The sequence below is a fragment of the Hyperoodon ampullatus genome (assembly GCF_949752795.1).
Source record: "Hyperoodon ampullatus genome assembly, chromosome: 14".
Taxonomy (NCBI): Eukaryota; Metazoa; Chordata; class Mammalia; order Artiodactyla; family Ziphiidae; genus Hyperoodon; species Hyperoodon ampullatus.
The window spans coordinates 61129129-61200858 of NC_136927.1; the positions used below are offsets into that span (position 1 = coordinate 61129129).

General features: G+C 50.8%; 1 protein-coding gene across 1 annotated transcript; it reads left to right on the forward strand.

The window, feature by feature from the left end:
- Positions 1-16726: 16726 nt before the first annotated feature.
- ANGPT4 (angiopoietin 4) lies at positions 16727-55817 on the forward strand (the record flags this gene model as incomplete). The annotated part of the gene is made up of 9 exons (XM_079718402.1): positions 16727-17035; positions 36399-36554; positions 38033-38154; positions 40686-40918; positions 44595-44710; positions 47353-47454; positions 49358-49524; positions 54599-54729; positions 55657-55817. 9 exons carry the CDS (start codon positions 16727-16729, stop codon positions 55815-55817), a joined length of 1497 nt encoding a protein of 498 aa, XP_079574528.1.
- Between the last annotated feature and the right edge of the window lie 15913 nt (positions 55818-71730).

Here is a 71730-nt window from a genome sequence, read left to right on the forward strand (position 1 = left end):
TATTTTATTTTATTATTATTTTTTTTTTTGCAGTACGCGGGCCTCCCTCTCACTGTTGTGGCCTCTCCCGTTGCGGAGTACAGGCTCCAGATGCGCAGGCTCAGCGGCCATGGCTCATAGGCCCAGCCGCTCCGTGGCATGCGGGATCCTCCCAGACCGGGGCACGAACCCGTGTCCCCTGCATCGGCAGGCAGACTCTCAACCACTGCGCCACCAGGGAAGCCCTATAATTTATTTTATATAAAACAGTATATATATTGTTTTTTGCCTGCCCCCTTAGGCTGGACTTAACTTTTTTCTCTTCCATAAGAAAGGCCTCGTGGTAGAAGAAACAGTACTCAGAGTTTAGAATCAGGCTAGCCAGTTTCCAATTCTGGCTCTGCCTTGAGTTTGATTTTCGCCAAGTCATTTCACCTTTCTGAATTCCCAATGCTTACTCTGTGAAGCAGGCTATAGTGTGAATTGAGCCAAATGTGGTGTGTGAGAGGTCCTGTCCCAGGTACGCCTCAGCACACAGTAACTGCCTTCCTCCCTCCTTTCATTCAGTTTGCAGAAACTGGAGATGAATTTCCCAGCTATGTTTTGCTATGGCATCTGTCCAACTTTCTCTTTTTCCTTTAGACCAAGTGCTCCTTGAGGCCAAGGACTATGTCTGATTTATTTTCTTATCCACAGCCCATAGGCTTTCGATGATACTCAGGAAATGTTTGAATTACAGACTACAACACTTCACTTATCCACTTAACAAATATTTACTGAGCACCTACTGTGTGCCAGGTACCCAGTGGGGAGACGAAAGTAAATGCCTTAGACATAGTCCATGCTCTCGGGGGCTCACAATCTAATGAAGGAGACAGACAGAAAATAGATAAATAAAACCTGATGTCAGATAGTAAGAGTGCCATGAAGAAACCACAGAGGGGAAAGGGATAAAGAGTTTGTTTGATAGGGTGCCCAGGGGAGACCTCTTCAAGGGCAGATACTGGAACCTAGCTAGAATGATAAGATATCCACTGGGGGAACAGTGATCCAGGCAGAGGGAACAGCAAACACAAAGATGCCCAGGTTGGTGCTAGGTGACCCACACGTAGGAAATGTCTAAATGAATGAATGAACCAACGTACAGCACCCCCCAGGCCAAATACTCCTCTTACCCCAGTGTGGAATGAAAAAATGATCCACTTAAGAAAAGAGGCCAATTTGAGAATGTCTGTCACTGACGGAACTTCATCTTGGCTGCCAACTTTCAGAGAATCATTTCTGCCAAGGAGGTGATATCTGTGAGGGAATATGCTTGTCCTCCAGGATTTCCAGGTCTTGGGCTCAGCCTTCACATCCACTCACTCACATAATCCTCCCACAACCCCTGTGAGGTAAGGAAAATTATCTCACCTTCCACAGGCAGACACCCCCCCGCACCCACCCACCCCCAGTTCAAGAAGGTCACGTGGCTCGCCCAGGATCACTCAGTGAGAGGGAGGGATGAGCCCAAAATGTCCCAGGCCAGAAGCCAGTGAGCCTGGTGCCCTCCTGAGGCCGGTGTGTGCAGCAGTGTGGACTGAGACAGCCCCCCAGCCTCAGGGGCTCAGAGTCTGCTCCATCAGGGCCCAGGCCTTGCTGTCACCCTCCTCTATGATGCACTGCTGGTTATGCATGCCCCAACGTTGTATCTTGGGCAATGATAATGAAATAACGTCAGCAGCAACAATACCAGCTACCATTCGTGGAGAGGCTTACTGTTTGCGAGGTGATATGCCAGGCACGTGGCTCTCACTAGCTCCGTCGCTCTTCCCTGCATTGCTGAGAGGTGACATCTGTAACACAGCACTTTCTGGAGCGTATGCTGTGCCAACCTCTGTCCTGACTGTTTCATGTGTATTCATTTCGTTTTCTCAAGACCTCCATGAGGTAGAAACGACAGCATTTGGAGTGGTTGGCTTAATCAACAGAGAAGTTTGTTTCTATCTCAGTTACCAGCCAGGGGAAGACAATCAGGTCTGGAACCCAGGCTCCTTCTATCTGCTGCTCTGCCGTATGTGGCCTCAATTCCCAGGTTCAGCTCATGGTCCAGGATGGGTGCTCCAGCTCTAGCCATCACATCTGCATTCTAGACAGCAAGAAGGAGAAAAAGGGCAGGAGGAAAAATGAGCCCCATCCCTACCCCAGACATTATACAAACCTTGGCTTAGATCTCATTGGCCAGAATTTAATCACAAGGGAGACTGGGAAATTCCATCTTTAGCACAGCTAAAATTCACAGTTTGTATAATTGATGAAGAAGAGGAATAGAGATGTTGGGAACAACTCATGGTCTCTAACTTCATCTTACAGAGAAGAATGCTGAGGCACAGAGAGGTTAAGGATCTTGGCTAAGGTCACACAGCTGGTCAGCAGGGCAGATGTGATGAGATCACAGGCCTATGCTCTGCTGCCTCTCTGTGCTGGCCAAGGAGATTGTATTACTAACTTCTCTGTTTTTCTATTATTCTTTTCTTCAGAGGAGGAATTGGAGGCTCAGAGACACGAAGTGACTTTCCCACTGTCTCATAATTATAGTGGAAGAGGTGGAACTCGAACCCAGCTCTGTCTGTAAAGCTGAGCTCAAAACCATGGCATCATGCCACACTCCCTCCTCTCCTGCAGACACACTGCCTCCCTACCCGGGGCATCCCAGTCCTGGCGAGGTCCTGCCACCAGCTCTCCCATTCCCGTGCCAGCCTATGTACCTGGTCCAGATTTGAGCCCAATGCATAGCCCTATCAGGCCTCCCTGAGGTCCCCAGCACCTTCCTGGCTCTGACTACCCCGACTTCTGTGGTAGGTGGGGGTGGGGTGGGGAAGTTACTGGACAGAAAGATGGAGAGCAGCCACCCTGCCCGCCCGGCCAGATCCCAGCCCTGCAGGGGGATGAAGTGACAGACGGGCCATTCCATTCTCATTTGGAGCCCAGATCTTCCTGACACACATACGAGGGAGGTCTTCCTTCTTCACGCCTTCTTCCTTGTGTCAGGCCTTTGCCCCTGCTGTGCCTTCTGCTGGAAGGAGCCTCCTGACCCCATGCCTGAGCAACTCCTCACCACCCTCTAGCCCGACTCAAATGTGCCTTTACAAGGCTGCATTTCCTGACCCTGACTAGGTTGAGACCCTGTTACACTGGCCTGGGGTTCCCTGGAGCCTCCTTCCCAGCATTTGTCACAAATGGATTCATTTTCTGTCCATTTTTTGCTTGGCATCACTTTCTTACACTAAAATATAAACCAGCAAGGATAGCATTTCTCCTTGTTTTTTCCTGAATCCACAGGGCCAAGCATAGTTCTAGGCAAGTAGCAAGTGCTCAATAGATACGTATTAGATGGACGAGTGGATGGATGGATGAATGGACAGATGGAGGCATGGGTGGAGGCATGGATGGATGAATTCTTAGTAGATGGGGAGAGGATGCTTAGGCTCCTTAAGGAAACTCACCCATCCTTATGTTTATTAGAGGGAACAATCTTCACCATCATTTACTATGGTCTTTGGGGCTCTTTTCCTGCATCATTTCCAATCCTTACAAGGGATCACACAATGAGGCAGGTGGTGATTTCCATTTACTGATGAGGTACAGTGCCTTGCACTTTGTTTCAGAGGCAGGCAGTGTTCCAGCACCTTGGTGATCACCCAGAGTCAAGCGTCTTCCTACTGACACTACCTGTTACCATTTTAATCAGCTTCATTAAGGTATAATTTGCATACAATAAAATTCACACATTTATGTTTATAGTTTGTTGTGTTTTAACAAATTTGTACACCTGGGTAGCTACCACTCCGATCCAGAATAGAGCACCTCCATCATCCTAAAATGTTCCTTTGTGATGTTCCTTCCCAGTCAATCTCTACCTTTCAGGCCCCAGCCCAGGCAACCACTGATCTGCTTTCTGTAGCTATAGATTAGATTTATCTTTGCTAGAGTTCCATATGAATGGAATCACTATGAATTCTTTTGTGGTTTTGACTTCTTTCACTTGGCATAATGCTTTTGAGATTCATCTATGTTGTTCTACATAATTCATTCCTTTTTGTTGCTAAGTAGTACTCCACTGTTTGCATGTACTACAATTTGTTTATCCATTCACAAATTGTGACATTTGGTTGTTTTCATTTGAGGGCAATTTTCATTTGGGGGTAATTTTTAATGACGATAATGTTATTCATAGGAATATTTGAATACATATGTGTAGGCATATGTTTTCTTTTCCTTTGGATAAACACCTAAGCAGAGAATTGCTGAGTTGTATGGTAAGTGTATGTTTAACTTTATGAGAAACTGCCAAATTGTTTTCCAAAGTGGCCGAACCAGTTTGCATTCCCACCAGCAATGAATGGGAGTTCCAACTGCTCTGCATCTTCACCAGCATCTGTTGTCAGTCTTTTTTTTTTTTTGCGGTATGTGGGCCTCTCACTGTTGTGGCCTCTCCCGTTGCGGAGCACAGGCTCTGGACGCACAGGCCCAGCGGCCATGGCTCACGGGCCCAGCCGCTCCGCGGCATGTGGGATCTTCCCAGACCGGGGCACGAACCCGTCTCCCCTGCATCGGCAGGCAGACTCTCAACCACTGCGCCACCAGGGAAGCCCTGTTGTCAGTCTTTTTGATTGTAGTCATTTGGTGAATATGTAGTAGCATCTCACTGTGGCTTTAATTTGCATTTCCCTAATGACTTTTCATGTGCTTATTTGCCATTTGTATCTCTTTCTTCATTGAGAGTTTTTGTTCAAAACTTTAGCCCATATTTTTGGGGGGTTGTTTGTTTTTTTATTCTTGAGTTTTGAGATTTCTTTATATACCCTGGATATAAATCCTTTATCAGATAAATGTTTTGCAAATATTTTCTCCTCATCTGTGACTTGCCTTTTCATTATTTTAATCGTGTCTTAGAGGAATAAAAGCAATTAACTTTAATGATGTTCAGTTCATCAATCTCTTATCTATATGTCTGTTTTTGTGCCAATACCACACTGTTTTGTCAATTTATCAATCTTTTCTCTTATGATTCATGCTTTTGGCGTCCTTAGAAATCTTGGCTGAAGTTGTTTTTGTAACTTAATATATCATGGATCTTTCCAACAACCTCACTTTTAATAGCTCCTTGGTTTTTTCAGCCCACGAACTTGCTACAGTTTCTTATTCCCCTTCTGGAAGAGGAGTCCAGGCAGAGGGCCTCTAAATCCCCAAAGCTGGACCTGTGGAGCCTCCTTCCCGTCTCTACAAATGCCATCTCCTTGGAAAAGCCACACACACATCCCCCTAGTCATCCAGCTCTGTGAGGAGGGGCCGTTTTGTCCACAGTCCTTCCTTGTTGCCTAGAGAGAAGTGCTGGGCATACAGTAGGCATGTGGTAAATAAAATAAGCAGGAAAATAAATAATAAAAATAAGTGAATGAATATTGTATGTGGATCACTGAGCAGTGTGCCTGGTGCACAGAAAATCTCACTAAACAGACACTGTGATGACTGCAAGAGGGAACCTTCATTGACTGTTGTATTAGCTAGTGTAAGTTGGTGAATTAGTTTCCTGGGGCTGCCATAACAAAGTACAGCAAACCTGGTGGCTTCAAACAACAGAAATGGATTTTCTCACAGCTCTGGGAGCTAGAAATCAAGGTATCAGCAGGGCCATGTTTTCTCAGACACTCTGGGTAGATCCTTCCTAGCCTCTGGTTTCCAGTGATGGCCATCAATCCTTGGCGTTCCTTGGCTTGCAACTGCCTCACTACAATCTCTGCCTCCACCTTCACATGGTGTTCTGCCCTGGTATTGAAGCTGAGCAGTACCCTGTGGGGCCTTTGCAGGTACAAAAGCCCCTCTGTGTTCCCCGTTTCTTATTTGTAGAAAAAAGCCTTTAGTCTCCTAGGCCTTCCCCGAGTTCCAAAGAGCAGACACATTCGGTTACTAATTAGGGAAGTGAGGGAGTGCAGAAACAAACAAGGCAAGCAAGAAAAGTGATGATAGCTCAGACAATGGTTCAGTGATAAAACAGAGTCCTAGTTCCTCCTCAAGGGATGTACATAACAATCTGACGACCCCCACCCAGGTGGAAGATGGTGACTACATGCTGACCCCAGACTGGTTGGAAACAGAAGGTTGATGATTAAGATTCCTGCAACCATCACCCCAAATGTTGCCTTTAAAAACCCTTCCCTAAAAGCCAGTGGGGAGTTCGGGTCTTTTGAGCATGCACTGCCCATTCTCCTTGCTTTGCGCCCTGCAGTAAACACTGTACTTTCCTTCACCACAACTCAGTGTCAATAGATTGACTTTGCTGCCCAGGGGCTAGTGGACCTGAATTCCATATGGTAACAGTATCTTCACATCATCTTCTTATGAGGACACCAGGCATATTGGATTAAGGGCCCACCCTACTCCAGTATGACCTCATCTTAACTAATTACCTCTGCAATGCCCCTTTTTCCAAATAAGGTCACACTTTGAGGTACTGGGGTTAGGACTTCAACATATATTTTGAGGGACACAGGTCAGCCTAAAATAGTTGTTATGCTGCCATAACAAACAGCACAGTACAACAAAGGTTTTTTTCGTCTTTCTCCTCCTCCTTGTCCCCAGTGGGGATCAGCAGGTAAGCTCGTGGAAACCTCACTGGGACCACGAATTTTGACCATTTGATGTTGCTGCTGTCTTAACACAAGGCTTCAGTTTCTCTGCAATAAGGAAAGGTAGCAGAGAATCCCACAGTGGTTCTTAAAAGTGTCCAGTCACATTCTGTGGTCAAAGCAAGTCACGTGGCCATGCGTAACTTCAAGAAGGAGTGTCCTGGGAGGAGAAGAGACCTGGAAATCTAGCACTAGGGATGTTTACTTAAGTGATCATCAAATACTTAAATTATCATGTTTGTCTTTACATTTGAATAGCGATACCCTCCAGAAAACCTGGAAGGATGAGGAAGTTTTGGATAAAGAGGGGCAGCAGGGAGAACAAAGGGGACATAAGAAAAGTCACAAGTCTAAGACCACCAGGACATGAAAGAGAACCTGTCAGGTACCAAGTCCTCACTGGGTGATACTGACATGCACCATCTCATTCAATCATCACAACGACTTTGAGGGATAGATATTAACCCCCATTTTACTGAAGAGGAATTGAGACTCAGCAACCTGCCTAAGATACACAGCCTTAATGAGCTGAGCAAAGGGAAAACCTGACTGGATCTGCATCAGCTTTTAGTATCTCACAAATCATTCCCAAATTCAGTGGCTTAACACAACAAATATTTACTATCCCCACCTTTCTGTGAGTCAACTGGACAATTCTTCTGGTCTGAAATGTGTGGTCTAGGATGTCTTCAGCTGGCCTGGTGGTCAAGGATGGCCTCACTCATCTGGGGGTTGGTTCAATGTCAGCTGAGGTGATAGGATGACTTGACCACATGTCCATCATCATCCAGCAGGCTAGCTGGGGCTCACTCACACTGTGGTCCCAGGATTCCAGGTGAGTGAGAGAGCAAGCCCCAGGGCACAGTCTCTTTCAAGCTTCGGAGCCTCACATTTGAAGGGGTCCCATTGGCCAAAGCAAGTCACATGACCAAAGCCTGCTTCGAGGGGTGGTAACATAGACTCCACCTCTTAAAGGGAGGAGCTGGGAAGTCACATTGCAAAGAAGCGTGCTTACAGGGACCGGAATCTGTGGCCAGTTTTGCAATCCACCCCAAAACAAAGCCCAGTGTCCAACAACAGAGAATGAATTAAGAAAACCTTGGCTGCACCAGTGGAGGCTTACGCCACCATTAAACATGTGCTTATAGAAGAACCTTCTGCTGTAGAAAGTACTTCATAATACATAGAGTGTTAAGTAGGAAACACAGGCTACAAAATTATGTGTACATAATTTCACGTTGATTTCACAGCCATCAGATTGCCACAAAAGTAAAGCCTGACAATACCAAGGGATGGCAGGAGTGCTGAGCAGCAGAGACTCTCCTGCCTGCTGGTGGGTGGTACCTCAGTGCAGCCTCTTGGAAGCACAGACTGGAAATCTACTCAGGCTGGCAATGCACATACCCCACATCCCAGGAGGAGCACCCCTCCATTAATACCCTAGAGAAGTGCTTGCTCATGGTACAGGGCTAGCGTATAAGAAAGCCACAGAACTCGTTAGGAACTACAGAAGGATTGAGTCAACCCAAATGTCCATCCGCAGAGGCTGAATAAATAAAGAGTAGTGTGATTATTGACGCAATGCTGCACAGCAGTGAAAAGAAGATGACCCCAGTCACGGGATCTATCTGTGAAATTTGTATAGATCTGGAAAACATGGTGTGCACGCAGGACATTGCTTACAGCTTAATAGCATATGTTTGAGTTTTGGAAACACAGAAATAGTATCATTATTTATGGTTACATACATATGGACCTGTGGGCAGGGAGAAGAGAAAATGAGACTGGGAGGAGGATGTAAGGGACGCTAACTTAACCTGTAACAATATTTCATTTCTTTAAAAAAATCTGGGAAAATTTGCAAAATGTGGACAGATGCCCATTTGGAGTGATGGGTATATGGGGTTGTATTATATTACCCTGTGCATTTTTTATATTTTGTTTTTCAAAAAGTAACACCAATGTAAGTAAAACAAATTTTGTAATGGCTTAGAAATGTTCCTTTGAGGTTCTGGAAGATTTTTTGTTTTGGGGGATTGCTAGAAAAACACCCCAAAATATACGTGTCTGTATGTAGAGAGAAATAATTGGGGGAAAAATACTCCAAAATGTTAGCTGTGGTTTTGCCTCTGGCTGGTGAGAGCACAAGCAACATTTATTTTTTTTCCCTCTTGCTAAGTATATATTTTCTGACTTTTCTATGAGGGACATACTGTGCTCGTTTAATAAAAACAAACAAAATGCAGAGGGGCCTGATGGTTCTCTGGGTCACAGGCTCCCCTGGGCCTCCAGGGGGTGCCAGGTTCCAAAATAGATCTGCCCTTCGACCTGGCAGCCTCACTCTTCACGTCCTGCAGCGAGTGCCAGGCGTGGGCTCAGAGGCAGTGGGGCTCCCCAGGCCTGAGAAAGGATGGATACGGATAGTGGCCCAGCCTGAGTGACACAGCTAAGAGGTGCGTGTCCTCCACCCTGGTCCCCTCAAACTCTGGGGTAGCAGAGTCAGGCCTGCCTTTGTTCAGAGGGGAAGCCGAGGCCAGAGGGGATACCCCAGGGAGAGGCAAGTGTCGCTAACAGCAGAGAGAGCTCTGTCCGAGGCCCGTCTGGCTGGGACTGGACTGAGTGCTGATATGCTGGGTGGCTTTGGACAAATCCCAGAGCGTTTCTGGGCCAATTTTTCTGGCAGCCCCGATGGAAATAATCCCACTTCCTGCTGCACCTTTAGCCATTAGAAGGGCTGAAGGACATTTTCATGCAAAGAGATGCTGGATCCTTCCCATAATAGCAGGGATAATAATAACAGCTACCAACTATTAAGCACTTTTGTGCTAAACACTTAAATGGCATTTTCTCATCCTGTCCTTCTTTGGCAGATTATATTTTCCAAAAATGGCCACATCTCCCGTCCCACATGCTCTTCCAAAACTTTGCCACTCTCCATTAAGAGGTAGTCTATTCCCTTGCTTCTTGAACTTGGATGGGACTGTGTGAGCTGGCCTTGCATGATTCATGAGGCTAGGTCATAAAGGTCATGTGCTTTCTGCCTGATTCTCTTGAGATGCTCCCCCTTGATAGCCAGCCACCACGTCGTGAGGACCACCCCGCCCCATGACATGCGGAGGCCGTACGTAGTCTTTAGGGCTGACAGCCCCAGCTGAGGTCTCAGCTATATGAATGGATGAGCTTGCAGATGATTCCAGGCTCTAGCCTTCAAGCTGTCCCAGCTGATGTCGAATGGAGTCATGTCAAGCTGTCCCTGCTAAATCTGGCCCAAACTGCACGTTTATGAGTAAAATAGGTGTTGCCATTGCTTTAAACGGCTAAGTGTTGGGTGTTTTATTACACAACCCTGGGAACTGGAAGCCCCCTCCCCAAATCACCTTGCTAATGAGGGACAGCTCTCTCAATATATAGATGAAGAAACCAAGTCTCACCTACTAAAATGGAATCAAGATTCAGTACCATGAGTGGGGAACTCTTAATTGATAAGTGTGGGTCACAGGAGTGACCTCAATACCTAGCCTGGGTCCTCCTGATCCGTCAGCTGTGTTGTGGCTCTAGGTTTGGGGTGGCAGAAAGCAGAGGCAGGGAACAGTTGACAGACTTGTCTTGAGTGGGAGGTCTCACGGTGGGGGGGCACCATGATTCCCGCTCCAAAGATCTCCCCCTTGGCCTCCTGAGGACACTGACAGACCATCCCCCCGGTGGTCAGCAACCCCAGAGCTTCCTGCCAAGACTCGCCCCGTTGCAATCAGCAGCCCTAGCAGATGCCATGCCAAGTTCTCAGGGATGTGGGGAGTAGAGAACAAGAGGCTTGGGGCACTTCAGGCTGCCCACTTGCAACCTTCAATTATCACCCTGGGTGTTGAAATGTAGGCAGCTGAAAAAGGAGGTGGGCGGGGGAAGTGCTGGATTGTGGAGATGAAGCCAGGAGTAGGAGACTCAGACTGGTGACTAAATCCTCTTCTTTGGATCCAAAATCAGTAAGTGACTCCCCAAGAATGATCCCGTTTTCCCCACCTTTGTTCCCCGGAGCAGAAAGAGCCATACTTCCAGGAGAATCGACCCCAGTGTGTGACTTGGGGCAAAGTTGCCTCATGAGCTAAATGCGAGGTGAGAACCCGTGGTATCCCTGGTTATGCCAAGGCTCCCCTGGCTGGGGGCGGGGGGACAGGAAGCCAGTTCGCTTGGTGAGTGACTAGGATGGGGAAGCAGTGGGCAGGTGGTCTGTGCCCATCAACATCCATCTCCCTTCTGGTCTCTCTACCCCAGGTTTCCTTGAGACCCACCCTACCCTTCCCTCAATCCCTTTGGGTCCCATGAGGTTGACCCATGAGGCACATGGCCCAGCCTGACCTACCAGAGTACCTCATCCCTCTGGCTACAGTAGTTGGTTCAGGAGTGCCCATGTGACCCAAGCCAGAACTTTCCCAAGAGCTGTCAGGAAAGGGGTACTCCATTTCTGGGGGTGTGGCTAAGTTGATAGATTAGATCTACCCTCATCAGTGGTAGAGGTGATGGTGGTGAGGACTGTCTGGCGATAAACTAACAGAGGAAAACAAGAACCTAGAGCTAGAGAAAAGGGGGAAAAAAAGAATTCCTAATATCAACTGAGCACCTGGACCCAGGCTATGCCTGAAGCCATATACCCCTACACTTTTCAGTTACATCGGCCAATAAGTTCTCTTTTTGCACAAGACATTTGAGCAAAAGCCAAAGTCTCCAGAAGGATATGAATATTTTCTCCACGTTCTGGCTCCACTGCAGCAGCAGGCCAGCAAAGGGAAAATAAACTAGGGGTAGAGGGGTTGTTTTAAGTATTTGGAGGCAAGGTACGTGAAATACCCCCAACAGAAACTTCCTGCTTCCCTTGCCCTGGAAAGGGTGATTTCCTTAGTCTCTACCTTGGGACTGCAGCTCCATTCCCCACACCAAAGTGGAGACTATTTATTCAACACTCTTGAGAACTTACTATGCAGTTGACCTTAGGAGAGGCAACAGACACAGAAATGGAAACTGTGGCTGATGCCCTGAAAGAGTTTTCAAACCAGAGGGGGATAAAGGCATACAAACAAGGCTTTATAATACAGGGTGAGAGCTTTGATGGGGAAGCACAGGCAGGGGGCCCTGGGGTCCCAGAGGAAGAGGGCCTATTTCCACCAAAGGAGGGAAGCTGACGGGGAAGGCTTCCCAGAGAAGGTGATGGCTGAGATAAGACCCAGAAGACAGGTAGAAGGAAGCCCGTGAATAAATGTGAGGAGGACTGTCCAAGCAGAGTGACTACAAAAACAAAGGAACTGAGGCTGAAGATAGCAGAGAGAGTGTTGGAAATTAAAACCAATTCTTCATCACAAGGTACCAAGTCCTAGGATAAGAGTGGTGAGGCTGGAGGCCAGATCCTGCAGAGATTTATAAACCATGTAAAGAATTTGGAGTTTAAAACTGAAGGGTCTTAAGCAAAGGAGTCAAGAGCTGGATTTGTGTCTTAGAAAAATCACTGACTGCAGCATCAAAGATGGATTAACAGGAGTTCAGTTCTGAGGCTGTTATTCTCCCTTTGGCTAGGGATGAAGACACTGGGCTAAAAGAGTGACAGTGGGGGGAATGATGACATCATTGAGCTGGCATTTATTGAGCCAGACTCATATGTGCCAGACTCCGTGTTAAGCCTTTACAAGGATAAGCTTTTTAATCCTTTTAACAACCCTACCAGGTAATTGCTAGTATCAACCCCATTTGACAGAAGAGAAAACTGAGGCACAAACAGGTTAAGCAAATTGGCCTAGACCATACATTTGGGAGATGGGAAAGCCAGAATTCCAACCCAGACAGGCTGGCTCCAGTACGCCCAGAACAGTGAAGAGGGGCAGAAGGGAGAAATATTTAAAGGATCATGTTGGCAGAACAGGTCCGATTGGATGGCAAGTGGGGTTGGGGGTGGGGTGGGGCCTTGTGTCTCCCTGGCAGGACCGGCTACATAATTTGAGGGGCCCAGTGCAAAATGAAAGGGCTGGACCCTTTGTTCAGAACTTATTAAGAATCTAAAGATGGTGACAGCAGAGCATTACACCAAGTGTGGGACCCTTCTAAGCGTGGGGCCCTGTATGACTACACAGAGATCACACAGCCATGAAGCCAGCCGGCCCTGCTTCCAGGTTTCTGGTCCAGGTGCCTGGTCAAGGTGGGGCAATTCCCAGGGATGGAAGAATCCAGAAGAAGTTCATTTGGAGTGGAGTAGCAGAGGAGAAAATGAGGAGCTCCGTTTGAGACCTAGGAGGTCACGTCCAGAAGGCGAATGGGTCTGGTGCTCAGGAGGGAATTCAGGGCGAGGAGTCCACAACACAGAGCACGCTGTTTACCAAAGACCCTTCAGGTCCAAAGTTCAACGTTGCCTCTAGGCTCCCTGAGCTCGCTAACTGACCCCAGATGGCATCTTTCCAGTTTCCTCTCTGGGTCTAGGCACCAGCTCCCCCTGCCTGCTGCCACCTGGGCACTTGCTGCTTCTTGTGGGACTGGCTGATTCCCATTTCCCAGAATGCCAAGAGGCCACTTTGTAAAACCTCTGTCTCCTAGCTAGACTTATGCCCAGACTACCTCGACACTGGCCCTGAGGCCCTGTGTTCAAAGATTCTCAGTGGCCTGACAGTTTGTAAACGTTCCCTAGAGCTCTCCTCTGTGAGATCTCAGGAGACCTGGTGGAGCCTGTCTACGCCCTCCGCCCTCCGACTGAGGAGGTAGCTTTGGCCCCAAATGGTGATCTGCCCGAGGCCTCCCAGCGTTGTGCCAGCTGGGACTTGCCCTGGTGCCACAGCCCCATGGCAGCTCCACGGCATCCCACCTCCTGCCCCCCATCAGTCCAATGGGGAGAGCCTGGCTCAAGCATTCATTCCCTCATTTATTCACTCATTCATTCATCTGACAGATATTTATTTACTGAGAACATACTGTATATCAAATGCTGGGAACAGAGGGAGATAAGTAATTACACAAGTAATTAACCTCTGAGCACCTTGAGGAAGGTTAAGATAAAGGGGTAGGGCTCCAAGAGGGGCCGGTCTGGTTTGAACAGGGCTGAGGGGGCCGTGTAATGATGTGTCAGTTCTCCGGCCTGTAGCATTTCCCAGAGGCGGCTACGCTAACGCACTTCCCGTCCTGCAAGCTCCTCTTGTGACAATGACACTCCTCCATCAAGGGATGGTGTCTACATTCCTGCCTTGAACCTGGGCAGACCCCAACCAATAGCATAAGGTAGAGCTTCCACTGAATGCCTTCCGAGGCTAGGTCATAAAAGGCAATGTAACTTCCACCTGGCTCTCTGAGGACATGTGCCTTTGTAGCCGCCATGCTGGAGACACCACCATGTGGAGTGAGGAGTATGCCCAGATACTGGCAGGTGAGAGAAGCCTTCAGGATGACCTTGGCTCAGAGCCACCATCTGATTTCAACTTCATGAGAGAATGGAACAGACTGTCCAGCTGAGCTGCTCCTGAATTCCTGACCCACAGAAACCCTGAGAGATACTACGTGGTTATTTTTGTTTTAAACCACTAAGTGTTGGGGTCATTTTCTGGCAGCCATAGTAACTGGAACACTGATGAAAGGTGGGGGTGAGGGCATGTGGACAGCAGTGTTCTGGACAGAGAAAGCAGCATATGCAAAGGTCCTGAGGTGAGAAGGAGGTGCTACAATGAAGGTGCAGAGATTGGCAGGGCCATCTCCCAGGCTTTCCAGAACTCTTCTTTTGATTCTACCTGCATTTCTCCTGTGAACAGACAATCCTATTTCCTCTTCTGTGCAGAGAGCCATTCTGTGTTAGTGCAATTATGGGGCCCATGTCTATTTAATTAAGCCCTGGGTAGGGGCGGGTAGAAATTAACATTCATTCTTTCTTTCAATCAATAAGATTAAATGCATTGCCTGTGCCAGGGGCTTCCCTTGTCATATTGGTGCCCACGAGGAGGTGTTAATGCTCCCTCCGGTGCACAGATGAGGAGGCTAAGGCTGAGGGGCAGGTGTCCTCACACACTGCCTTGACAGGTACGTGGGAGGAAGTGGAATGCACTCTAGGGCCAGCATGGCTGTTGAGCCTGCCCACCTTCACCACTTCCGGGTCAAGCCCCTCCAGGCTGTGTGACTTTGGACAATTCACTTTCCTTCTCTGGGTTTCAGTTTTCTCCTCTGTAAAATGGGGAGGATAATAATGCTGGCCTTACTGAGATTATCTCGAGGCTCAACCTACACAATCTTAACGATAGCTGCCCTTACTCTGGGCTCATCTGCGCCCGGCACTGTGATAAACTTGTCTTACATTAACATTCTTCTTTCTTGCAAGGGCAGAGGTGTTGTTACCCCCTTTACAGTGGAGACAGTGGAGGCAGCGGTGGGCAAGCAGGGCTCCGTGAATGCTGGTGGCTGATGACCAGCTGCCTTTCCTTTTCCTGCCAAAGCCTCACACACCTGGTTTCATGTTCTCAGTCCCCCGGATGAGCCCCTACTTTGCTGCTGTCCCAAGCAGCCTGCCCACTTCAAAACTCCGTCAGGATTTGGGAAGACAAAGGGAAAAAAACAATACCAAACAGCCGGATAAGCCCCCACTCTGGGAAAACAAGCAGAGAAAGCCAGAAGGCAGCCCACACAGGAGGGGCCCAACCAACTCCTGGGCACCTTCTGTCCAGCAACCAGGTCCCCCAAGGACAAATCCTTGCCCCTGTGGTGTTTACATTCCAGCAGGGTGGGGGAGGGGAGGTACATAATAACTGACACTGATGACAACAACAACCAAAAGCATTTATTTAGCGCTCACCTTGTGCCAGCGCTGCTGTAACTCATAATTTTCACACCCTGTGAAGTGCATGGTATTATTTCTCTCTGTTCACCAAGAGGAAATGGAAGCACAGAGAGGTTAAGCAACTTGCCCAAAGTCACACAGCTGATAAGTGGTGGAGCCAGGATTTGAATCAGTAAACAAGTTAACAAGTAAATCAAAAATTCCTCAGTCCCCACGCACAGAACTCATATACATTCCTCATGCAAGAGATGGGGTTTACCCAGCTTACACACCAGGGTATGGAAGCCGAGAGAGGTGAAGTTGCCCACCCAAGGTCTCAGGGCCAGTAGTTGGGGCAGGAGGATTTAGAGCCAGATGCCGCTAACTCGGGAGCTGGTCAAGACACTGCTGCACCCCAAGCTCTTCTCCCCAAAATCTACTTCTCCACTCCAGCCAAAGGCGGCCCTAGAACAATCTGCCCCAAGACAGGACAATCTCTCATTACTGTCACAGCAATGGAGCCAGGGCAACCTTAAGGCCCAATGTCCCTCCAGGCCCTGAGGGAGAAAGGAGGATGGGAGCCTGCTCCGGCTGGGGCGCCCACTTCCCTGGCTTTGCAAGGATGTTCTCTGTCTCTAGAAACAGACTGAACTGGCTGCCTCCTCCCCAGCCTCACCCGGCTGCCCCCCTCCCCTTTGCTCCGTGTAAGGTCACTTCACTGTGTTTCAAGGCTAACTGGGAATCAAAGGGGGGAAGGTGGAGCGGGGAGAGAAGGGGAAGGCGTTGGGGGCTGAAATTTGAGATCCCAGCCTCCCTGTGGGGGGAGGTTGGAGAGAGAGACACCGAGAGACAGAGACAGGAAGAGAGAATTCAGTTGCCTTTGGTTTTCCAAAGCGGGCAGCTTGGGGGTTTGTGTGTCTGTTGTTTTCTTTCCTCCGCTCAGGCAGGGAGGCCAGGCCTCCCCTGGATAATCCAAGGACTCAGAGGCGAGGCAGGCAAGCCAGTGCAGGGACACAGCAGTGTGCGGACAAGAGTGAGGAGGCAGGAAGGGAAAGGGGGAAGAAGAGAGGTGAGGGGGTGTCTGGGGCGGGATCCTGAGGCGGTGGGAGGAAGCGGAGCAGCTGTGGTATTTGGAGCAAGTATAAATAGCCGCCTGGACGGAGCTTGGCCAAACAGGGCTTTGCAGCTGCAGCGGCTGTGCAGGCGGGACTGGCCACTGTGGGCCACGGTGGGTGCAAACTGGGCAGGGAGACAGGCGGTGGACAGGCACGGCCCCTGGGCTCTGACCTGACACACCTCGCCATCACATCTCTGGATGCCTTCCTGGCCAGCCATGCTGCTGAGTGGCCTCCTCCTCGTGGTGGCCACCACGACGGTGGCCCAGCGGAGGGGGCAGGAGGCCGGCGGGCGCCGCCGGGCACACCGAGTCCAGCACGGCCAGTGCAGCTACACCTTCGTGCTGCCTGAGCCTGAGCCCTGCCCACGCGAGCCCGAGGCCTTCGGGGGCTCCAACAGCCTCCAGAGGGACTCCCCGGCAGCCGCACTGAACCTAGGGGACTGGCCGACCCAGCGGGTACGACAGCTGGAAAAAATGCTAGAGAACAACACACAGTGGCTGCAGAAGGTAAGGGTTGGGCCTGCAGGGGGGCGGTGCGCAGCGAGCAGCAGGTGAAACATCTACCCCAGAGGCCTGCCCTGGACACAGATGGCCAGATTGATAGGCCCTTTGTCTCCGAATTGTAAGGGTTGGGATGATGAGGCCCAGAAAGAGAGGAGCCTGAGGCCACACAGCAAGACTGGGTGGAGTCAGAGCTGGAAACCTGACTCCCTAACTGCCATTCATTCATTCATCCGATTAAGGGCCAGGCCCAACCTAGGCACTGGGGATACAACAGTAAAGAGAACCGTACATCCCCATCTGGACTAGTGGAAGAAAGAGGCAATAAAGAGATGAACAATAAATATCTATTCTGTCAGATGGTGAAGCAAAATGAAAAAGGGGAAAAGGCAAGGAATGACCAGAGGTGACTATTTGAGGTCAGATAATCCGAGAGGACTTCTCGGAGGAGGTGACGTTTGAGCCCAGAGAACAAGCGAAGTGATGAGGCAACCCAGGAAGGTATCTGGTGGGAGGGCATTCCTGGCAAAGGGATCAGTAAGTACAAAGGCTGTGTGGTGGGAATGTAGGTGGGTTACCTGGGGAACAGCAGGGCGGCCAGTGTGGCTGGAGCAGAAAGGAGGAGGACAGAGGGGTGAGGGACAAAATCCGAGAGATGAGGGGAGGGCAGACCATGTCGGGCCTTGGAGGCCACTGGGAAGGATTTTGGCTCTTTCTCTGAGCATCACGGGAGCCATTGCAGGGTTTTGAGCAGGTGAGAAACACCTGATTTAGTTTTAACAGAATAAACTGTAGGAGAAGATTCGATGCTGGGAGCCCAAGGAAGAGACCACTGCAGCCACCAGGCAAGAAGTGATGGAGGTGTGGAGCAGGACAGGGCTGGGGGAGGGGGTGTGGCCATCAGGTTCTAGTATATTCTGAAGAGGGCGCGAATGGACTCTGCTGATGAACTGAATACGGCGTGGCAGAGATCAAGGAGTTGAGGACCCCACTGCCATTTTGGCCCAAGGCCAGGGCCACTCTAGGGTCTCCTGTCCTCATACTTTCAGCAGACACTCTGAGCACCCTCCATGTGCCAGGCCCTAGGCAAGACACTGAGGTACAGAGGTGAACGAGGCAGTTTTGGCCCTGGGTGGGGTGGGGGCGGGAAAGGCATCCTGTGGCGTCCAAGATGGGGAGCAGTCCCTCCTTACCCATGGTTTCCAAATTTTTCAAATCATTTGCCCGATCAGCAAACAATGCTTCGCTCCCGCAATACACGCATATTTATTTAGAATTTATGCACATGCACCCATATTAATATAATATGTACAGGGTATGAGACAAATGAAAATGGAACTTTAAGAAGATAAGATATGACATCATCTAAACTGAAGTTCTGGTGGTTTCCTCCTGTTTTCCAAAGGATTGTCTTCTGCATACCCTGGGTTGATCCATCCCCCAGGTGGAGAGGTTGCACTATATGTATCTAATCAAGCTGATTTGTGCACACACTCGAATACACACTTAACCTCCTGTTTCATGCCTGCCCTGGCCATCTATCTCCCTAGCCCCCCACTCACCATCTTCCCATAGTCCCTCCCTACTTGCCCTCCACCCCTCCTGCCCTGCAGCACTTCCAGCTGCCACCATCCCACCCCTGGATCCCCCTTCAAGGGAGCTCTTGGCCTCATACGCCACAGCCCAACCCAGGGAGCTCCATGCTGCCTTGAAATCTGTGTGTGTCTCTTCAGGCAGCTGTTTCCAGTTCCATAAGGGTCATGCCAAACCTCACCTCCTCCTCAGGCTTCCATCTTCACCCCCTGCCCATCCTCTCACCAGACCATGGACCTCCTACTTCAAAAAGAAATGGGGCCTGCCCCACACTTGCAGATTCACCCGTGTACCCACCAGTCCCCAGGGCCTTTCTCTGGCTCAGAGGGAAGTGTTCCTCCATGAGCCAAGGCCACTCTTCCCTACCTGTGGGTCCCATCCCTTGCAGCCCCTCAACCTCCTCAAACCAACCATGCCCTCCTGTGTCTCTAACAACACCTCCCTCTCTGCTGTTCCTTCCCTTCAGTCCTTAATTGCATCCAAGTATCTCCCATGTTAAAAAAGAAAGAGAAAGAAGAGAATGAGGAAGAAGCAGAACAAGCCCCTTCTCCAACCCCCACACCCTCTGACGTCTGGCCTGGCTCTCAGAAATCCACAAGCTCTGCCTCCACTTCCTCCTCCATTCCCTCCTTTCCCTAAGTAGCCTCCCACTTCCCACTTCCCACTTCCCACATCCAATGGCCACGGCTCAGTCTTCATCTTACTTGACTTCTTGGCAAATTTAATATTGCTGACCAATATCATCCTTCTAGAAACAGTCTCCATCAGCCAGTCCTCAGCTGCTACTCCGACTACTTTCCCTACCTCCACCCAGGACCAGCCACCTCCATCTCCTACCTGTATGGTCATCGTGGCCACTGCCCTGGGCTCCATTTCCATCCTGACCCCCATAGTTCATTCTGCACTCAGCAGACAGAGGGGTCCCGTTAAAACCTAAGCTAGATCCTCTCTTCAAAACCCTCCTGGGACTCCCATTCTCTTTAGTTATTCTCCTATTGAACAAAAATCCTTACAGCTTGGAACACCCCTCACCCAGACACTTCTGTGTCTCACTCCTGACCCATCTCAGGTCTAGTGCTTAAATGTCACCTCCTCAGAAAGGCCCTGCCTGTCCACCCCATTCAAAATAGCCACAATCCTTCTGCCACTCTCTGTCCCTTTACTCAGCTTTGGTTTTCTCCCTTAACACCTACCACCACCTGTTCTTAAAAGCATTTCTTTTGGTCTGTGAGCCCCAAGAAGGGAGGAGCCATGTCTGTTTTGTTCACTACTGGGTTCCCAGGGCCTAGAACAGTGCCTGGTACATAGTAGGTGCTCAACACATGTCTGTTGAATGGATGAATGCATGGATGCACAAGGGTCCTCCAATCTCTCAGGCCACTCCTGCTCCTCCCCCCACCCTGAAATGTTGGAGTTTCCTAGGACACAGTCTCCATTCTTTGCTTCTTCTCACACTTCGTGGTACAACCCACAGGGCTGCCCCTGTCACTTCCAGCAGCACCGTCTCCAACCTGCCCCCCAGTGACAGACACCAAACCAACATCTGATGGGCTCCTGATCTCCTCTCCGAGGGCTCACAGTGTCTCAACTCCAAAGCTGCCTGAAACTCAGCTCTTCCCTCCCCTGCCCACCTATGCTGTTGAAGACATTACCACCCAGCCAGTAGGTCACCTATGGCCCTGGGGTGTCCTTCACCCCCAACTCACCCCCAGGCAGCAGGTCCCATCCATCCTGTTGCCCCAGCTTCTCAGGCCATCCTCCTGTCTTCCTGGCCACTGCCCTGGCTCAGGTTTTGTCACCTCTCCTGTGGACACTTCTCTCACCTCCCACCTGCTTTTTCTCCCCCAGGTCTCACCCTCTCATCCATCTTTGACTCCCCTGGGTGTCTAGTGCTTGGATAACATTGGCTGAGCCAAATGATGGATTTAAACCAGTGGTTTTCAGGTTAGAAGGTCACCCACCTCGCCTCTTTATCTGGCAGTGGAGTGTCCTCTCCAGGTATCTGTCCACATAGCCTGATAATCCCAGGCAGGGGTCACCATGGAGCACCATGGGGCTAAAGAGTACTGATGTGGGAATCAGGTGGACCTGAGTTCACATCCCGGCCCCAGCCACGTGGCTGTTGATGAGCAAGGCTCAGTTTTCCCTTCTGCAAAGTGGAGAGAAGAACAGTATGTTAAGGGGGTGGCTGGGAGGACCACTGAGACCACTCAAGCACCACTCACAGCCTGCTGCCCAGCTACAACATATGAAGATGTGGGGTAGCTCACCTGGGCAAGGATACAGTAGCTCAGTAGGCTTTTACTTCATTCAACATCATCTCTATTTGGAGCTCTGCACCACTGGGTGGGGGAAGCTCAATCCTGGTCAAGTCAGTCCAAGGGTGGCAGGTAACCTTGGGGCAGGGAGTGTCACTTGTCCATGCTGGTATTCTCGGGGGTCCCCAATCCTGCCTGGTCTCTGTTGGGGTCCAAGCAGAGGTTTGTTGTGCCATCTCCTGGGTACCCTTGGGTTGAGTGCCCCCTTCATGCCCTTTGGTCTTTGGGTTAATGCCAGGTCACCCTGTGCCGGTGGAGCCTGCCACAAGGTCAGACCCATTGGCAGTCACTTTCCTCTGGATCCTGTCACCTCCTTGGCAGCAGCATAGCCTGGAATGTGAGAGCCCCAACTCTGGAGCCCAACTTCTGGGATTCGAGACCCATTCTGCCCCTTTCTGACTGTGTGACTTGAGGCAAGTTGCTTCACCTCTCTGAGCCTCGGTTTCCTCACCTATAAAATGTGGTGACAACACTATCTACCTTTATGAATATTTAACGAGATGATGCATATGAAGTCCTTTGCCCGGCACCAGGCGTACAGTAAATTCTCAATCAATGTTGGCTGTTTCTATTAGGAGTTCTCCCTGGAAAGAAACACAAATCCTGCAATTCTTGAGTTCTTCCTCCCCCAGATGAGACATGTGGCGCCTGGCTCAGAGATACAAGGCCCCTGAACAGTCATCTCTCTCCCTCTAGTTAGGGATGCTTGCTACCTTCTGTGACCATGACCTGCCTCTGGCTCTTCTCTTGTGTATTCTCTTGGTCTGGGCTTATCTCAGAGTATTTGAAACTTGAGGGCCTCTTTTTGGCTTCTGCTGTAATCTCCCAGAAGAGAAAAAAAATGAGTTTCAAAATATTCTCATCACCATGGCCATCAGGGATGACCAGGGATGACTGGGGAAGACTGGCCTCCCAGACTGAGCTCTCAGCAAGATTCGTTCAGCTGGGACGGCGCAGGGAAGAGCCTCCCTGTTGCAAGCTCACCATAGCCAATACCTGCTCAGCCCATGCCCCCAACCCCTCTCCCTGTTCCCAGTATACAGGCGAGCAAACTGAGGCCAGAGAGGGGAAGGACCTTGCCAGAAGGGCACAGCAGCGAGACCCAAAGTCCAGCTTCCTTCTCCAACTCTGCAGGGTGTCAACGAGGCGGGAGAAGCCCGATCTGAGACAATGGGGTGCTCCCTTCGCCTCAGAATTCCCGAATCTCCAATACCTACTCTCTTCTTTCAGCACTCTGCTGTGGTGTCCTCTTGCCTATGCTCAGGGGGCATGGGGGTGCCCCACCCCTGCTCCCTCTCCCCCATCCTCACTCCCCTCCAGGCACCCCTCCCCTCCCCTTACTTCTACTAGTCTCCTCTTCCTCTTCCCTCTCCCTCCTCCTGGAAGCCTCTGCCCCAGTGACTCATGTCTGGAGCCGGCTATCAGCTCAGCGGGATGCACATCAGCTCTTGGCTCTGCTGCACCCCTTCATCTGGGTGAAGAGCTGCAGCAGGAACGTTGGGGGGACAGGGATGGGGGCGACAGAGCCAGCTGGAGAGCAGGCTTCCCTTGCTGGGCCGTGCAGACCAGTGGTTAGCGCCTGGCTCCTGAGTCCACCTCGGATTAGCTCTGGGAGCCTCAGCTGCAAGAAGGAGAGTGAAAGGTCCTACTCCTGACATTTGATGTAGGGTCAAGAGAGGCAGAGTCCAGAAAGCATCTGCCCGTGGCAGGTGCTCGATAAAGCCCCACTCTTGTCCTGTCATGCCCTCAGCGCCCCAACCTCCAAGCCAGGAAGTGCCATACTTGGCCTTCTCCCGTGCCCCGCAAGGAGACCCGTTCCTTCACGTGAGGAGCGTGAGGAAACGCAAGTCCCCAGGCTCCCGTCCCACCCCCAGCACCTGAGGGCAGCAAAGCTTCTGCTGAGAGCGGGGCAGACTCTGAACCCGGAAACCGTGGAGCCCTCCACTTTCTTACCTGTACCGAGAACTGCTGGCCCCCTCTGCCGATCTCTCTGTGTGTCTCTGCCTCTCTCTGTCTCTGTGTCTGTCTGCCTCTTGTCCTAGGGCTCTCACGGTGGCCTGACTCGCTTTCTCTAACTCCGTGGGTGCCTCTGTCACTCTTATTCTCTCTCCTGTCTGGCTGGCGTCTACCTGAGTCTCTCCCAGTCTCTTGCTCTGGTCTCCCCTCATCCCTAGGCCATCCATCCCTCCTGCCTCTACCTCCCCGGTGTCCACATGCTCTGTCCTGGAGGACCCAGGACACACCGGCCCGATGGCTAGCACCCCACCCCTCAGCCAGGCTCAGCTGGGGCCTCTTTCTCTTCCCCTTCTGCACCCAAAGCCAAGCAGGGAAGGGTCAGAGGCTGGGCAGGAGCCCCCCAGCCTCTGCTGTTCGCTCCAGGTCCCTGACGTCAAACCTCAGAATAACTCGGCCCCTCAGCCCAGCGGTCGCGAGGACTTGCCTGGCTGAACGAGGATCGAAAGTGCATCCAGCGGGAGCTCAGCGTGGGGTCCTGGCCCAGCCCAAGATCCTCCCAAACTGGCCGGGGCTCCCAGCTGCCCTGGCCTCCCCAGGCTGCCCGTAAATTCTTGGCATTTTCAGCCTTCGGTTATCCAAACAAGAAACGAATCTTGGTTGCCGAACAAAATGTCTTGAGGTTTGATTTCCTAACCTCACCGCTGGCTCCTCTAAGGAGTTTGGGGCTGGGGAAGGGGGTGGGGAGGACAGCATCTACTTCTTGGAAGAATGGGGTTATTGTTCCAAGGAGGGAACATAGAAATGGATTGCACAGATGCCCTGGGCGTAGGGATGACCAGGGAGCAGAGGCAGTGGAGCCCCTCATGCAGGATTCCCCAAAGGAACAGGCCATTCCATACGGGCAGCTTCTGGCTCTCTCCTCCCGGGCCCCAGAGCTTGGCCTGGCTGGGATATACACAGACCCCTTCCCCTTCACTCCTTGGGCAGGAAATGTGAGAAAACAGGCCCCAGGTCTGCCCCTCAGCCCGAACCTCTGCCTGGACTCTGGCCTCTGAGCGTTTGCTTAACCCCAGAGTCAGCCCTGAAATGTCTGGAATGGAGCCTGAGTCAGGGGTCATGTCCCACTGGGGCCACCAACCAGCTGTGGGCCCTGGGGAAGCCACCTGCATCAAGTAGTTCCTCTGCAAAGGGGAATTTAAAATCCTACCTCCCAGCGAGAGGGTAAGATAAAGAAACAGAACAGGAGTTATGGCCAGCATTTATGGAAACACTTCCTGTGTGCCAGACACTGTCCTATGTGCCTTGTGAGAATTATTGCACTGAATTCTCACAATGAGCCTAAGATTGTTTGCCCGTTAACAGATGAGGAAACTGAGGCACCAAGAGGTGAGGTGACTTGCCCAAGGTCACAAGACCAGGAAGGGTGAGGTCAGGTTCACACTCAGGCTGTCTGATGCCAGAAACCACGCTCTCAACACAATAAACAAGACATGTCCATTGTGACCTGGTCCCTGGGTACCCAACTGGGGCCTGGGGAACAGCAAGGCCCTTGGCCATCAGAGGGAAAACTCACAGGTGCTAGATTTTCCCCTTCTCCCAGGAGGCCCTCAGCCAAAGAGAACTTCTCTAGGGCTCTTTTGCCAGAGTAAATTCAGGTAACACCTCAGTCATCAGGGGCAGCCCTTGAAAGCTGAGGGAACCCTGAACTTCCGTCTAGGCGTCCTCACTGTTACAACCTCCATCCTTGGCCCAGGGCCTGGGGTAAATCCCACAGAGACTGAGCGTGGGCCTTGGGGCCCCACTGACTCAATTTGAATCACATCTCTACTGTTTGCTGGGTGTGTGTTCTCAATCATTTTGCCAGTCTGTGCCTCAGCTTTCTTGTCTGTGAAACAAGGACACTAGTAGAAGCCACTTTGCAGGTTGTCGTGGAGATTAAATGAATTAATATACATGCAGGGCTGAAGACAGTGCCCGGCATAGAGTCAGAGCCCAGGGAAGCCCGCTGTTGAAAACATGCTTGGGCACAGGAAGGCAGTCCATCTTGGAGTCAGCACAGGAACACGACCCGCTTCTCTGTGTCCCGCCTTGTGTGATCTTGGGAAAGTCCCTTTTTCTCCTCCCTGGGCCTCAGTTTCCTCATCTGCCAAGTGGGGAGCATGAAAACAAGTACCTCAGGTGAGGACAAAATGAAGTAAATCATGCAGAGATTTAGTGGGGCCTGCAGGCAAGGAGATGACTGGGGACTCTTGAAGCTGAAAGCAAAACAGCTTCCTCTGGACAGAGGAACAGAGCCTCAGAAGCTCATGCTGGCGGAGCCTTGTGGCCCTTTACTCCTGACTCCAGTCCAACACTCGTTGGTCTACCAAGTAGGGCTAAAGGATGGAAGGTGATTCCCAAGCAGCTGAGGGGAACCCCCATATGAAAGTTCTGCAGAGACTGTAAATGGGTCCCCCAGGCGCAGAGATGAGCTAGGGAGAGGCTGTAAATAAAGCGGCCGGGGACATGCTGACCGAGGGTCCAGTTCCAGCTCTACCTCTTGCCAGCAGCCCAGTTGTTTTTCTCAGCTTTTGACGAATTTTCAATGTGCAAAAATTGGGAAATATGGAAGTGTGTGAAGACACAGAGGGAAAAAAATCACTGTCATCCCAATCCCCTGATCCTCTCCTGGTTAGTTTCCTTGCTGTTCACTCTATGCATTTGAAATTTTTACTGAAATGCTTTAGATGTATGAAAAGGTAGAGAGAAAGATCAGATGAAATTTCTTGTCCCCACAACCCAGCTTAAGAAACAAAACCTTACCAACCCAGTTAAGCCCCTGACCCTCTCCTGCCTCCTTCCCCCACCAGAGATGGCTACTGTGAATTCTGTGTTGATGACCTCCTACTCCAGGTCCCTCCCTAACCGATGTATATTTGTTTCCTATATAAGTGGTCACACTGTCTATCTCTTTCTACAATTTGCTTTTGTTCACTCGACCTTGTATCTGTGAGATTTAAAGCTCTGCAAGTGTGGGAAAAGCCTGAGTCACAGTTTTTCCATCTGTAAACTGGGGACAATGGTAAGCACATGCCTGAGTTTGCTGTGAGGCCCAAATAACTAGTGCATGCTGAGGTCTGGGAGCGTGCCTGGCTCTGCATCTGCTTGCAGGGAAGTAGGAGATGCGGTTATTGCTTCTTCTCTCTTCCGGGGTGAATGAGTTGCTGTAGCTACTCCACGAACAGGACTGTCTCTGTGCCAGGCGCTATCATACATGTTTTACAAACATTGACTCATTGAACCTCATGATACCCTAAAAGGTGAGGACTGTTATGATCCCCATTTATTGTGGGGAAACTGAGGCCCAGAGAGTTCACACATCTAGGAAGTGAGGGAGGTAGGCTTGAACCCAGGCCAGCTGGCTCCAGACCTCACACTCTTAATCACTACACTGACTGCCTCTCCATGCCACCCATTTTGCAGATGAGTACACTGACCCTGGGTGGAGGAATGACTCGACTACATTCACCCCAGGGTCATTGACAGGGACAATCTTGTGGTGACAGGACACACAGCATGTCAGAAACCTCATGAAAAATCCATGCGTCCTTACAGTTATGAAGCTCTGGGATTATGTGCAGAAATACAGGCCTGCACACATGCACACATGCACCGTTCTGAACTTAATTTGCCAGGTAGAGTGTTCATTCCTCCATGCACTTCATCATCCCCTCCACTGATGCTTCCTGAAAGCTTACATGCTAGGCACTGTGCAGGTGATGAGGATTCAGCAGTAAGCAAGGAGGACTTGGTCTTTCCCCTCTGGGAGCAGAGGAAGAGACACTAACCTACTAATTTCTCATGTGTAATGATAAACCATGATACATGCTGTGAGGGAGGGGCTCACCTGTTCTAGGAGTGGATAATAGGGGGCCCAGCATTGATGGAGGGATGGCTCCAGGAGGAAGGACAGAGCTGAGATCCAAAGAGTGGATTAGCAGTTCCTAGGCAAGGAAGAGAAGGGAAAAACATTCCAAGCACAGGGGATGGCAAGTGCAAAGGCCCTGAGGTGGAATGGAGCAAAGTGATCTTGAAGGAGTGAAAAATGTTTGGTGTGGCTGGAACACAGAGAGTCGGCAGAGTGTGGCCAGGATGAGACCAGCGTGTTCATCAGGGCCCAGACCCAACCTCCCTGGGCCTGACCCTGCTCTCGAGGCTTTCAGGTGCTGGGAACTGATGTGGCCACTTTCTGTCCTGCCCCCAGTGATGGGCAGTGGCAATGGACGTCTGGACCTGCTCCTCCCCTCTTTGCCTGACACTGGTCCTGTCCCTGTCACCCTGTCTTCAATATCAGCCTTGCCCACCAGAGATGGGGGATGGGGGGATGGGTGAGGGAAAGAGCTTGGCCATTGGATTCAAATCCTCACTTACCAGCTGTGGGTAATGCTTGGCCTCTCTGGGCCTCAGTTTACTCATTTGTCAAGGGTGGAGCAATCTCTCTTTTCCTCCAGGCTGCTGGGGATCAGAGTTATACACCAGAGTTGCGCAGGCAGGAAACCCTATTGCTGCATGGGGAGATACCCCAGCAAGGCCTCCTTCCATCTAGAACACACTTGACTCCATTCCCCCAGGTGGAGCTGGGGCTGGGAGGGGAGCTGGGGTTACTGTCACATGATCACTTCAATCAAGCCAGCTTTGAAGTGCAGCCTGGGAGAGTTACTCCCAGACAGCCTGGATTTGCCCTTGATGAGCTGTCTGTCCTTGGACAAGTTGCTTAACTTCTATGTGCCTCATCTGTAAAATGGGTTGACAATATTTCCTACCACAGAGGGTGGGATTTAATATACATAGAGGTTAGAAAAGTGCCCAGCACATAACAAGCACTAAGTAGATACTTGCCAAGCAAAATGGACACACCACCCCACTCTGTGTAAGGGCTGATGCACAGGTGGCAGGAAGGTGAGTGACTGCAAGAAATGTGCTTCTTTACTTCCTCTTGATCAAACTCCCAATTCCTACACTTGGGAGAATAAGGAAGCCTCATCCACTGGGCCTCATTGTAGACAATCCTTCCAAGATCAAGGTTTAGATACAGACAACCACAAAGGGATAGCTGAACCTGAGGCCAGAGCCCTGGCAGCTCCTTCCCAGCTTATGAGAGGCACCCACATCCAGGTGACAGAGGCACCCACGCCAGCCCCTCTGCAAGGAGGAATCAATGAGCCCCATTTTCTGATGAGGACACTGAGGCTCAGAGAAGCTCCATCACTGGCTCAGAAAGCAAACACCAAAGCTGTGATTGGACCAGCACCTGACTCTCAGCGCCATGCACCAGGCCCACACTAGACTCAGCGCTCCGGCTGGAAGTTTGGCAAAGCCGGGCCTGTGCCGGGAATCGCAGCTTGAGCTGAGAGTGGAAAAGCGCAATCCTCCTCGACAGCCCGCTGGTCCCTGACACTCTCCACTCCTGGCTCCCTGCCCACTCACTGTGCTTACTCTGAGCCCTGACCCAGAAGAAAAGCAACAGAATCTCCTGCAGGGAGGAAAATAGCCTAGGAAGTCTGGGCCTGGCGGCTCAGGAAAAACAAGACAACCCCCTCTGCCTTGAGCCAAGGGGTCAGGGCCTGTGTGGGCCCCGAGGGGATGGGAGGGGCTGGAGCCAGGCAGAGGAGGAGTGGCCAACCTTGGCCATCAGGCTCACAGCCACAGAGTTAGTTCCATTGGGAAAATGAGGAAAGTGAAGCCTGCGGATGGCAGGGCAGGATGTGATGGACCAGGCAAAGGGGGCAGGGCTGGCAAGAAAGAGGGTCTGACTTCTGTGACCTCTGCAAAAGCAGTACAGTAGTTACAGTCATCTATTGTGGCATAACACGTTACCCTAAGATGTTCAGGAAGTTAGAGGAACCACAAACATTTATTATCTCTCACCGTTTCTGAGAGTCAGGAATCGGGAGCCCCTTAACAAGGTAGTTCCCACTCGGGTTTTTTTCCATGCAGTTACACTCGGATGTCAGCCGGGGCTGTGGTCATCTGAAGGCTTGACTAAGGCTGGAGGATCAGCCCCTAAGGTGGCCCCAGCACAGGGCCGGGAGGGTGGTACTAGCTGGTGGTAGGGGCCCTCTGTTCCTCTCCAGATGGGTCCCTCCTCAGGGCTGCTTGAGGGTCCTCAGGACATGGGGGCCAGCTTCCCCCCCAAGCAAGAGATTCAAGAGGGGGCAAAGCAGAAGCCACAATGTGACAATGTCACCATGGGCTCACCACCAACATTTCTACAGTGTCCTGTTGGTCACACTGGCCAGTCTGACTACACTGGGGCATGAGTACTGGGAGGGTGATCGTCAGGGCTGCCTTGGAGTCTGGCTGCTACAAGCAGCCCGCTGGAGTGGTGAAGGCTGTGGTCTCAGGAGCCCGAAGGCCTGTGTCCCAAGCCAGCCTCTGCCACTCCCAAGCTGTGAGACTTGGGGGACGGGCTCATCTCCTCTGTGCTTCTTTTCCTCATCTGTGAAATGGGAGCGATGAGACCAAGGACTAAATGGGCTAAGTAAGGCCCTTGGGGTCACCCCTGGCACCCCTCCTCAAGCAGGAACCAGCCTGCCCTGGTTACCGCTCTCTCCCCAGTGCCCCGCAAGAGTCCTGGCACTTCTGAATGAGTTTGTCGAACAGACGAATGAGCCCCGAGACTGTGTCAGGTTTCTGGAACATTCCTCCTGCAGATACCACAAGCTGGCTCCCTCCCTTGCCGTGGGCCTCCCTTGGCTCCTGCCCCCCTGCCCTCCAGTCTCTGTGCGGCATTTCTTCCCCTTTTCTTCCTGCCCTTGGACCAGTGGTCTGCCCAGCACTCTGGCCCTCTGGCCATACCTCTCACAGGGCTCCAGGGGCAACTGGGGCTGGGTTAGTATGTCCAAACTTATTTCTAGCAGCCAAACAATGATTCAGTGGAAATCCGGTGCTCCTTACATAAAATGGACCTATTTGTTCTTTTTAACAAATAGTTTCTGAGCACCTCGTATGTGCCTGGCACTGTTAGAGGCACAGAGGGCGTGGCCATGAACAGGGCAGCCCTGCGCTCCTGGGGCTGATATTCCTGTGGGGGGAAGAGACAAATAGGAAATGACTGCAGTGATTTCAGATGCATGACATGCTGTGAAGAAACCACCGTCATGGCTGTTGGAGTAGGGTTGGGGTGCAGTTACCTTTGATGGGGTGGCTAAGGAACGTTTCTCAGAGGAGGTGACACTTATGGGCAGACCTGAAAGTCAGAAGGGAGCTGACAGGAGAAGCTCTGGGAGCTCCTGAGATAGGGGCGTGTGGATGTGTGTTGGAGGATTCGAGTAGGTAACACCCTGGCTCAGGGCCCCTCCTCCAGACGCAGTGTGGGAACCACAGACACAACCTCTGCCCAGGGCAGTTTGTCCACATCACTAGTGTACACACCCTTAAACTCGGCAGTTCTGGTTTAAGGGATTTATCCCCAAGCAGCCTTGCAAGAGAGTTAATGACAAGTGGACAGGATGTTCCCAGCAGCCCTGGTGTGATGGCAAAAGCCTGGAAATAACCTACAGCCTAGCTATAAGCAAACAGTGGGAGGCTGTTAAAACAGCAAGGCGAATCTCCCTGGATGAATCTAGAACAATCTCCAAATTATATTAAGAAAAAAGATGTAGGGGCAACATGGTGAGCTGACATTTTTATAGACTAAAAGCAGGGGGATATAAGCATACTTACCGCTGGTACATGCTTAGAGTTTCTCTGAGAGGAAACCTGGAAGCCCCTTCAGTGGCCTGTGAGTAGGGGAAACAGGGCAGGGCTTATATTACCCATTCGAAAAATAATTAAAATTAACATTACAAAAATTTGCATTTAAATTGAAACACATGCACAAAACCGTCAAAGCTCTGACCTTCCAGATGTCCATATGTCTGGCTAGACAGGGCAGTAGCTCCTGTGTGTAACTTCCTGCAAGTTACTTTCCTGATTGGGGCCTCAGTTTCCCTGTATGTGAAATGGGGCTGGGCTGACTGGGCCCTGCATGTCCTCCAGGCTCGCCATGTCTCTGCTCCTGTATCCCTCCCTGCCTGGGGCCCAGTGCCTGAGGGACCCCTGCTGAGGCCCTTTCTCCTTCCTTAGGCTCTAATCTCTGCTCTTCCTACCCTGGGGCCAGGGTTCAGCCTGTCCTGCTTCACCCTAACTCCATCCCAAGATGGGATGCTCAGGAAATAATTTCTGAGTGAATACATGAATGAAACTCAGATGGTGAGGGATTAGCTTGAGGAAACACATTTATTATTATAACACATTTTTATATGGGACATTTTATAGAACCTTGTGTTGCTAGGTTTTTTTTATATTGAGATATAGTCTCAATATGTGGGTACAGTGAAATTCACTCTTTTAATGTACAGTTCTATGAATTTTGACAAATGTACATAGTCATGTAACCACCATCACATGATATAGAATATTGCCAACACCCCCAAAATTTCCCCTGTGTCCCCTTGCTGTGAATCCCTACCCCCAGGCCCTAGCCCCTGACAACAACTAATTCTGACTTTTCCAGAAAGTCATATAAATAGAATCCTACAGTATGTAGACTTTTGAGTCTGGCTTTTTTCGTGCAGCATAATTGGAGATGCCTCCGTGTTGTCGCATGCATCAGTAATTCATTCCTTTTTATTGCTGAGTAGAGCTCATTGGATGAATGGACCACAGTTGTTTATGCATTTACCAGTTGAAGTCTTTTTCATTTAGATAATGCAGGGGAAAAGCTGGCTTGAGCAGATGCCCTTGGCCACTGAGGCTGCTCATGCCTACATGCTCATCCCTAGTCTGTCCAAGGTAGCCTCCTTCTTCCCCCAGGCCCTGCCTGTCAAAACTCCTTTCCTGGGCTTCCCTGGTGGCGTAGTGGTTGAGAGTCCGCCTGCCGATGCAGGGGACAAGGGTTCGTGCCCCCGTCTGGGAAGATCCCACATGCCGCGGAGCGGCTAGGCCCGTGAGCCATGGCCGCTGGGCCTGTACGTCCGGAGCCTGTGCTCCGCAACGGGAGAGGCCACAACAGTGAGAGGCCCGCGTACCGCCAAAAAAAAAAAAAAACAAACCTCCTTTCCTTTCCTTCAAGGCCCTTTTCAAATGCCCCCTCCCCAACAAGGAGCAGGGTTTACTGTCCCCGTGTCACAGGTTGGTAAAGCGAGGCTCAGAGAAAGGTAGCCCTCACCTGCTAGAGGCCCACAGCTAGAGCGTAGCAGAGCCAGAAGTCAAACCCAGGGCCAAGGGGAGAGGGAGTAGCTCAAGGGCCAAAGATCAGCCTCTTTGCAGGCCAGAGGGGTGGTGGGAGTTCAGAGCCCCATTCCCCCCATCTCAGCCCTGAGAGTTTACCAGCATGAGGGTGGCAGAGAATGGGGAGGTCCAGTCCTGCGTTGGGGGTGGGGGCGGGACGGGGCAGATCCCACCAAGGCCAGTTTCTCCATGGGGGTCCTTCCTCCACCCTTCCAGCTGGTGCCTGAGCCCAGGCTGGGCCCAGCTCCCACCACACAGGCTGACATAAGTCACCAGAGCTGAAGGACTGGCTGAACGGTGCCCATCTTGTCCAGATTACCCATCCTAGGGCCCATGAGCATGCATGGCAAATTGGGTGATGGGCCCCAGCTGTGGGTGGCCTTCGCCCCACCCAGCCATTGGCAGCCACAGGACAAGTGGGGGACTAATAAGAGTGCTTAGGGAGCTCCCATCGCTCGAGAGGATCCCAAGCTACCCTGCTCTGCAGACCTGAGGAGTCTTGGAACACAGCCCACCAGCTGGTGACCTTCGGCAAGTCTTCTGGGTCTCAGTTTGACCATCTGCAAATGAGACTCTTGGGGGAGAGGCTTGAGAAGGTCTCATGGCAGGAATAAACTTGCTGTTTCTGTGGAGCAGAAGCTCAGGGCCTGGGAGTCTATATTTTAAACCAGGCTTGTGACACATGCGCTAGTCTGAGAGCAGCCTCAGTATAGCTCTGCTTACGCTTGTGCACATGAATGCACGCTGGGCCACATGTTAGAATCCCCAGAGTGTTGATAGAGGCGTGGCAGGGAGGCTGACCTGTGGGTATGCTGGCAGCCCGGCCCAGGGTGCAGGGAAGTGAACAGATTGGCAACTCACATTAGGATCATGGTGACCAGAACTTGCTAGTGGATTGAGTGCGGTGGGTGACAGAAAGAGTCAAGGATGAAGTCTGGGTTTGGGGCTTAAGTACTGAGTGAGACCATTTACTGTGATGGGAAAGAGGGAGGAGAATGGGGTGGGGTGGCAGGGACGGGGTGCTGTGGGAGCTGGGGAATCAAGGGTTATGTGTTGGATGCTTCTGCCTGAGATGCTTTTGGAAGGCCGGGTGGCAATGGCAAGCTAGTGGGACATTCAGGGGAGAAATCTGGGTGGGATGGAGACTGCGCAGTCAGCACGTAGGGGGATGTGAAAATCCTAGGACCCACTGGAGTGGCAGGGCCCTGATGCATCTGGGGCCTTGGGCACTTTGCCATCTGGTCCTGGGTGGAGCTTATGGATCCCTTTTCAGAATATTACTTTTAAATGCATAAAATAAAAGCATAAGAACACCCAGTGATATGGCGATTATAATCAAAACATTAAAAATTGAATCTGTGCCATAGTTGTCACATTATCCAGTGGTGGGTTTGAGAATGTCTGTCATTCTGAAGTGATGATCAATATAATATTTTAAGATACTGTAACATCGGTGCTGTGACGTGAAAATAGTTGTGATTTCTATTGGTAATGAAGTTGTAGAATCAACTAACAGTGTTATGATTTGGGGCCTATGCTCATAATTGAAGGAAATACCAAATTTTAATTACAGGTTAGTGATCAAAAATGTAATTTTTCTCTCATCCAAGTTCATGGACCCCCTGAATTCTCTTCACAGGCCCTGTGGTCCCCCATTAAGCACCCTTGACCTAGGGAGAGAACGTAAACACCCTTGACAAGGGCCCAGGATGGGGCTTATGAGAGCTCCCTACGAAGCCTGAAAAAGGAGGACTCAGAGAGGGGTTGATGGGAGGGGAGGGCAAAGGACAGAGGAGGGGAGAAGGAAAACTCGGGGAGGATACATCTGGGAAATACTTCCAGAAAAAGGGAGCGGCCATATGGGTTGACTGCTGCTGAGGTGGAGAGTAAGCTGAGGGCATAGAAGTGTCCCCTGACCCTCCCTTGTCAAGGAGGGTTATAACAAGGTGCGTTAAAGAGTGAAGGGGGGCTTCCCTGGTGGCGCAGTGGTTGAGAGTCTGCCTGCCGATGCAGGGGACACGGGTTCGTGCCCCGGTCCAGGAAGATCCCACATGCCGTGGAGTGGCTGGGCCCGTGAGCCATGACCGCTGAGCCTGCGCGTCCGGAGCCTGTGCTCCGCGACGGGAGAGGCCACAGCAGTGAGAGGCCCACGTACCGCAAAAAAAAAAAGAGTGAAGTGGCTCCGTGAGGCTGTGGATAGGTCGGCGGGTGCACAGGATTCAACAATATGGATTGTATTTTTTTCTTGAGTGTGGTAAATACACAGATTTTATTATACTATTCTTTATGCTTTGTGTGTGTGCGTGAAGTACACCAGAATGACATTCTTAATTTTTTTAAAAGGTGGGGACTTCCTGGTGGTCCAGTGGTTAAGACTCCATGCTTCCACTGCAGGGAGCAAGGGTTCGATCCCTGGTTGGGGAACAAAGATCCCACATGCCACAGCCCCAAAATTAATTAATTTATTTATTTATTAAAAATAAAAAAATTAAAAGGTGAGCGTGGGAATGGAGGTGAAAATGGAGACAACTTGTTCAAGAAGTTTTGTTGTTTGGGGGAGCAGAGAAACTGGAGACACAGATAGAGGGGGCTGTGGAGTCAAGGATATTTTTTTTCTTTAATTTTTAGCTGAGAGCCCTTGGAGCACATGTGTGTGCTGGTGGGGGTGGGGCACTGATGGTGCAGAGGAGGAAAGAAGGGGCCAAAGGGACAAAGGCTTGAGAAGCTCGGACATACTTGTTTCCCTGGTCCTCAGGTCCCCTTTGTGACCTCTGCACCACGGGTTCTCACACTTAAGCGAGCATCAGCTGGCTGGGCCTCTCCACAGAATTTCTGATTCAGTAGGTCTGGAGTGGGACCTAGAAACTTGCATTTCTCACAAGCTCCCTGGCGATGCTGCCACAAGGACCACAATTTGAGAACCACTGCTCTAATCGACACCACTTGCGCCCCCTTCAGGATTTAACATTGCACTACAATGGACCATGCCCCTTCTAAAGCACTCACGGGAGGAAGGTATGGGAGCAGACACTTGAGATGGAAGAGACTAAGGAACAAGCAGCTGAAACCTGACCCCCGGCCAAGGTCACTGCCTCTCTCTTGGAAGCACCAGTCTTCCCAGGGACCCTGGGAGCTGCCCTTTTGGACCTCCTGGAAGACTGACAGGAGAAGGGAAGGAGCCAGGGCTGGGGGATAGAGAGTGTGGCAAGAGGCCAGCAAGTATGCCAAATGGACAGGGAGTGGAGGAGGGGCACCGGCTCTCTGCCTTCAGGCACTGAGCCCTGAGAACATGCTGTTCACCTTTGCAATTTGATCCTGGCCTCACACCAGACCAGTTTCTCCTACTCTTGGGAAAGAGAGCCACCCTGTCAAAGAAATGAACATTAGCTTGTCAGATCCCAGAACATCTGAGCTGGGAGAACCCTTGGAGACTGGCCAGTTCAGCTCCATTTCACAGATGGAGGGAGCCAAAAAATAGAAAGTCCAGCTTGGTTGATGGACCTGCAAACTCTTGTACGGGGAAAGATGCATCCCTACTTCCTGCTACTGACTCAGCCCTAGGAAGCTGGGTAACGGGCATGACACTGGACGCTATGCTCTGACCCTTGCTGCTTCCCCTTTTCATTGACTCATTGAACACATTTTTTTTGAGCACCCACTGTAAGATAAGCATTGTGCTAGATATGGAGATAAAGCAAGACCAAGCCCCTTGCTTCATGGCACTGACATTCCAAAGGTAAATTTTAAAAGGCAATAAACAGATAAATATGTAATACAAAGTCAGGGAGTGATAAATGGTAGGAAGAGACCTGAAATGGCATGAGGGAGTGAGCCTTGTAGATGGTGTGCGAGTGGGGAGGATCCACACAGAGGGAACAGCATGTGCAAACACCCTGAGGTGGTTGTGTGCTTGCTCTGTTGGAGGGGTGTTACAGAGGCCAGTGTGTCTGGAGCTGAGTGAGGGAGAGAAGGCAAGGAGAGGAAATCAGAGTGGTAGCAGGAGGCCAGGTCATGAAAGAACCTGTGGTCAGAGAGGATTTTGGCTTTCCCTCTGAGAGAGACAGGAACCCTGGGAGGGTTTTGAGCAGAGGAGAAATGTGATTTGACTTAGGTTTAACAGGATCCCTCTGGCTGCTGAGTGGAGGATGCCCCTGGTTGCTCTATGTCCTTCCATGGGGACATATGGAAGGGACAGGAGCCTCCCCCCAGGCCCTACCCATGACCCCAGCCCACTGTCTGTCTCCCCACAGCTAGAAAGGTACATCCAGATGAACCTGAGGTTGGAGCTGGCGCAGGCCCAGCAGCATATGGTCCAGAACCAGACAGCCACCATGCTGGAGCTGGGCACCAGCCTCCTGAACCAGACCACCGCCCAGACCCGCAAGCTGACCGACGTGGAGGCTCAGGTACCGGAGAGTGAGGGGGCAGCACTGTGGGGCCTGTGGCAGGCCAGGCTGGCTCACAGCCCCAGTCATCTTGCCCTGACCCCTGTCCCTGGGTGAGGTCAGGGCCTCCTCTGACCCTGTAGCCTCCTGGGACTCCTCCCTGATGACCCCATTACAAAACGTTCTCCCACAAGGCCATGAGCCCAGGGTAGGGAGAGCGGGGAGGGTAGACACTGGGTTTGGCTCTTCTGCCTCTGTGACTCCAGTGTCCGGGTCCGTGCTGAGCAATGAGATGAGGGGATGCAGCAGCACACACACCCCCCGCAAAGGACTCACAGTGCTCCAGGGGAAGATGGATAATAAACAATTCATTAGAACTCAGGGGGCCAATGACTCTAAAAGAGGAGGCCACAGGGAGCAGCCGAGAGGGAAGGAGAGGACAGGAATTTAAATGAAAGGGTAAGTGAATGGCTGAAAAGACACTGACAAATGGGCACATGTTTGTTAAACCCTACTATGTACCAGGCACTGTTGGATGGGCCTGGTTCTAGCTTACAGCAGTAAATAAAACAGGCATGGATCCTCACCCCCATGAAGCTTCCTTTCTAACGAGCACCAAAAAAACAAACAGGATAAATAACATATGTGTGTGAGATGGTGGTAGCACTAGGGAGAAAGTAGCATGGACGAGATCAGTGGGGAGTGTGTGCCGGGAGTGGCGGGAGGGGCGAGTTGCAAGTTTAGACAGTACGGCCAGGAAGGCACCACTGGGAGGGTAGGATTGGAGCCAGGCTTACTGGGAGAACCTTCCCGACAGGGAGAACAGTATATGCAAAGGCCCAGGGGTGGAATGGTGCTGGCAAGCTCCAGGAGCGTCAGGGAGGCTGGTATGGCTGGAGTGACCCAGGGAGACTGGTGGGCTCAGACAGGGGATGGGGGCAGATGGCATCACAGGGCTTTGCAGGCCACTGCCGTGTGAGGTGGGAGCCACAGGGAGATTTTGAGCATAGGGGCTGCTTTTTAAGTCTGCCTCAGACTACCGAGCAGCCAAGGGCTGCAGGGAGCAAGGGCAGGAGCAGAGAGCCCTGTGAGTAGGCTGGCCCGGGTACAGCGGGAGATGGAGCCGGGGGCCTGAGTGGGGGCGGGGAAGTGCAGGGAAGCGGTCAGGTACCCATTTGGAAGGTGGAGCTGATGGGACCTTCTGATGGATGAGATATGGGGGGGTGGGTCAAGGGTGACTCCTGCTGGGGTCCGAGCAGCAGGAGGAACGGAACTGCCATGCAGTGATGGGGAAGAGGAAATTTAAGAAGCAGATCATAAGCTCAGTTAGGGTCTGTGAGTGAGTGAGTGAGTGAGTGAGGAAATACTGAGAGGGTGGAAATAGGTCAGCAAGTTTCTGGAATGGCAGGGCCCAAGGTCAGGTGTGTGGCAGTTGGCAGGGCTCCTGCAGAGCTTACATGGGCCCCCACCTCCCCCCACCCCCCCACTCGCCGGGACAGGTTCTGAACCAGACATCGAGAATGGAGATCCAGCTTCTGGAGACCTCACTGTCCACCAACAAGCTGGAGAAGCAGCTGCTGCTGCAGGGCCACGAGCTCCACCGGCTTCAGGGCCACAACAGGTGGGCACTGGCACCCTGGCACTGGACAGGGACAAGGGCTGGGACCTGGGCTGAGGGCCAGGGCCAGCTGGGACCCAAGTGGGCTTGAGACCGAGGGTGAGCACCAGAGCCAGCCAGGGCTGGGCTCGGGCCGGGGTCGAGGTTGGAAGTTGGACTTGGGCTAGTGCCTGGGCTGGGGGATGGGGCCAGAGCTAGGGGCCTGGATTAAGACTGGAGTGAGGGGACACTTGGGGGACTAGGGCTGGAGCTAAAGCTGGGACGTGACCAGGGCTGGGGGAAAGACTGAAACCAGGGCTGGGGATCAGACTGAAGCCGAAAGTGAATGTGGACCTTGGGGCTGGCGGCCAGGCAGGCATGGGGCCTGGCTACCCCGTCCTGGGTGGAACAGGGGACAGGCATTTTCCTGGGGCTCAAGACACGCTGATTCTTTCTCTGTTCTTTCTGTCTCTCCCTCTCTCTCTCCCTCTCTCTCTTTTTCTTTCCTTCTTTTCTTTCTTCCTTTATTTATTTCATGAATTTTAACAGCTTTATTGAACTACCATTTACATACCATACAATTCACCCTGTACATTTTAATTTGATTTACTTATTTGTAAATACATAAATCTGATCTCATCTACCAACTCTCCTTCCCAGAAGCAACCACAGTGACCAGTTTCTTTTCTGCATTAGCAGACAGTCTCTGCATTTATAAGCAAAGACACACACGGGGAACACCCTTTAAATTACAAAGAAAGAAAGAGTCCTGGGGTACAGATAAGGCAGAGACATGGACATCTGAAGCTGATTTCATCTTGGTTTCGAGCTGAGTAGAGAAAACACTGCCAAGGTCAGTCTGCTGGAGGAGGCACCAAAGCAGCCACAGGCCTGTGTACAGGGCGAGATGTTACTGTTGCTCACGTGCTGGGTCAAGATAAGGCATAAGGATCCTCCAGCTCCCTGTGATCTGGGGACCGTTAATGATAGTTTGTGCACCTTCTTATTCTTACTCTCCACCCTGAGGGGGGAAGGGCTGGGACACTATCAATCACTCTGAATTGAATTACCAAGTGCCTAGAGACCAGTGAAGATGGAGGATATCATCCATAAGCTCTTGGCCCATGGAGACAGCTAAAATTCTAGAATCCAGTGTGCCCAAATTCTCTCTTTTCCTGAGACATAATTTGGGGTCCAGGGAAAATTCCTCCTGCCCTGGCTGGACTCATTTTCTTAGTCTGGAGAATGGGTTGGCATAGCCTCATGTATAGGAAAACATCTCCCTCCTACCCCTATCCCTCAGCCACCCGCCCACCCACAGCAGAGGCAAATATGTATGCACAGTCCCTTTTTAAACCCAAGTGAAGCAGACTACTCCTTGGCACATTGGTTTTTTGTCTCGTTTTTTCAGTTGTCCTAGAGATGGTTCCATAACTGCATGACACGCTTGCCCGTTCTTTCCTCCAGCTGCATAATGTTCCACTGTATGGCTGTCCCCGCATTTGTTTCCCAGTCCCCAATTAATGGGTATTGAGGTCATTCCAGTCTTTTACGATTCCAACCAGTGATGCTATGAATAACATTCCCATATCTTATTGCACACACATGTGAGCAAATCTGTAGGATAAAATGCCAAAAGTGCAAGAGCTGAGTCAAAAGCTTCTTTCTGTTTTAAGACTCTTTTTTAAAAACTCATTACAAACATGCCTCATGCTTATTAGACAATCTTACTTATCAGACAATAGAGACCTGTGCAAAATGAAAGGGAAGGTCAGTCCCCTCCACCCACCCTCTCCTCTCCACCCCCATCTGCTCAAACCTGCTCTGCAGAAGTAACAGCACTTAGTGGATTTTCTTTCACATTCGCTAGAAACACAGGGGCCACTATGTCCTTCCACGTGTCCATCCACGCCTTTTCCTATAAGCTCCCCAGTATCCCTCTACATTTACATTCATACCTTTTTCTTTCTCTTTTAAGTTCCCACATGTGGGGTTAGACCAGAGGTACTGATGCGCCAGGGCACCCACTCCAAGTCCCCGGCATCTTTCCAATTCTGAGCAAATGCTCTCAGCCTCCTTCCTCTTCACCGCTCCAGAACATTTCCAGGGACACCAGAACAGAACAGACTCAGCCAGTCCTGGCTGTTGGCATTTTGGCTGTTTTGTTTTTCCCTATTACAACCCATCCTCCAAAGGGCATTCACGCCCATGCTCCCTGGAGGTTATCTCTGGTAAGTGGACAGCTAGGTCAAAGGGCACGCATATTTGGGATTTGATAATGGCTACCAGGTTGCTGCTGTGTCCCTCCCACCCCACCTCTTTTCCCTACTGGACTCCAATCCATTTTACTCCAAGGCCAGGTCTCTCTTTCCTCCCCTCCTCACTCTGTGCTCTCTGTGGGCGTGGACCTCCGCGCTGTGTAACCCTGGGCGGGACGCTACCGCTCTGAGCCTCAGTGCGGGTCTGAGCCTCACCCCGGGGCCCAGGGGAAAGCCCGCGAGTGTGCCTGCAAGGTGGGGACGGCGGGTTCACGCCTGTGCGCCCCCGCCCCGCAGCGCGCTGGAGACGCGGGTGCAGGCCCTGGAGACGCAGCAGCAGGCGGAGCTGGCCAGCCTCCGCGGCGAGAAGGAGCGGCTGCGGCGCCTGCTGGGCCGCCAGAGCGGCGCCCTCGCCGGCCTTGAGCGCAGCCTGCGCGCCGCCAGCAGCAACTCCAGCCTCCTGCAGCGCCAGCAGAGCCAGCTGCTGGAGTCGGTGCAGCGCCTGGTGCGCGTCGTGGCCCAGAGCCCGGGTGAGCAAAGTGGGCCCCCCAGGTGCGGGAGGAGGGGAGGAGAGGGGTGGGAGACCCCGCTTACCCTCCCGGTTCACGCTAGTCCTGGAAGCTACCTCGGGAAAGACCACCCCCCGCCCCCACCTGTGAAACAGAAATAACACCAAACAGTAGTAATAATGGTGACGACAACAGTCCTAAGAGGAACCAATCCAGACTCTTTCCCCGACTCCATGTGTGACCTTGACCGTACCCCTGTCCCTCTCTAGGCCTTCGTTTCCCCATGCGTTTAATGGAGGCGATGATAATAAGGAGGATACCACCAGCCCAGACGGAGGAGTCCGGGGTCCACGATCCACCCTCCATCCTCACTTGCTTGGGCTTGCCCCGCTCCCCAGGCCTCAGTTTCCCTATCTGCAGAATGGAAAGGTTGGACTCAATGCCTCCCAAGGACTTCTCTCACCCTAATGCCCCCAGCCCCTAAGCCCAAGAGGCACCTGTGGCCCAGGCTTCTGAGAAAGGAGGACAATGGCCGGCCCCACTCCCCAGCCCTCACTTCTAATGGGACCGACTTCAATCACTCATTTCCAGCTTCAATCACGCAGTCAACAAGCACTTACTGAGCCAGACCCGGTGCTGGGTGCTGCGGATACAGCTGTGAACAGCAGAGTTCCACAACTGTCTCATGCAAAAGATGCCCAACCCCTGTCTGTGGGTCTCTGAGGGAAGGAGGAGGAAATACATATTTGTTAAGTGCCTACTATGTGCTAGATGCCCTGCTAGCAGTGTTCCCGAAGTTTCCAGTGGTTAAGAATCCACCTGCCAATGCAGGGGACATGGATTCGATCCCTGGTCCTCCGGGAAGGTCCCACATGCCGCGGGGCAACTAAGCCCGTGCTGCACCACTGAAGCCCACATGCCTAGAGCCCGTGCTCCACAGTAAGAGAAGCCACCACAATGAGAAGCCCACGCACCACAAGGAAGAGTAGCCCCCGCTCGCCACAACTAGAGAAAGCCCGCACGCAGCAACGAAGACCCAATGCAGCCAAAAAAAAAAAAAAGCAATAGTGATGGATTCCAGACACTATGGCTGGCAGCGATTTAGAGACAGAGGATGGTACCATGGCTCATCTAAGTTAGGCAGGCCCCACCAGATAGGGGTGTGAGGCCTGAGGTAGCCACAGGCAAGAGAGGTGAACACCGTCCAAACCATGAGATTAGGAGTGACCCAAACCCATCACTGGCTTGTGCATAGAGCCGTAGCAATGAGGCTGCCTAAATTAATCCTGTAGCTCAGCCAAAGGCATGGGGCCTGGGCCCAACACTTCTCCCCACAGGCTCACCGCTAACCCAGTCTCCAGCTGTGGCCCAACGTCTGCTCACCAGTCTGGGTGAGAGGTTGTATAGGGGACTTTGCCTCAGGCACCCTTTGACCAAACGCCTGTCCTGCCCCACTGTCACCAGGGAGAGGCACTACGGGTTGTTTCTCCCTACTGTCTAGATGGAGAAACTGGAGGAATATTAGTCACCAGGTGTAGAACAGAAGATTGGATGGAGACGGGCACAGGAACCAGGCATCCATGAAGGCCAGCAGGAAGCCTGAACCCCCTCTCTGCACAGCTTTGTCCTAGGCAGTTGGAGGCTGGCAAGGGGTGGAGAACTCAGGGCATTCAGAAGGTTAGAAGGACGGGGACACAGGTAGAAAAGACCTAACCCACGCATGGTATCAGAAGCAGCATTCGTTAACGAGGTCTGTTTGTCCAGCCTTGTATGGGCTCAGTGGTGGAGACCCAAGGGGAGGTGGGTAGTAGGAAGGGTACTCCAGTCAAATGGACCAGAGTTCAAGCTCTGGCTCCTTCACTTACTAGCACTGGCACTTTGCACAGATCATTTAACATCTCAGAGCCTTGATTTTCCTCACCTATAAAATAGGAATAATAATAGCTCCTATCTCTCAGAGTTCTGGCACAGAGCATCAGATGAGTTCATACACATGAAGGGGCTGAGCATGGTGCCTAGGGCCAAAAGGGGGTGAAGCTGATTAAGTACAAAGATTAAGGGGGGGTCCAGGCTGAGGCCAAACTATGTTGCATGTCAATACTGGTCCATCCTTCCTCTTATGCTCCCTGAAAATACTTTTCCTGGCCCCAGACTGCCCCTGACAGTACCTGGCTAAGAAACCCTACAATGCATGGTGGGTATTTCACTTTTATTGCTATGATTGTCGTTAAGGCTATTGTTGTTGACTAAGGAAAACAATAGTGGACAGACCCTGAGAAGAGTGGCTGGAAATCTGAGGCCAGCTCCTAGCTCTGCCCTTGCCTAGCTGGGAAAGTTGGGCCTGTCCCAGCTCACCTCTAGGCCAGCAACCTACCAGGCTTGGCTAGACTCCAGTTCCCCAGGGACCAGGGGGCTGGCAGATGGGGCCGTGGAGACCCTGCCCAGGGAATGTTTGTGCACAGACTGGGATGGATTTGGGGCCTTTGTCCCTTCATCTGTGATCTGGGAATAACAGCCTCATTTCAACAGGGCCTCAGCTCCAGAACCCAGGATCCAGGTTCAAGAATGAGGCCAAAACAGGAAGTCCCACCCCTTGGTAGCTTCCTGGTTCCTCACTGGTCAGGATACCTATCCATCTGGAACTTTAGCCCTATCCTTGGATACCCACCTACCCAAAGATTGGTTTCTGGTGGAATCATAGCCCAAACCTCTAATTGGATCCCAAAAAAGGAGCCAGAGAGGGTGTTTGAAACCTCTGTAGTCTATTTACCAACAGTCACTTTTTTCAGGTTAAGCCTGGAGGCCTCCAGAGCCCTGGTGGGATTTGGCCATTAAATTAATATTCTCCCTTGAGGCCAGAGGTCAGCTCCCAGGGAGGGCATAATGAGGGGGACCCACCTAAGAGCTGCAGGGATATCCAGCTAGTAGAGTGGGCTGTGGAGGGGACCCTGGGTCTCTTACCCGAGGGAGCTCCAAGGACAAATCCCCCATAAGACCTGGAGAGAGGGAAAGTCCTGCCCAGCCCCTCCCACCCGACCCAGCTGTGTGCCCTTGAGCCATTTACCTCACTTTTGGGCCTCAGTTTCCTGGTCTGTGAAATGCGGAAGTACCTCAGTGGAGTTCAAGACCCAATTACCTGTCCTGGAAGACTCTAGCAGCCTCATCTCTGGCCTTCCTGCTCTGAGTCTCATCCCCTCCAATCTCTGCTCTATCCTCTGGTCAGAGGGCTCTTCTTCTGCACAGTCTGGGCTCCTCGGCCTGGCATTCAAGGCTGAAATCTCAGCCTCATCTCTCCTTCCTTAATGATGCTCTCTGGTCCATCAAAGAGCCAGAGCTCCCTCTGGCCTTAGCTCTGGATCTGGGTGTCAGTCATCTCCTCTTCGTGGCCTCAGCCAAATTCCCCTCACCACACCCCGATCCCTGCACACACAGGACTGTTCCCGCCTTGGAGCCCGTGCATATGCTGTTCCCTCTGCCTGAGACCCTCGCCCCTTCTCCACCTGGGTGGCCTCTGCTCCTCATCCAGGTGCCAGCTCACTGTCAGCTCCTCTGGGAAACCTTCCAGGGTCCGATACATCTCCCTCTCCCCAACGCCTCCCAGCCCAGAACCTGGCACAGAGCAGACGGGAGTGCCCACCTGACCCCTTCCCTCTCTCCTTAGCTCACTTCCAATTGTTTTTACCTTGTCCCATTGCAGCCTCCATGAGGGCAGCTGAGCAGGTGTTCCAGGACTGTGCAGAGATCCAGCGCTCCGGAGCCAATGCCAGTGGCATCTACACCATCCATGTGGCCAATGTGACAGAGCCCAGAAAGGTTAGGGGGCTCCCTGAGGCCTGAGGCTATCAGAGGGTGCTGAGCCAAAGGACTCTCAGACAACCCTCCACCCCACCCCGCCCTGCCCCCACCAACATCACGTCCAGGCCTTGTCCAACATCTGAGATTCCAGAGAAGGTGGGGGTGACCCTACCCTCTGGAGCCCCCACACATTCAGGGGTCAGATCATGCAGTTAAAGCAGAAGTTCCCAAAGTTGGCCATGCATCCTTCTCCAGCATGTTTTCCTGGGATGCTTTAAGTTGGAATAGCAATAAATGGTTCTGTGTTGGTTCAGATAATGCTAGCTGATACAGCAAACAAACCTGCAAGAAATTCAGTTCCAGGGGCTTAACACAAAGAAGTTTATTTCTAATTTACTTACAGTCCAGCTGAAGGCAGGTGTGGGAGCTTGCTTTATGTGGGAAATTAGAGACCGGGGCTGATGGAAGCTCCACCATCTTCAGTGAGTGGCTCCCAAGGTTACCCAGAACTTTGAGGTCCAGTTATCAGATGTGTAGGGGGAGAGCAGTCAAGGGAAAATGTGGATGTCAGGAGAGAGGGTTTGGGGGCCAGGCCCAGAAGTGGAAGAGTTTGGGGAACAACTAGCCAGTCTTCCCACTTCATATTCCCTTTTCAGTTTTCTTTCAACCCTGCTGAATATATCAAGGAGAATGGCTCAGATTATCTTTAACAGTTCTCACACACCTGCTAAATCCCCCTTTCAACAAAGAGAGATCAGACCCTCAATCTCTAGCTAGAATTTTGTAACACTATTTTGTTTTCATTATATATATATTTACAATTATCTGAATAAAGGCAAGTGTTACTAATTTTCCCTCTATGGTACTAATAAGATTTCCTTTTAAGATGCATTTAGTCTGAGTATTTATTTAAGTAAAAAAAAAAAAAAGACTATTTTTTTAACATCTTTATTGGAGTATAATTGCTTTTCAATGGTGTGTTAGTTTCTGCTGTATAACAAAGTGAATCAGCTATACATATACATATGTCCCCATATCTCCTCTCTCTTGCGTCTCCCTCCCACCTCCCTATCCCACCCCCCTAGGTGGTCACAAAGCCCGGAGCTGATCTCCCGGTGCTTTGCGGCTGCTTCCCACTAGCTATCTATTTTACATTTGGTAGTGTATATATGTCCATGCCACTCTCTCACTTCGTCCCAGCTTACCCTTCCCCCTCCCCGTGTCCTCAAGTCCACTCTCTATGAAAGATACCATTTTTAAAGTAAATACTTTATATGAAATTAGTTCAGCTGTGGTGGAATTTGGTGGAATTTGGGAAGGTGTGAATAACTAAAATTTGGGAACACTTATAGAGGGGGAAGAGCTGGCCTGGGAGGCAAGAGATCTGGGCTCAAACCTCAGCTTTACTTTTGACTCATTTGCCTTGAGCAAGTCCCTTCCCTTCTCTGGGCCTCAGTTTCCCTTCCTGCAACCTCTGCTACCCTCACAACAGATGCCACTGGCTTCTCTCCCTGAGCAGACCTTCACCATCTCAGAGCCTCTACTCCTGCTGCTCCCTCCACTGGAAACACTATTCCCACTCATCTCTTTCTGGCAAGCACATCATCATCCAAAGCCTTGTTCCAATGCCACCTCCCCTGGGAAGCTTTCCAGGATTGCCCCGTGACTCCTTCTTGGGAACTCTCTTTGTAGCTGCCCAAATGTTCCTATTCAATAGTCTGCCAGCCTTACCAGACCTAGCCCTATCAGTCTGCTAGCCTCCTCCAGACCAAGCCAGCCCTGGGGGTTAATTTATCTTTGATTTGTCTCTGATTCACCTAGTACAGGGGCAGGCACCAAGTGTTTCCTCATCAAACATTGAAATGTACTGAGCTGGCTGGAAAAAATAATATGTGAACAAAAGTTAAACTGAAAGATGTGATTGTGGTGGATGGTAAGTTCTTTGAAAGAAAGAATCATTCTTTCTTATCCATATTGGCATTCCCCATGCCTTGAATGGAACCTGGCACCTAGTAAGTGCTCAGAAAACATTTGTCTGCTGAATGTAATAACATTTCCTTTTTTTTTTTTTTTTTTTTTTTTGTATTTTGGCCATGCCACCCGACATCCAGGATGGTTCCCCAACCAGGGATCGAACCTGGGCTTCCATAATGAAAGCACAGGATCCTAACCATTAGGCCACCAGGGAACCCCTGTAATAACATTTCCTGAGTCTACACCATGTGCCAAGCACTTTACACCTCTTGGCATTTAATTCTTACAGCAACCCTGCAATAATAACAAGGCCTCCATTTACTGAGTTCCTAGTATGTTATGTGCCAGGCTCTGTTCTTTTGATGGATGACAAATCTCATTTAATTTTCACAACAATCCCAGTGTGCAGATGAGAAACTGAGGCACAAAAAGGTTAAGGTATTAACATCCTCATTTTACAACTGAGGAAAAGAAGGCTCCGAGAGGACATCACTTGCCCACCATTTTAGAAAAATGAAGACAACGGGTGGGGGATTTGGACCTGGATCCTTGGGATGCCCTTGACCACCAAGCTCACCTGTTGCTCTGTGAGGTTCTGTCAGCCAAATCACCCTTGGGCTGGCCCAGACCTGGCTTCTGGCTGCCTCCTGGGGCTTCCAACTTCCTACCTCCCCAATTTCCTCCAGGTGTTCTGTGACATGGAGGCCAGTGGAGGTGGGTGGACCCTCATCCAGCGCCGTGAGAATGGCAGCATGAATTTCCAACGGAACTGGAAGGATTACAAACAGGTAACATTTCTGCCCTGGGGAGGAGCTTGTCAGCCCTAAAACCTGGGGCAGGAAGTGGGTTGTGGGCAGGGGTCTGGTTTGCCCCCAACCCTTCTCAGAAAAAAAATCAGCCTAGGGCTTCCCTGGTGGCGCAGTGGTTGGGAGTCCGCCTGCCGATGCAGGGGACACGGGTTCGTGCCCCGGTCTGGGAAGATCCCACATGCCGCGGAGCGGCTGGGCCCGTGAGCCATGGCCACTGAGCCTGTGCTCCGGAGCCTGTGCTCCGCAAGGGGAGAGGCCACAACAGTGAGAGGCCCGCCTACCGCAAAAAAAAAAAAAAAAAAAAAAAAATCAGCCTACCTAAACCAACTGCCTTCAAACAGATTTGGCCAGTGCAAATACGCTATCAGGGACTCCATCACCCGAAACTGAACCCTCTTTTTGCAAGTCCTGACATATATCCTAAGAATGAAAGTTTAAGTTTTATTTTGTTTTAATTTTTGGAAAAGATAATACATATACCTTGCTAAAAATGTTTAAAGAATACAAAAAAGGGAACAGAAAAAAGTGACCTCTGCTGCTCACCCCTGGCTGCATTGCTTAAATGAATGTCTTTGTCTTAGCACACACACATGACTACATCTGCAGGAGAGATTTTTTAAATTCAGAATTGCTGGCTTAAAGACCCCATGCATTTTACAAGACAAGGAATAGTGCCTGATTGTCTTCCAATTTTTTAATTAAATTTTGGATAAAGGATTTTTGGCAAGCTGACTTAAAAGCTCTTAAAGTTTTTAAGAGCAAAAGAAATAGAAAAAGATACACAGAAATACAACAATACTATTTCTTGTGTGTCTGCTTGCTGTGCATTTGATAAATACTTTTTTAAAAGTACCAAATTAATCTATGAGTGTTCTTGAACCAATTGGGTTTTAAAGAATCATTCAAGGGCTTCCCTGGTGGCGCAGTGGTTGAGAGTCTGCCTGCCAATGCGGGGGACACAGGTTCGTGCCCCGGTCCGGGAGGATCCCACATGCCGCGGAGCAGCTGGGCCCGTGAGCCATGGCCGCTGAGCCTGCGCGTCCAGAGCCTGTGCTCCACAAAGGGAGAGGCCACAACAGTGAGAGGCCCGCGTACCGCAAAAAAAAAAAAAAAAAAAAAAAGAATCATTCAAATGGCAAAGAGAACTAGGGTGCTCAGAAGCAGAAATACACAAAAGACTGCTGAATATTAACCATTAGGCTAATAAGTGGTACAGCATGACTAAAATGGGGAGTGGGGTTTAGGTGTGCCCTGTCCTCGGTGCTGAATTATTGTTCTGGCCAAGGGCATTGGTCACGTGTCACTCTGGGACACTGGTGACTCCCAATGCTCTTAGCTTTACATTCCTATGTTAATGAAATATTGCAGTGGCTGCTATGTCACTGAACAATGTTTGCTCTACCACTTATGCAGCTGATTTAAGTTTTTAATTTTTTAATTGAGATGTAACATTCATGCAGCTAAGTGCACAAACCTTAAGTGTAAGACTCAGTGAATTTTCACATATGTATTCACCCATGTGACCACCATTCAAAGCTAGATATACAACACTTCCAGCACCCCAGAAACCCTCCTTGTGTCCCCTCCAAGTCAAGACTCCCCTAAAGGTAGTAGCTATTCTGACTTCTACCACCACAGACTTCTTCTTTTTTGCCTGTTCTTGAACTTCAAAGATTTCAATTATGATTCATGTGACTTCACTTATTTTTAACAGGCTTTTACATTCACAAAAGTCTTAGTCTTTTTGCTCTAGGAGTTGGGGAGCTCCTAGCAAAGTGGTTTTGGGTAAGTGTCCCCAGAGCCCAGCCCAGCCCAGCTCCTTAACCAGAGGCATAGCCTTCCTCCTCGGCATGCAGCCTACCCGCATTCTCCTCTTCCCCAGGGCTTTGGCAACCCAGCCGGGGAGCACTGGTTAGGTAACGAGGTGGTGCACCAGCTCACCAGCAGGGCAGCATACTCTCTGCGCGTGGAGCTGCAAGATTGGGAAGGCAACGAGGCCTACGCCCAGTATGAGCATTTCCAGCTGGGCAGCGAGGGGCAGCTGTACAGGTGGGCTTGGGGCCCAGGCTCATGGGTGGGCTGGGAGTCCTGGGCTAGTGGCTACAGAGTATGCACCAACGGTCAGTCCCTGGGCGTCTCCAGTTCCTGCCATCTGTCCCCCATTTGGGCACACGTCATGGGATCTGGAGGCAGCTGGTTAGCACTCATCACATCCTGGCCACTGGGTGAGGTGGTGAGAATGTTGCTGACAATGCCATACCAGGAACAGGAAGTGGCCTTCCTAGGTCAGTCACCCCGAGGCAATCATTTTACAGAGGCCCAGAAGTGGGGAGGTGACTTTCCCAGCCTGTCCTATGCTGTGGGGTGAGGTGGAAATTCCAGGCTGGGAATCAGAGGAACTGGGCTCATTCTGGCTCTGCTCCAGCTCAGTGTGTGAACTCAGGCAAGTCAAGTGGGCTTCTCTGTACCTCTGCTTCTTAACCACAGGATAGGCTTAAATATGAGCACATTATAAAATCATCAAGGCCTCTCACCCCTCCCTCAGCCTGGTTCTTGGCTCTGTTCAGGAAAAGGAATGAACATTTCTTGAGCACCTATTATGTTCCAGGCACATGACTCCATTTAATCCTCCCCACAACCTTCTGAGGTAAGCATTGCTGTACCTGCTTTAGCGATATGGAAACGCTTAAGTCCCCTGCCCAAAGTTAAAAAACAGGTAGGGCCTGGTTTTGAACTCAGTTTTGCTGCCAAAACTCATGGTGTTTCTCCTACATAATGTTACGTCTCTCAGAAACTCAAGGATCTTAAAGATAAGCTATCTTGGAACCAGGACAGAATTGAATTCATAGACTCATGCTCTAGGGCCGCAAAGGACCTCACATGTCATCTGGTTCTTCACATGATGCTAGAACCTCCTCACAGCCACACTCATCATCCAGCCATGCTGGAATGCCTTCACTGATGGGAAGGTCACTTCCTCCCAAAGAATCTCTGATGACTCTCTGTCCGCCTGCATTGTATGCCTAATTCCACCTCTGAGGGCTTCTCGGTGATGTGACCCCAACCCCTCTATTAAATGCCACTGGTTCCTCCAGCTAGCTGGTTCTGACATCCCTTCTATGGGACCCAACCCAGTCTGATAATGTTCCTCCTTAAAGTGCAATGTCTAGAGCTGAATGAAACATCCCCGGCTCTGGGCTAGGCGGGGCTCAGCTGGATGCCTCCAACTCCTTAAGCTGACCAGGGAGTAGCCACAACGCCCTGCTGACTCCTCTTTAAGCCACTGGCCACCAAAGCCAAGGCTTACATCCTGACTTTATCCCTATCTCCCTGAGCGACCCTGAGCAAGTTCCTTCACCTTCTCATCTGCAAAATTGGTGCCATAGGTATACCTACCTCATTGAAAGTGTTGTGAAGCTTGAATGAGATACTACACATAGAGCATTAATGCTGGCCCTTAGTAGATGTTCAGCAAATAATATTATAACATTATATTATAATATTATAATTACTGTCCCCAAGCCAGCCCTTCACACACTTGGCTGGACTGCTCTGTGCGAGTTCACTGCTGTTCCCATCTCCAGTGCCTGGGACATGGTAAGTGCGTAACAGGAAGCTGGGGGAGCCTCCCTTTCCTACACAAGTAACAGTTAAACCTCATCTCCATGACCCAATTCTTGGGCAGCAGCTTCTGTGGCCCTAAGTCCAGTATCTGCCATTTTTCTTGGGGAAGAAACATTGGGAAAAGTATCTGATTGTGCTAAATAACATGGCCCTGGAGCCAGATTGCCTGGGTATGAACCCTGACTCTATCACTTGTTGGATTCATGACCTTAGACAAGTTACTTACCCCTCTGCGCCTCAGTCTCCTCATCTGTAAAATATAGTATCTATGTCATAATTGAGATAATCTGCAGAAAACGCATAGCATGTGGTAAATGTTACATAAACGTTAGAGATATACAAACAATATATTCAAAGACAGAAATATAATATTTCTGCCTCTATGTATATCTCAATTATTTATGTCCATTTATACAAACATATACATGTATGTTACATTTGGAACCCCTTGCTGTGCTCTCCTCTGTGAATTTGATGCGCTGCCTCTGGCTTTTTATCTGAGGCATGGAGAGCTCCCTGCCCATGGTTCCAGACTGCTATGCTCAGGTTTCAAAGGGCCCACATCTATGTGACCCTTTGCAGAGCCCTAAATAATAATAATGATATACTGAACACCTGCCCTGTGCCAGGCATGGGCTGGCTCTGGTCATTTGTGGAAGAATCAGACCTGAGCTCTACCCCTCAAAGTTGTTCACAGTCCAGTGTGTCGTGTGTGTCTGAGGGTGAGTGTCTCCACAAGCAAACCCACACCCCCAAGAAGACAGGAGCTGCCTAAGGGGAAAGCACAGGGGCATAGAGATGCTTGCGCTATCGGGGAGGGCTCCCTGGAGGAGGTGGTGCCTATGAAGAGTAGGCATTCTCCAGACAGAGAGAGGATAGAAAGGGCTCCCAAAGCAGCAGGGAGATTCTGAAAAGAAGGCAGAAAGAAGAGTTGACATGCAGCTGGCCACAGAAACCCCAAACCTGAGCAAGGCTCTTTCAAGGGCTCCGGGGATCATAAGGAATAGGCCCTGCTCATTCAGGAAAAGCTTGGAAGATCCTGGAAAACACATAGGGACCTGGAAACTGCCAGAGAAGGGCTAAGGGGAGAGTGACAGAAACAGGTGCTGTCCCTGGGTCCCCACCGTACAGAGTCAGCTGCCTGGTGAGGTGGGGTGGATCCCCATAGGGAAGCCTAGAGGTGGCGAAACCTGGGCAGTCAGAAGCTGGGGCATGGGCATCGGGGTGGGAGGGGCACCCTTATTTGTCAGACACAATAATGGGAACCCTCTGGAGCCCGGCTGGGGTGCATGCATAGCCTGCAGAGAAGTGGCCCACAGAGCGGGATGGGGGAGGCACAAACAAGACACAGGCACACACTGACACCAGGCACAGGCCTCCCAGAGGTGCCCACACACCCAGACCTGGCAACAAGCACAAGATACACACAGAGATATACAGGGACATGCACAGACACACAAGCACATGTGGAGGGGCTCACCACACCCCTGGGGTACACACTTGAACCTTCAGGGCACAGACTCACACAAGTGCCATAGCTACACAAACAAGCACAGACACACACCCAGGCATGTGTGCAAACATGCCTCAGAGAAGCCCTCTCAGGTAAACACGCACACAATCTCAGGCACAAAGACATATTCCAGAGCACACACTCAGACCCACCATAAAGATTGCTGCACAAACTTAAACGCACACATAAACACGCAGGCACAGAGACTTGTATCCGGATGCTCACGACCTCAGACACAGACTCACGCACCTCCTGCGTCTCACTTGGGGGTGTCCAAGGACTCGTGTGTATGTTTGTGTTCCCCAGACCTGAGCCATGATTATGTCCAAAGTGCATCTGAGCAATGGGTCAAGTAGGGCTTCCCGGCTCATGACTTGAGGGTCCCTTAGAGATCACAGGTCCCCCTTCTGGCTCCCAGAGAGGAGGGGAAGGGAGGCTGAGGACTTGGGGCCAGTGCTGCTGCAGTGACCCCATGAGATCATTCGGCTTTGTCCAGCACTGATTCCACACAGCCCCAGACTAAAGGTGACCCCAAACTTTAGCCTGGCCTTGAACTGACATGACTGAGCCCTCAAATGGAGCCCTCAATGGCCACAGGGAGAAGCTGGGACCATATGAGCAGGTGGGCCAGCCAGCCTGTCCCCACCCCAGGGAGCCCCTGGCCAGGTAGGCCTCTTGGCGGGGGATTTGCAACACCACTCATGCAAGCCCAGGGTGGCATATTTAAGGGTACAGTTAAGGTTTCACGACTGGCCACCCTGAGCCAGCCCTGCCCTCGCCACAGACAGAGAACACAGGTGGTACGTGCAGGGACTGAGGTGGCCTCATGCCCAGGCCCCACATTCCCTCTGGATCCCAATGGGGGCATGTCGCAGGCCCTGCCCTGGGGAACCAGGGCATCCCTGAGCTGCCCTGGCTACATCTGGTGTCCACTTGCCTCCACCCGTAGAACCTTCTATTGCTCCCAAACTGGCTCCCGCCTCAGCTGCCAGTGCAGCCCCTGCCCTGCTACAAGCCCCCAACACTCTCTCCCGCCAGGCTCAGTGGAAGCCTGTGCCAGCCATGCACACAGGCTGGGAACACAGGGACAGGACGGGACGAATCAACAAGCACCGAACATGCCAGGCACTTACCGTGTGCCAGTGCTGCCCTGCACCTGTCACACGCTGAGGTCACCCCATCACAATGACGGTTAATATACTATCGTTACCGTTTTAACAGATGAAGAAACTGAAGCTGAGAGGCGAAGCAATCTGCCCAAGGCCACACAGCTGACGAGCGGCACAGCTGGGATTTGAATCCAGGCATTTTACTCCCAGAACTTGTGGTCATAATCACCACACAGGCCTGGATGTGCCCGCCAGGGCTTCATAGCCTGACCAAGAAATAGAAACCCTCCCCAGCTGGCTGCAGGAGTGGGGGTGCCTCAGGGCCCTGATCCACGTGGGCTGGTGTGGTCAAGGAAGGCTTCCCGGAGGGCGTGGGTGGGTGTGAGGAGGTGTGACAGGGCTGGGGTTGCCAGACGGTCAGCTGGGAAGGTAATGAGCACAGCTCCCAAGTCAGGCCAAATGGGGCTGGGATCTGTCTCTCACCCTCATTCGTTCTGAGATCTCAGGCAGGCTCCTGTGGCTCTTGGGAGCTCTGTTTCCTCTTCTGTAAAATGGGAATACTAAGGTATTTTGAGGATTAAATGAGAATGAATTAACCCATGTAAAGTGCTTTAAACAATGCCTGGCACATAGTAGATGTTCAAGAAAATGTTAGCCATGGTCCTCATTATTATATTGTCATGATCATTCTCACAACTGGCCAAGACTCAGGTTCAGCCAGCTGAGGGAGGCCTGGCACGCGGTGGGGGCTCTGTCCCTGCAGGCAGCAGACAGGGAGGGGAGATGCCTCAGCACAACCGGAGGGGGACCCCTTCCGCAACCACCCCCAACCTGACTCTGGGCTCCTCTCCCATCACCACCTCCGGGTGGCCTCCAGGCTTTCTCTGAGTGGGTACAGCGGCTCGGCGGGGCGCCAGAGCAGCCTGGTCCTGCAGGGCACCAACTTCAGCACCCGCGACGCAGACAACGACAACTGCCTCTGCAAGTGCGCCCAGATGCTGTCCGGAGGTGGGTGCGGGGCGGGGTGAAGCCCCACCTCCCCACAGGCACGCCTGGCTGAATACCCCCATCCCCTCCCCACTTGGGTCCTTGTGCAGCCAGGTGCCATCAAGAAGTGGGTGCAGGTCAGGGGCTCACCCACCCACGGGCTGGCCTGGCTGTGCCTCATCCATACCTTCCCCCTGACAGGGTCTTTGAGGTCCCCTCCAAGGTCTCACCTCCTCCTAAAGCTGGCATCACCAGTTCTCCTCTGAGACCTCTGAGAAGCACTGAGAGTGGGGCCCAGGGTGCACCCTAGGGGGGTACAATGCCTAATCTGCCCCAACCCCAGGCCTGAGACTTCCTCCCCAACCCTCCTCCCGGGCCGAGCAGGATCCGGAGGTGGGAGACCTGGGTGGAGGGCAGAGGGGCGGCTGCCCACCAGCTCTGGCTTAGGCAGTGTTTTCTGCAGGGAGAGACATCAGAGACAGAATGGGAAGGACAGAGATCGGAGGAGGCCTCCAGAGACACAGAGACAGGGACAGGTGGAGACGAGAGAGAGATCAGGATGGACAGGCAGAGTGCTGGGCACAGAGCTGCACGGGGACAGAGGGAAGTACAGAGGGAGAGACGGAGAGAGAAATGCAGACCACAGAAAGACAGATGGACAGAGTGTGTGAAAGACAGAGAGACCCAGAAAGGTAGGGTAAGGGAGAGCAAAGAGAGACACAGAGAGACAGACATGAGTGCACTGCCTCTGGAGGCCCCATACTGAGCAGCGGGTCTGGGAGCCTCCCTCCCCCAGCAGCCAATGCCCATTCCCACCCAGCCCCGTCTCCAGCGAGCTGGCTTCCCAGGGGAGCCACCAGCCCTGATTCATCTTTGGGGTAGGGGGCTGCCCTCACCCCACTGGCTGGGCCCCCACCTCCCAAAAGCCTCTAACTCCCCTTCTACCAGGATGGTGGTTTGATGCCTGCGGCCTCTCAAACCTCAATGGCATCTACTACCCGGCCCGCCACCATGTGCGCAAGCTCAACGGCATCCGCTGGCACTACTTCCAAGGCCCCAGCTACTCACTGCGTTCTACTCGCATGATGGTGCGTCCCACAGACGTCTAAGGAGAAGCCACGCCTGGAGGCTGGTCCTGCAGGAGGACCTGGATGCGGTATCCTCTGAACGAGCTGGACCCAAACACAGGACACCATGCCAGGACCTTGTCCTGGACACCCTGGGTCCCCTGAGCCAGCCCTCCTTACCCCAGGAGTCCAGAAGAGTCACCTCCCTCCCTTTGTCCCTCAAGTTGTGAAATGGTGGGTGTTTGGGGGTTCCTGCCTCTGCATTGTCCCTATTTCCTCTTCTCTCCTGCATCCTGCAGGGCCCTCCGGCCAGCTTGAGGGTCGCAGTACCCCGGATGAGCTGAGAACAGATTTAACTGGGCTCCTCAAAGGAATACACGACGAATGGTGGGATGTGAGGCAGGCGGGAAGGTATTTACAGGCAGGAAACTGCCCAGATGGAGGCCCAAGGTCTGTCCCTGGGTTGTTGGGAAGGCCATCTCTTGTTCCAAGCTTTCTCAGCCTTGAGATGTCCTTGAACTTTCTGTTCAGGACTGAAGGAGCTGCATCCACCCTATAACGGGAGTTATTTCCACCCACATTGTCCACCACTCCTAGGCCCCAGCATCTAAAGCTCAGACGTGGTTTCTCAGGGGCTCCAGGAGATCTAAGAGGGATTCCTTTACCCCTTGAATGTCCTAGAATATATTCCAGAGAGAATAACTAGGACTCCCCTCTAAAAGTACCTGTGGTCAAGTGAGGGAGGGAAACACCAGGTTAAGTCAACGTGAACAGGCATTCTTAGCTGCAGGCCTTGTCAGAGCCATTAGTGTGGTCATGTGCTTAGTGACTGCCCAGGAAAGGGCTAGAGTAGGCAGCTTTCCCCAAATTTATTTATTTGAAAATGGGCCCTGATTATCCCAGAGCATCTCTCAGGGCTGTGGATACCCTTGGAAAAAGCTGGTCCTCGTATGTCATGAGCTGAAACTCCAGGTCACTATCCCCACCCCCAGCTGCTTTCACCATTTCTAGCTACGAGGGCCACCGTGACATTCTCAGCCTCTAAAAACAACTGGAAGGAGCCTTTGGGTTAAAACAGATACACTGTCGCTGAAGAAGGGTCTAGAACTAAGTTTCCTGTCTGTGCTCCAAGGCTTCTCTGTCCGTAGGAAGCCAGATCTCTGTCTGGGGGCTGCCCTCAGCACTCCCTGTGACCCCAGCTCATACCAGCTCAAGATCAGGGGTTCTTGGGGCCCACTCTGCCTCGAACAAGACACCAATCGCTGGGTCCAGATCCCTCCTGCCTCCAAGCCAGATCCCCTAGCCTCCTCTTGCCTTGTCCAACAGTGGTGCTGCAGCTAGGGGTCCATGGAGACTGGGCCTTTGCTGAGTCTGGGAGACCACGGGCTCCTCGTGAACTTCTATCAGAGAGGGGACACAGCCACTCTGCCACCCACTCCCATTACTGTGTCCCCCTCCTCAGACCTGATGAGGCCACCAAAGTCCTGTCATTCTCAGCCAACACCCGGGCCCAGCCCACGACCGACCTGCCCTACCACCAGGTTGCGCCTCTGTCTTCAGAAGGTTTTCTCTTGGATGAGGCTGCACGGTGGAAATGGGGCACCTTCATCCCACTGGGCTCTGCCCCGCCCCTGAGAGCCACCTCGGCCAATCTACTGATTAAACCCAGCACAGGGCCTCCCTGGTGGCGCAGTGGTTGAGAGTCCACCTGCCGATGCAGGGGACATGGGTTTGTGCCCCGGTCCCGGGAGGATCACACATGCCGCGGAGCGGCTGGGCCCGTGAGCCATGGCCGCTGAGCCTGCGCGTCCGGAGCCTGTGCTCCGCAACAGGAGAGGCCACAGCAGTGAGAGGCCCGCGTACCGCAAAAAAAAAAAAAAAAAAAAAAAAAACCCAGGGAAACCAAAGGCTGTGGTTGCTAATGGTGACTTCAGGCAGGAAGGGAAAGTACTTAGGGGCAGGTGGCTGCCCAGAAGGCTGACACAGCCTTATCCAGCATTTGCTCGGCAAGCCTTTATTTAGTGTCTACGGTGTGCAGTGTGGTGCTGTTGGCAGGACTTAGGAGTCAGACAGCCCTCCTCCAGCTCTTGAACTTGAAGCCAGTGGCTCAGCCTCTCAAGGCCTCAATCATCTGGTCTGTGAAATGGGGATGGTGATATTCCCTCCTTGCTGTGCTGGGGCAGGAGGAAATGAGACCTTGTATTGCAACTTCTTAACAGAGCCTGGAATGAAACAGGTGCCTAATAAATGTTAGTTCCCAAAGAGGTGAATGCGGTGGAGAAATCGGCCCCCTAGTGCATGCCACCCCTTCTTCTGGACCCAGGGAAGGTAAGCGTTTTATTTTTGTATCTACAGCATTTATTTTTGTGCTACAAGTGTATAGGCAATGCTGTGTGCCCCAGGAACAGACCTCCTCTGGGTGGGGTGAAGGCCCAAATCCCTGTCTGCACTCCAGTTTGTCTAAGAAGACCAAGAAGCCGACTTGGGCAACCCTCACACATCTGTTCTTTAAAATATTCATCCTGCCTTCTTACTTCTTTCTCTGTGCCAGGACTCTCAAGTGCGAGGGATAGAAACCTTATCCTGAGGAATGGATTGACTCACATACAGGGAGTCTAGGGCTGGATTCAAATGTGGTTAGATCCAGGTGCTCAAGTGATGCCCCTCCCCACCTCTCAGGCCTGCCATCCACCATGCTGACCTCATTCTCAGTCAGGTTCTCTCCTGAAAGATGGCTCCAGCAGCCCCAGGCTTGTGTCCTGCCTGCTTAGCATCCTTCAGTCAGAAAGCTCCCCTGTCCCAGGGATGCCAGCAAAGGCAGGATTCTTTCCAGCCAGGACTGGTCCTGTGTCCATCCCTGCGCTTATCACTGTTGACCAGACCTGGGTCACACTATCATGCCTGGAACCAGGGGGTGGAGTTAGTTCCCTCCAAGTCGTGTGGACGGGCTGTGGGGAAACTGAGGAGCCACTTCAGGAAGCAGGGATGCTGGGCAGGCAAGAACAGAGGTTCACTTTTTCCATCTCTCAGACTCCCATCTCTCTTATCTCCATCTCTGCCCCTTCTCCTAGCCTCCCTGCCCCTCAGGCTCCAGCTAATCCCTGGTTTGCCCCAGACTATCAAGAACACTGCTGTGTTCTGCCCAGAGGTGTCAGACCCTGGTTCTCAGTCCAAGCTCTGTCGCTAGAGCAGAGCCCCTGCCCTCTCTGAGCCTCCAGTTCTCATCTGTGCAACAAGGATGGAGCGCCTGCAAACATCTAAAAGAGAGCAACGCTGACTCACCGTGGCTGCAGACATGAACAGCTAAAGGATTCTGGGTGCACAAGGCCCTATGGGGCCTGGCTGGCAAGGTCTTGGCCTTGGATGGGTCTCCTGGAGGCCACTGCTTGCAGGAACTGGCTTCTGAAATACCTACATCTGCAGGTTCCTATGTAGAATCCTTGTCCCCTCTCCCTGCATCAGACCAGCGTACCCCCATTTTAGTAATGAAGAAATTAGAGCTCAGAGAGGGAAAGAGTTTCATCCGAGCGGCACAGCCAGTCACCACCTCCAGTGCACTTGCACCTATCAGCTGCCTCCCTCGTCCAGAGCTCTCCGGAGGCACCTTGGCACCAACCACAAAAATGCTGGAGTGGTGTTCCCTCCACCTATATCAAGGGCTGAAGGAACTTTCTAGAAAGTTTTCCAAGACTAATCTGTCTTTCCCAGTGGCACCTGGTAGGTCCCGATGGAGCCAGGCAGGCAGAATGCATTGTTCCCACGATCTCTGCACGTTCGCAGCAAAGGCAGTTGCCACACTGGGGGAGAGAGTTCACTGAGCACAGCCCAGAGACAACAATCATGGGTGGGGTAGGAGGTGGCCCTTTGCAGGGGGCAGGGGATAAGTCAGCATCAAGATGGTTTGTCCTGCTGGCTGGGTGATTTGACCCCTTTTTGCAGACTTTCCCCCCCTCAGTGTCCATCTGGGCCTTCACCTCTCTCATTGAAGATGCTTCGGAAAGCTAACAGTGTTGCCTTGGCAACAGCAGCATCAGCATCTTTTGATGGAGCAGCCCTTCTGAAAATGGAATCTGGTCCAGGCCACATCCAGCAAAAATGTGTTACCTTCTTGTGTTAGATTAACGTGTAATGTGGCCTGTGAGCTGCTGTTGCCTGTGTCCTGAGGGCAGGGAATTCCAATGGCCTTTAGCATCCAACATATTCCCACCCTCCCCTGTGGGACCTCTCTGAGACTCACTTTCCTCATCTGCACAATGCAGAGACTGTGATCTAGTCATGGGGAAGTCGTGCAAATTCAGTGCAGTGGTGGACATCCAGGCCTGGCACATTCACTTATGTATTTATTCGTTCATACACGTATTCATTCTTTCACATGGCAAGGATGTACTGAGGACCTGCCTGGGCCAAGGCCTGCCTCGGTGATGGGGAGGGAGCAGCAAACGAGACAGACAGATGGCCACAGTCCTGAAATCATAGAGTTGAACAGGCTAGAGGGAGAGACTCGCCAAAATAAAATTAAAAACATTTTTTAATTTAAATTAACTAATTAATATATTGTAAGTGAAGTAAATAAACAGGAGTTACAGATAAAAGATTTCAGAGGCAGGGTGATCAGGGAAGGACTCTCTGAAGAGGGACACTTAAATTGAGGACTAAAGGTGAGAAAGAGGCAGCCAGGTGAGGAGCTGGGGGAAGAGTAGGCCCACTGGAGGGAACAGCATGTGCAAAGGCCCTGGGGTAGTTGTGAGGAACCATAAGGAGACTAGTGTGGGAGAGTGATGCCACTGAGCCAGTGAGCCAGGGGAGAGTGGTGGGAAAAGGTGCCCCCGACACCTATTTCGGAAATCAACTCCCCACCCCGGTGCCCACGAAGGACTGGATCCAGCACCACTCTGCCCGAGTTGCTGTGGAGCTGGGGCAAATTCCTGCCCCTCTCTGGACCTCAGTTTCCTAATCTGTAAAATTCAGGAGAGGGATCACCTCTGTCTGAAAGTCATCCAGACCCTGGGTCTAACGTCTGTTGTGTCCACTGCCCTGAGCCTGTGCCACCAAGGGAGTCAGAAGGAGGAAGAGAAAATAAAAGTCTTGCCACTGGGCTAAACAGGAGTTAGGGGCCAGCCAGGGGCCTGTGTGGGGATGAGGGGCATTAGCTGCATGGCTCCTCCGTGTTAGTTCTACACACACCACTTCTGAATCCTAGTGGGTTCTATTATTGCCCCCGTTTTACAAATGTGGAAACTGAGGCTCAGAGAAGTAAAGTGCTTTACCTGAGGTTGCACAGTGAATTCTGGTACAGGCTAAGCTGCTGTAGCAGAAAGACCCCAAAACTCAGTAAGTTAAATATTTCTCTTTTGTGTATGTCTGGAGTTGAGCCGTCTATGTCTGGTGGGTGGCTCTGCCATCCTCCACCACAGCTTCCTTCTCTGGGAGCAGGGCAAGCTGTACCCAGAGGTGACACTTCCCAGCTGCCAGGAAGGAAAGCAGGACATCCGGCACCGCTTCCCCGCCAGCACCTGCCCTCTCACCCCAGCCTCATGTTTTGCCTGGAAGATCCCAGCAGCCTCTCAACAGAGCCCCATCTCCAGGTTTGCTCCCTCCTGGCCTACAGTCATGTCACTGCCCCTGCCTGGAGCCTTCAGTGGCTCCCAAGTACCCTGAGCTCAGCCTACAAGGAGGACTCTTCACCGCCTAGCTCAGCCCCTCTCCAGCTCCACTCCTGCTCCAGGGGTTCTTAAACTGGAGTGCAGAGGCTTCGGGCCTGAAGTATTCCTTCTGAAGAAAGCGTCCCAGATGGCCATCAGTTGTCCTGGAAGAACTGTCCATTTCCACTTGACCTTTATTGCCCTATGGAACAGAAAGCAGGGCCCAGCATGCAGCAGCTGCTCTCTCTAAGTAACATGGTTCTTTGGTTCAGCCCTCTGGTTCTGTAGAGAGCTACGTCCAAGTCCCACTTCTGCCTCTTTCAAGGATCATGCTGGAGCCTCCAAAATCCACATGAAGGCTTAGTAAATTGTAAGGGCCCTCGTACTGGGCCTGTACATAGTAAGTTCTCTGTGATGTTATCTCCAATTATTTCTCTATGCCAGGCACCCCACAAAGAACTTCCCTTAGAATATCTGGGGAAGCCCTATAATGACTGTATGGGATAGGTACTATTATCATCTCCCCCTTTTACAGATGGGGAAATGGAAGTCCAGAGAAGCCAAGATACTTGGCCAAAGTCACACAATGAGGGGTTTCAGAGGTGGTTTTGGACCCAAATCACCTGCTCCAGAGTCTTATGTTCCCTGTGACCAAGATTAAAGGAAAATAAATACATACATAAGCAATTGCTGGGTCCAAACTGGCCAGTGCTTGAAACACACAGGAAGATAAAGGTCATTGAGTCCTCTGGATCCTCCTGGGGCAGGGACGGGAGCTTCCTTCCTGCTTCTGACTTCCTGACTCCCCTGCCCTGGCTTCAGAACATGACCACAGCTCCGCCACCCCCAACTCTTCTGCAAGTAGGACTTAGCTTTCTTGTTTACCTCCTCGGCCTTCTCGCCGCTCTGATCCCACCTCCTGCTGCACTCACGCACCCCCCCCCACCCACCCACCAGGTCCTGGGCAGGGGAGGGTCACACTTGTCACTTCCAATCTGGGAAACAAGGGAGGGCTACGGGAGCCCTGGAAGCCCCCCTGGCTGGCTGAGGCCCCATCCCTCGGTCTGGGAGAGGTGTCAGGACCACAGTCACCCAGGCCTGGTTGTGTCCACAAATCACAGGGGACTGGACCCTCCCCTCTCTGGGCTTCACTCTCCTCATCTCTAAAATGGGAGTGAGCAGCCCAGCCCTGCTTGCTTCACAGGGTTGCCATGAGACTCAAGTAAGATGGTCCCTTCCCTCAACAAATGTTATTGAGTGCCCACTATGTGCCAGCAACTGTGCTAGGCTCTGTGGACACAGCCGTGAACAAGACAGACAGACACCTGCTCTAAGGTGCCTACAGTCTGGGGTGGGTGGGAGGAGACAGAAATTCAATAACCAAACACCGAAAAGCACAGTGACAGTGACAGGGGAACTATACAGTGCTATTGGAACAAGGATACCAACTTAGGGAAGGCGTCCTTGAAGGATGAGGAGGAGTTAGGTGAAGAGGAAAAAGAGGGTCCCAGGCAGAGGGAGCAGCATGTGCAAAGGCCCAGGGGCTGGCTCAGGGGAAAGCTTGAAAACATTCAGGAAGGGGAAGGAAGAGGCCAGAGCTCTGAAAGAGGCAGAGGAGGCAGAGCCTTGGGTGCCAGACTGAGAAAAGGACACAAAGATGTGGTCTAAACCGAAGGAAGCCAGGGCCGTTGGGGAGCCCAGAGCCTATAGGCTTTGCCATCCCCCAATGTGAGCGATGAACCTTGAGCGAGTTACTTCCCCTCTCAGAGCCTGGGTTTTCACTCCCAGTGAAAGAGGGGTCACAATACCTATTTCGCCAAGGCTTTTGAAGATTAGAGAAGATCTATCTACTGTACGTAAAAGACCCTATCCCAATGCAAAAGACTTCTCCATAGATGATGACCACTGTTATTCTCAGTAGCAGCCCATGGCATTTCTGGGTCTTCCCATTATTTCCTGTTTCTTGAACATCTGTCATTGCTAAAACTTGGTAGCCAGCAAGTGGGAACGAACCCCAAAGGTTTTAGGGAAATTTTTGTACTGAAAAGAGCCCATCCATGCATTTGTTCTTTTTCCTGTCATTTGAGAAAGAACCCCAGGGTTCCACAGGAACCTAGTTTGAGAACAATAACCCAACAGAATGGCAGAACCATAGAGGAGGATCTAACAAAGCTGACATCTGTGCAACAGGTTCTCATGACTATAATAAAAGCCAAGGAGCATAGAATATATTAGCCCCTAACGGGAAATACCAAAAGGAAATTGGATAAATAGTGGTAAATTCATACCATGGAAGGGTGTATTCACTGGGAAGGGGGACTAAGGCAGCTTTTAGGTTGCTAGGAACATTTGTTTCCTGACCTGGGTGAGGGTTACACATGTGTTTAGTTTCATCAAGAATTCATCAAGCTGTACCTCTATGCATTTTTCTCTATGTATGTTTCTCTGTAGGTATGTTGGGGAGGGGGATTATACATGTACAAATATACTGTAAACACAAAGAAGGTTGTTTAGAGAGGAATTTGGCAATAGCGAACAAAAGTGTGTATGCATTTTACCCTTTGACACAGTAATCCTCATTTCTAGGAATCTGCCCTAAATATACATAAACTATGCACAAAGTTATTCACTGCAGCTTCATGTGTATTAACAAAAGATTGGAATCAACCCAAATGAATAAACTAGGATACACTTATTTCTGCATATCAAACTACCCTAATCTCTGGTGAAACGTAACAACCATATGTTTTATTTTGTTCTTGGATTCTGTAGATCAGGAACTCAGACAGGGTACTGCAGGGATGGCTTGTCTCTACTCCATGAAGGCTGGGTCTCAGCTGGAAGACCCAGGTGGATGGAGGTGTCTGGAAGTTGAGGTGGGGCTGGGGGAGGGCTAGGAGAGGTAGGAGTGGAATCATCTGAAGGCTGTATTGCTGTCACCTGTGCTGGGGTGCCCCAAAGGCTGGGCTTGGGCAGGACTGTTGACTGGAGCACCTACACGTGCCCTTTCCATATGGCTTGGGCTTGCTCCCAACATGGCAGCTGCGTTCTGAGAGGAAGCATCCTGACAGTAAGCTTTCCAAACCGGGCCAACAACATAATTTGCAGGGCCCAATGCAAAATGAAAATGCGGGCCCCCTTGTTCAAAAAGTAGGAAAAATGTGCCAGTAGGAGTACTGAAATATAAAGCTGTTTCCTCTCTTCTAGTCTCTCTCAACTTGTCATGGTGTTTTTTATTTACTACTAAATGTTGTTCTAAGAAAAATTAATTTTAAATTAGCATGAATTTTACCATTCATGTTTATATTGTGCAATGACAGTTTTAAATGCAATATAAGAGCATTTAACTCATATGTGGAATCACTGAAACTACACCATTGGTATTTCATAGCTCATACATTCTTACCAGGACAGTGGAAATGCTGCACCAAACCAACTGAATTGCTTTTATTTCACTTCTTGATATTCACACATTTTACCAACACTCCCTACTTCCTACTTACTAATGAATAAGGAAGGCTGAAAAGAAAGGGAAGTACGGGGTGTCCTATGTTTCCCCTTCCTTCTATGTCATCATTTTCAGTGTAAGTGATTGGCTAAAACAGGGAAGTAACATGATGAAGAAAGGATATGTTAAGTTTCCTTGATTGTCCTTGTTTCTTGGAAGACCATTACCTTTTTTCTGTGACCTAAGAAACTTCTAGTTTGAACAGAAAGCATGGCCTCTTTGGGCTGTGCCCCTCCTTACCATAGATACAACACGCTTCCCTTGTACTCATTTTGAGTCTCACGGAATGTCCATGCATTGTGGGTTCACCAGAATTCTATGCTCATGGGGCACTGTGAACACTGTATGTGAATGGTGTACACTCATATCGCATGTATCTCTTCTGCTTACACACAAGATCCATTGCCCATTGGACTTCACTTCCAATACACAGGTTCAAAGATAAAATTAAAAATTTCAAGATGACAATTATTAAGAATTTCAAGATGTGACAGCAGAGCATTAAAACAAGAGAGGAGCCCTTCTGAGCGTGCGGCCCTACATACAAAATAAGCTTGTTACAGAAGCCACGTAGCAGGCATCACAAACACATATACTAATAATGTAGCAAGGAACTAATACACACATATCTCCTGCGTGGCCACAGGAGCCACCATCCCATCAGACTTCACTTACAAAACACAAGTTCAAATATACCATCATCAAGAAGGTTAAGACTACAGCAGAGGGGCTTCCCTGGTGGCACAGTGGTTGAGAGTCCACCTGCCGATGCAGGGGACATGGGTTCGTGCCCCAGTCCGGGAAGATCCCACATGCCGCGGAGTGGCTGGGCCCGTGAGCCATGGCCGCTAAGCCTGCGCGTCCGGAGCCTGTGCTCCACAACGGGAGAGGCCACAACAGTGAGAGGCCCATGTACCGCAAAAAAAAAAAAAAAAAAAAAAGACTACAGCAGAGCATTGAAACAAGAGAATGATCCTTCTGAAAATCACAGACAAATGGGAGCTCCCAGAGCCCCTGCTCTAAATTACACATGTGGAAACGTTTATAGGTGATGGATATGGTTCGTTATCTTTACTACGGTGGTTTCACGGGTATATACCTATGTTAAAACTTACCAAATGCTTTGCTTTAAATACGTGTAATTCATCATGTCAGTTTTACTTCAGTAAAGCTGTTCTTTTTTTAAGTTATTAGATAAGATACAAGTTGTTATTTTCTCTTCCTGCCCAAGTTTCCTCAGACATAGCATTGGGTAGACATAGCGGCTACCATATAGAATTGAGGAAATACAGATATTTCTTTTAATCATCACAAATTCTGCAAGTAACTGTCTCTGTTCTTTAAATGAGAAAATGAGATGAGGTGACTTGCTCTGATTTTTTTCCATTCTGCCCCGACTCCTTAGAAAGCACATCACAGAGCTATAATCATTGACCCAGTGTGGCACAAGTATGAGGATTAGCAAATGATGACCACAAATAATCCATGTGATATATGTATTATTGTTACTGATATCATTTAACATTGGGGATGAAAACAATTAACTAGACTTGGCATTTTTGGAAAGATATATTGAGAGGCACAGCTGAGGAGCAGGGAGAGATATTCAGGGAGAATATTAAAGGACCCCTTCTGGGGGACTGCTATCCCATGGGCCATGGGGTGGGAAGAGCCTTTAGCTCTGTGGCTCAGATAGCTCACATCCAAAGACCCCTCTGGGGATTCAGGCTATGAACCCCAGGACCCCTGTGTGGGTAGGGGGCAGGCTTTACTAGACTACTGTGATATTGTGATTTATAATAAGAAATATATAGATTTAGTCTTCATTCGGTTTCTGGCACACAGTTCTAAACCCTTGGAGTGAACACAGGCTGGAGGTTTTCACCAACAACCAATGAGTTAATCAACTGTGACTGTGTAATGAGGCTGCCATAAAAACCCAAAAGGATGGGGTTCAGAGAGCTTCTGGGCTGGAGAACACATGGAGGTGCAGGGAGAGTGGGAACCCAGGCAGGGCATGGAAGCTCCGCCCCCCCTTCCACATGCCTTGCCCTCTGCATCTCTTCCATCTGGCTGTTCCTAAGTTTTATCCTTTTACAATAAACTTGTGATCTAGTAGGTAAACTGGTTCCCTGAGTTCTGTGAGTTGCTCTGGCAAATTAATGAAATCTGGGGAGGGGGTCTTGGGAAACTCCGATTGATAGCTGGTCTGTCAGAAGCACAGGTGACAACCTGAACTTGAGACTCGTGTCTGAAGTGGAGGGAGGGCACTCTTGTAGGATCTGACACTAATTCCAGGTAGTGTCAGAATTGAGTTAAATTGTAGAACACACCCAGCTGGTGTCACAGAACTGCTTGATGTGTGGAAAACCCAGTCTGGCGTCAGCAGTGAAGTAGTGGGGTATTGAGAGCCAAGGAGCCCTCCAAGAGTGTGGTTTGCCTTTACAGTTCCCAACAGCACTGCCACTCCCCCCAGGCAGCCTGGCACAGGGACTGTGGTCCCAGATAGCCTTCAGCCACAAGTGCCCAAGAGAAGGGCTCACTATGGGAGCTGCCTCTTCTTTCCTCCAAATTCCCCTCCCCCCAGGCTGTGCCCAGGTTACATGTCTAGACCCAGGCCAGAGGCTGAGCCCTGGGGTTATGCTTGCCCTCCTACCCCACCCCCACCCACTGCCCCTTCCCCCAGGCCTGGCCCCACTGTCCTTCCCCAACCCAGCCCTTCAGTTTCCAGGGCCCAAGCGATGTGGAGATGCAATTCATCCAAGTGATCCCAGAAGTCAGACAGAAGGCCCCGAGTGGACAGGTGTTTGTGGTTCCCTTTTCTATATGCACTACACACACCCACGTACAGAAACGGAGATCCGTACGGCCACACACATGACACCTGCCTAGGGACATTCACATGCATATGCATAACACAGAGGACAAGCCCATAGCAGACCATAGGCTGTAAACACAGCTCTCAGGTTAAATAATGCATTACAACTTGGTATCTGCGTGAACTTCAGCAAACTGTACAACGCGTCTCTGCCTCATATCCCCTTCTGTAACATGCTGGTAATAATACCTGCTCGTGGGGGTCACTGGAGGATTTAATCAATGCCCAGGGCTCCTCACATCTGTCTTGTCATGGATACCTTTGGATATAGCCATGGAGCACTTCTCAGAATGATGGTTTCAAATGCTTGAAATAAAATGCATCAGATTTTGAAGGAAACAAATTTATTAAAATTGTGGTTATCAAAATATTTTTAAAGAACACAATTGTGGCATAGTATTATATATGATTCTTTGTTAACACTTATTATGGGGGGGAGTGATAAATTAGGAGTTTGAGATTAACATATACACACTACTATACATAAAATAGGTTATCAACAAGGACCTACTGTATAGCACAGGGAACTCTTCTCAGTATTCTATAATAACCTATATAGGACAAGAATCTAAAAAAGAATGGATATATGTATTTGTATAAATGAATCACTTTGCTGTACACCTGAAGTTAACACAACATTGTAAATCAACTATACTCCAATATAAAATTTTGAAATTTTTTAATTAAAAAAAAACACTTATTGCACGATCTAGTGGTGGATGTCATTAGTACTGCAATTTCAAAGTAATGGTGGATGTGAACAACATTCTGAACTATCTGAAACCACTGATAGGATATGAAAGTAGCCATGGTTTCTAATGGTGACAAAGTTCCAGGCCCTATGGCTTGTCTCCATGTTCATAGTTCATAACTGAAGAAAGTGCTGAAATTTATTTATTTATTTATTTTTCTGTCTGTGTTGGGTCTTCGTTTCTGTGCGAGGGCTTTCCCTAGTTGCGGCAAGCAGGGGCCACTCTTCATCGCGGTGCGCGGGCCTCTCACTGTCCCGGCCTCCCTTGCTGCTGAGCACAAGCTCCAGACGCGCAGGCTCAGCAGTTGTGGCTCACGGGCCCAGTTGCTCCGCGGCATGTGAGATCTTCCCAGACCAGGGCTCGAACCCGTGACCCCTGCATTGGCAGGCAGATCCTCAACCACTGTGCCACCAGGGAAGCCTGAAAGTGCTGAATTTAATTAAACATGAATGAAGATAAGTTCCATCCATGGACTGTGGTAAGACCCCAGGTTAAGAATCCTTAAACGAATAGATATAAAATGCTTGACACATAGCAAGTGCATGATAACTATTATTATTACTATTATCTTATTAGTTATATAATTCATTTATGTGCAGTTAATACTATAACTATATGGTTAAGGTAGTGCTAATATAATATGTAAGTGGGAGAGGAAAACTTCTGGGAGAAGAAAAGTGCCTAAAAATAGCTGTCCAGTTTGAGCAGGAGTGAACTTTTGCTTCAGCTTGAGATCTTTAAAAGGGGGGAAGGGGGCTTCCCTGGTGGCACAGTGGTTGAGAGTCCGCCTGCCGATGCAGGGGACATGGGTTCGTGCCCCGGTCCGGGAAGATCCCACATGCCGCGGAGCGGCTGGGCCCGTGAGCCATAGCCGCTGGGCCTGCGCGTCCGGAGCCTGTGCTCCGCAACAGGAGAGGCCACAGCAGTGAGAGGCCCGTGTACCGCAAAAAAAAAAAAAAGGTTGTGGGGGGGGGAAGGAATCCTCCCAGACTCACCAGTGTTGACTTAAGCTGAGAAGGAGAAAAGCAGCCCTGCCATCCAGGAGCTGGCATGGATGGTGATCACGTCGCTGCAGACTGGCCTGACACTCACAGGTGACAGCTGATGTCTCACCGAACATAAACAATTTCACAGAACACCAGTGACAGACAAGGTGCTCTGTGGCTGATGACTCAAGACAAGCCCAAGACCACTTGTAATCATGTCTCAGGCAGAATGACCAAACATTTTGCTGAGACACTGTCCCCCTACCCCGCCTGACACAGTGACTGCTGCTTCTTCACCACTTACCAGAGTTAGCCTGGCTCTAGCCGACCTTCTCTTTAGAGAAGATGATCAAGATCCCAAGCCTGTAATGACTCCCACTTCCTGACAGCATCCACTTGAGAGAAAAACCCCACTTCCCTAAACTCTCCTCAAAATCACTCCACACAAGCCCAAATCCTATGATAAGCCTTCTCTGACACCCTCTTACTGAGACACCTGGGTTCCCCATGACATGCATTCCCTCCCTGCAGTGGGTGATAAAGCCACCGTGTTTAACCACCACTGGTGTGCTCCTGGTGGTCTTGGGCTGGGGGCACAGACAGAAAATTACTGATTCGTGTCCGCTCACAAAATGAGGTCTCAGGTCCTGACGCTTATAGTCTTCAAACAACTATAATCTGAAACAAAGTTACAAATTAAATACTAACCCACTACAAAACTAATAATAATAACTATTACATAACCATAATGGTTATATTGTATATCTTATATATCTTACAGAAATAGAATATAATTACATTATTATTATTATTATTATTACTATTAATCTACCGAGGTACTATTACATGTACTGTCCCTGCCTCACTCATTCAAGTCCCACAACCTCCCTATGAAGTAAATACTGAGTCCTTTTAGAATTAGGCTTGACTTCATGTAACAGAAAACTCAACAGATTGGCAAAAGAAAGTGGCTTGTGTAGCAGTTAGTTTTTGCTTCATAACAAACTACCCCACAAGCTAGTGGCTTAAACTGACCACTGATGTGTTCATTACCCTGTGGGTGGGCAGTGTGGCCTGGGCTCGGTGGGGATGGCTCGCCTCTATGTCTGTCATCCATCTGCAGTCAGCAATGGTCGAAGGCCTCCCGCACGTGCCTGCTGCCTGGCTGTAGGCAAGGGTAGTGGAGATGACCAGGCCACACGGCCTCTTTTCCTCCACAGGCTAGTGCTTCTTGCTCACGTGGTGGTCTTAGGGTCCTGGTTGCAGCAGCCCCAATGCACAAGCCCCTTTCATGTTTTGGCCTCTTCCCATTGGCTAAAGCAAGTCACTTGGCCCGGCCCAGACTCCAGGGATGGAGAGACGGTCAGGTCTTGATGCCAGAAGCTATAAAGTCACATTGCAAAGGCATGAGCATGGAGGAATGGGAGGAATTTGAGACCATTGTTGTTAAAAATCTACCTCAGTTTGTTTTACTCTCGTGTGTCGAAGTCTGGGGAACCAACAGAGCGGGATCCCAAGGTCCAAAGGTTGTACAATTTGAGCAAAAAAAATAAAGTTTTACTGGATTACACCCCAAAGAATAAAATAAATATCCATGAGCCCATACTGATATAAGTAACTAAATAAACAAACAAATAGAAGAGATAACTCTCCTAAGAATTCCGAATAATTTATGTAGATACTCCACCCTTAAGGAGGGAAACTAACTCCCCACTTCTTGAGTGTGGGCTGTGCAAAGTGACCTTAATCCAAAAAGCACGGCATAGAAAGAGGGGAAAAGGAGTCACTTTACAGAGAGAATCTGACAGTGATCAAAGTTCACCTCCACACTAAGTCATGTTGACAGTATCTACCCTTGACAGAACATGAGGAGGCTGCCACTTCATGTCTGTGACCTCCCTCCCCAAACACATCACCCAGTCCAACTATAAGAAAATCATCAGACAAATCCCAATTGAGGGACATTTTACAAAATACCTGACCAGTATTCCTCAAAACTGTCAAGGTCATCAAAAACAAGAAAAGTCTGAGAAACTTTGACAGCCAAGAGGAGCCTAAGGGGACATGATGACTAAATGTAATGTGGTGTCCTAGATGGGATCCTGGAATAGAAAAGGGACATTTGGGGAAAACTGGGGAAATCTGAATGAAGAATGGACTTTTTAGTTAATAATAATGTAAAAATATTG